Source organism: Saccoglossus kowalevskii, chromosome 8, assembly GCF_978046115.1.
Source record: "Saccoglossus kowalevskii chromosome 8, keSacKowa6.1, whole genome shotgun sequence".
Taxonomy (NCBI): domain Eukaryota; kingdom Metazoa; phylum Hemichordata; class Enteropneusta; family Harrimaniidae; genus Saccoglossus; species Saccoglossus kowalevskii.
The window spans coordinates 22,350,931-22,423,019 of NC_140648.1; the positions used below are offsets into that span (position 1 = coordinate 22,350,931).

Genomic DNA, 72,089 nt, shown 5'->3' on the forward strand with positions numbered 1-72,089 from the left:
TTTCTTCTCATCACGACTTTCTACGACTTTTACATATGCTCCGTATGGGCATTTTTCCCATTGGACGGCATAAACCATACATAGATTTGCAGTGCATGAATAATGCATGTGAATCTATTTTTTTTAAATCGTAATATTTTGAAATTCTCAAATTGTACATTTTTAATCGAAATGGTACTATTTCGCATTCTATCCAATGCAAAACAATACAAATTTGAATTTCACTGTGTCACATGGCAGTACAGCTTATCCATATAGCGTGTGTATTTTGGCACTACAGCCACTAGGCTTGGAACCCGATGAATTATGCATTCACTAGTTTGTAACAGCCATGTTACTCATATCCAAAACCTAAAAAACTGAAGATGGCGACAAAATTTGTAGTAGTGAGATAAGAGACTGATCATATCAACGACTGAATTGAAGATGGAATATTAAAAAAAAAATATTTTACGGGATTTTGTTGGCCATATGATTAGACGTCAGTGGGTAATTTATCACGGGTAAATATAATATTTGCAGCTGCAATAGAGTTGTTAGGAGTCAAGCTTTAAACAATATTGAGACACATTGTCCTAATTTTATATTCCATAACATAAATACAAAGCTTAAATGGTAGGTTTATGAATTAAGTGACCACATGGCAGACAGAGTTAAACCGAATATTTAAAATTGTGTATAGAAAAATGTGTTACCGTTACTTCTAATACAATGTTCATGAGAAATGAATAAAAGTAAAATGTGTACTTTCAAAGCAGTCTGGTTAAGTTTTCGTAATTTGCAATGAATAAGGCCGTATATTGCTTGTAAACATACGTCCAATATATATTGCGTAGCTACATGTACATTTACCATGGCTTGATAGAAAGTCTTTCCAATTATTGTGAAAACTAGTAATTAATATCATAGAATCGCAAGAAATGGCTCACCACGTGGACCTGAAATACACAGAATTGGTTCACCATGTTTCAGGCTCGACAACTAAATATAAGACCCACAGTAAACGTGCAAGACTGTCAAATAACCGGAAGTGTCAAATAGACAGGTAAAGTAAACGTACGCCAAATTAACGTGTGCAAACCGTGGAAATACAGTGACATTAGAATTCATTTGATTGAGGGTCTAGTTATGCTGGGTCAATATGATGGAGATGAAGAATGGAATACAAAACAAATCGCTATCAAGGCGTTAATGAATAAAATATATATTCATTTTACAGTCACTTTATTTTATTTATCTGAATTGAAAAAATGTTTTGTTGTACACGGACGTCTATGGCAATTCCTGGCAACTGGAATCGTGTTCTAAGCTCATGTGCGACACATGTGTGGTAAACATGTATTTTCCAATAATCCAATGCGTTCTTTTAATGAAAATCACGAGTACGAGTTTTGACCTGGGTACAACGTGCACTAATTACAGCTGGTGACTCCTTTGATACCCTCCAATCAGCTTGGAAATTACATAGTTAAACTCGGTAAAATCTCATTTTGTACTAGTTGGCCGGCGCAACAGGCTAGGTAGTGTTAACATTTCGGAGCTTTGTCAATGTTGGAACGTACTAAAAAACGATTTTAAAATATAGGAAACCAAGGAACGCGTATGTGATTAAAAGTCCCGAAAGTTTGTTTATGTTGCTCTTGATGTTATATGCAAGTGAGTTGCTGCCCTGAGTTCGTGACTTCCTGTCCTGGCTCCCTGATTTACCTAAAACGAGATCAACTAGCTTAGCAAACAACAAAACAAAGCTGACAAGACGTCGGCAGTGCCAATTACGTAATATTGTCTCTGGTGTCTCAACTATTCCCGCGAAATACCCTCTCGCCGCGAAATCCCTAATCACCACGAAATCCCCCCGACCTGTTGTGTCTGCTGTATTCGTATATGAATTTTTAATTAGATTATGCAGGCCACGTGCACATTATGTTCAATGAGTTCAACAGTCGTGTTAAAGGTCATACACAAAAATGGCGCAACTTCTCGCGATTGTTTCTCATCGCGGCTGGAAATATACCCGTCAAAAATTTGCTTCCAATTCTTTCCAATGCCGTTATATGCAAGACTTGATAATATTTCGGGAACTGTTCAACGATCTCTTCGTCTGCTTGTAGTATAGATGGGCGGAGCGCTACTTGCTTCTTACGCTACACTGCCGCAAATCATACCGCCCTCTGATAGGTTAAAAGAAAACTACTCACTACCGTACTAGCATTAACAGTACACGCTAAAAAAACATCGTTTTTTATGATTCTGATAGAGGGCGGACGCCATCAGTCAGGGTGACTTCGAGTGGATAAAACATTTTTTTTCAATCTAAAATCACACAATTTTTTTAAAAATCGTCCCGACAGGAACCAGTTTACGTACGGTGTGGCGGGAAACATGTACACAATAAAGAGTACGTTTAACACGACAAGAGCTAACAATTATTTGTAAATGTTTCCACAATTCATGATGACCTAAAACAAGCAATAATGCAGAAGGTACGAGTTATCTAAAATCAAAATATTAAAAAATACAAAGTTGGAGGGAGGTTGTTGGTACAATAAATGTCATTCTCCCTCCCAATATAGCGGGCGTCGTTTCAAAGGTGATCTTTACATATTGCAGGAAAGTGAATAATAAACCAGCTGTTGTTGTAGTTGGTGTAGTGATGTGATAAAGTCAGAGAGGGGCAGTAGAATGTTCGTAGGATGTCGGCAGAGCATGAATGGATTTATGGATATGTTGGTTGACAGTGGATTATGATTAGTATGTTTGCCTTTCTATATGAATTACGTGATGGCAATGCAGAATATTGTCACCAAGATGATCTTGCTAACTATACTGTCTCTAGTCAATGCAAATGGGTATAGCTAAGCCATACTGAATTCGGTTGTCGAAAAGAGTATATGCCATATTAATCACATGTCAAAGAAATAAATTTGGTACTCCACTTACAATGCGATATGCATTCGCAACACATTCGATGTGCTTACACATTCATTGTTTAAAGGGATATTGTATTTTTTTCATCTAAACAATTAAACCAAGATTTTACCAGAGAAAGACTAACCTTAACATTTGAAAAGTTGTTTTTTGCAGACATAATTAGCGCGTAGTCAAATATGAATCTCAGATAACATCAATATCACTTGTCTGATTGATGCAAGTGTCTTCTTAACAAGGCAATTATTACCCAGAATGACACGTGCTCAATGTTTTCGTATCACCTTTTTGTTGTATACAGTAATTGTTAATTTACCCTGTTGTGTGTTGAATAGTCTGCCAATGGGTATGTTTTAACTTTACTTCAATGGTGGTCATATTGTTGTCGTCCGAAAAGTGCGAAAACAACAACAGCAACAACAACATTATTTACAGGCCGAGTTTATTTGAATAAATTCGAAGGAACAATTATTGAATATTAATTAGCTGTCGTAACCAGCCATAGTTATTGATCGTATAGTTTATTTGCGAAGAGGGGGTTTGCCGATTAAAGGATGACTTAAATAGATGAATTCAATGAAGTGTTATCTCAGCCTATTGCCAGTCTTTCAGCGGTAGCCTCGAGCTCGACTGCCTCGATAACTGTAAAGAAAATGAAATGAATTATTTTAATTTTATAATATTTTATGGATGTAATAATCACCTTTATTGTCAATAACATCCATATACATGGTATATTTCATGAATAAAACGAGATTTCCAAACTTGCTTCACATGAATTGTTTTACAGTAGTTTCCAAGTTTAACTTAAGGCAATTCAAAATTCCCATCTGCTTTCTGAGATACGTAGTTGTATTAAATGTAGAAAATTGTGACTCGGTCAATTTTGTCGTTTGCTTTGGTCCGAATATCTAGAACTTAACAATATAAGTTGTTAAATAAAACGTACCTGTATCCCCACACAGAATCTTTGTGCACGCCCAAGTTCCATCGCTCGTACAGTAACTGTCAAAGGATATAATAATTGTCATTAGACTGATGTAATTTAAGTGGTTGGCTTACATGTGTTATTATGATGGTTCAACTGGCCACTATAGAATCATACACACAGACTGTTGACTGCTTGGATTGGCACTTCAGAAACGTTAATTTGACATAAGGTTGAAACGGATCATTAAGCACGAAGACGAATCTGGTGGATACGTTATGGTAACGAAATAAGACCAGGTAGCATTCATTATTTTGTGTTGACCACGATTTGACATTTTCAATCAAGCTAAGAATGTTATAATTATAGCAATCGCTCAAGAACTTTTTGCAAAATTATTATTTCTTCATTTCTTTCTTAATTTCCTTGACATTATTGCATATGAAGAAAAGGGTCCTATTATCATCCAGAATGCATTTCTCATAACATATCGAAACATTGAAATGACAATCTGTCAGCGCCCTCGTGATCCAACCTGAGAAATGTAGCGTTTTAACGTTTATAAGTACTTGGTTGTTAAACGTACTGTAAAACATGTCGAAAAAGCGGCATGCAATTTTAGCAAAATGTGGTAAAATGTTGATTTAGCGAATCTCTTTTGTCATTGTTGATTTCTTTGTCTGGCGGCCATTTTGAATTTATAATAAAGTCATTAGCGACATCTTGAATTAGTGAATGAGTTCTAAATTCGCAAAAAAGACATGGTCGCGAAAAAGACATGTTTTACAGTATGTATTAAAAAGCTATATTAGTGATGGTGTGAACAATATGACTCAAAACCTGGTTAATAAGAAATCATGCAGTATTGTAGTTGCAAAACACAGTGTCGGCCGGCACAACTGCCACATTACTGTAAATTACTCAATTGTTTGAACTCAACAATATATATGTAATGCAGCTAAGAATAGAAAATTGAGAGATGTAAAACCAAATGATGGATACACATAGCAGCGAGATTTAGGTTCCGGTTACGGATTGTGAAACTTATAATACGACCGGTGCCGACAGTCACGGCTATTCAATAGCCCTGAGTACAGTCCAGTAGGTTGGCCTTCTTCCACTGATCATTCGGCCCCCACATTCCTGAGAAGTCGAATAGACTGGGAATTCGACACTATTGTGAAGAAATGTTCGGGCGATTAAAGAGGCATTCAGCTTTGCAGTTAAAAAATGAGAAGGTCGATACGTCCAACTATTCTAAATACCTTAACAGGAAGGGAAATTACGTAAGAGACCTACTACGGTCGATCAAATCGACATTTTCCAATGTCAACCGAAAATACACGCCGCCATCTTGTTCTTGACGTATTTATCAACAAAACGTTGTTTCGTTGCGTAAAACTAGATTTTGTCAATGCTCCAGTACAGTAGGTTCATTTTTCGGCCACAAAAAAGGTATTTGTGATCGCTAGATTGGTCGAAAGATGTTTTAGCTGGTTACCGTCATGAAAACGGCAGAACGGTTCTCCGCCATATATTTGTAGGCGTGTGTCGAATCCTCGGTCTATGCGACTTCTCAATACTGTGGGGGCCGAATGATCAGCGGAAGGAGACCAACCTACAGGACTGTACTCAGGGTTAGGCTATTCGACTACATGACATCAGAGCATTGCTGGCTTTGTTTTATTTGGAAAATTGTTTTACATAGGGTAAAATGTGGGAAATTGCCATACAACCAAATATTGATCTTTTTCGCAGTTCATTAACATGTTATTATAGTAATGATAGGAACCGAACATTTGAAAATAGTTTAATTGAATAAACTGCCATATTAAGTACAAATATTGGGACAGAGATTAAAAATATTAAGCCCCAGACAGGGTGTATCATAACTCACTCATTTCTGTCAGTGTCACTAAATATTTTTGTAATACTAATACAGTTTGTTTACTCCTTCTGGCTTCACCCGCTCTTTTGAAGTTGCTTTCGCTTACATGCTTACTGGTTGCATGTACGCTTTCCAATTTACAGATGCGTTATGAATTGAAATGTCCCAAACGATTGGCATGTAAATATTGGGTTCAACGTCCACACTATAACTGAATCCATCAAGCAATGCAACAAAATTAAACAAGAATATATAATACATGTTTGAAAATAAGCGACTTCGAACCAAGGTGTTAGCATAATGGAATATAGTCTTTTGAATAAAAATTAATAATAAACGTATCTAGTTCATCTATACTATTACGTAACGAATGTCCACTACATTCACTAATAACCTACCAGGTATTGCAGTCTTCTTTTCTGCCATCGCCTTCCTGGAAAATAACGCCCTCATGGAAACATATGAACATAGGATCCATACAAATGGTGCCACATATTCCAGAAGCACAGCATTTTTTCTTCCCCTGGCAATCGGTATCATCTTGGCAGTCATAGTAGCAGTAACCCTTTGGACGGACATCGTCGATAGAAGGTACCATTGGGCATTGTCCGGGTTTATTAGGTTGTTCTGGAAGGAAGCATTGTGACGTTCAGAGCTCTCAGGAAATAATTTTACACCTCATGGAAACGCTCAGGTGCGAATGCAGCAATCACAACTTTGTCTGTGAAATGACAAGTTCGTACGTGATAGTTAACATATTTAATGTATAAAAATACGTACCGTCACAACAGTATCGAACTTTGTAATCATGACATTGATCACCAGCTGGCTGATCTTTGTCAAGACAAACAAATCCAGGATCGACATCGTGATGTAGGAATACCTGCCCGGTGCTTGATGAAGGTTGTTCAGTGGCGGCGACAACAACTTGGATGAATAACGGATTTTTACACATTTCATTTGGATATTCATCTTGGATTACGGCGGTGATTTCACGATCTGCATCTAAACCTTCACATGGTTTATCGGTGTTGAACCATTTTGTCCACTTGTCACAATCTGGCTGTTCTGTGTAGTGATATTACATAAATGAAAAACATGGTTAATGAGACGAGACAGTTTTTCGCTTATAATAAGTATTCAATTCAAAGTAATACTCAAATTCAAATATTCAACTAAAATAACGTAAAAACATTATTTGTTGTGAATATTGATTTACCAGGACAACAGAATCTGACTTTATAATCTTCACATTTCTCATCGTCCTGTTCTTCATTCAAACAAGCAAATCCATTAATGATATCATTGCTGAGTAACACATCGCCTGTTAATTCAGCTGGTATGCCATCAATAGTCTGGGCTTGAATTGCGCTGGGTCGTTTACACGTCTTTTCACATAGTGTTGCTAGCGTTTCTAAATCGCCAATCCCTTCTTCTGGACTGTCTTCGTCGAACCATTGTGACCATTCACCATCACATGGGGGATTAGCTGTTTGAACAAAAATTACACATATAATACTGCATATTACACAACGTTATCGGACATGCCACAACGAGGAATCAATGTTTTTAACCACGGGACAACATCTCAACAATTATCGGAAATCCCGCGGAACACGGTGACACAACTATTTTACAGGAATTATTGATTAATTTGTGACTCAGAAAACATAACATGTGAATGTATACCGGTTTTCCTGCAATATACAATATAATAAATGTGTTACCTGGACAGCAGTATCTCACTCGATAGTCAAGGCAAGTGTTATCTGGCTGATCTGCCATCCGACACACAAAGCCAATGTCCGGTGAATAATGCAAGAATATTTCATCAGTATCTTCTGCAGGAATACCGTCAAGGGTCTGCACTTGTATCGCCGATGGATCGGTACACATGTTATCACCATACAACTCGATGGCAAGTGATGTCGTTTCCCAGTCCCCAGTACCTCCTGGGTTATCTCTATCGAACCAGACAGTCCATGCACCATCCACACATTCTACAAGTATATTCCAGGCATACATTATTCATGAAATTTTAATGATTCGCGATTATTCATGAACTAAATGAGTAGTGTGCACTCATCTGTATTTGGACAGCACACTCATGTCAAGTCAGTTGGATGGGTGTAACAATGGTAGCCAAATGGACACTGCTTATCAAGAGAATCACAACCAACGGGACTCCCATCAGCACCAATTAAAGGAATTCCCATAGGGTAAGGTGGTTGAACTATAATATTACAAACACCCACGCAGTAATTATTAGTGAGCCATAGAATATGTAGTACACACCACGGTGCATTTAAATTAAATTTTATATCAACTGTACTGCACCTTACCCGTTTACCTACGCTTCTCTATACAAATTAATATTATGGAAACATTTTTACATAGTGACATTCAATAATGTTTTAGTCTCAGTAGCACTTCTTGATAATTTAACTTACCACAATCAGGGTCCGGTTTGCAGTACCACTTGCCGTTTCTACATTCGCTAAATAAATTTAAACAAACGTAGTTTATATTAAGTGTTTCAAGATTATGTGCAATACATACAACAAGGTACAAATTGTTATCTGCTATCGTTGATGTAATTCTGATTAGGCAAATTTCTAATCTAATGGTAATACGGGCACAATACTGAGAGCATATTCGAAATTACTACACAAATGCCCCCGGGTAATGTCGCGTCAATGTTCGTGTGGATATATGTGTATATCGGTAACACCTTAACGGAGCGAAACGACCACTTGGCGTAGTCATAAATGCAATCTGATTAAAATCCGATGTAGTGTACGGGCTTTAATTAATTATTTTGGCTATAAACTTATTTTAATTTTATTTTTATTACTTTTGTTATTAATGCCTTTTTATTTTATTATTTTACTTTGATTTTCTAATTTTTTTAGAATTCCGCCCTACATACATCTGACCCGATGCCTATGTAACGATATTTCCAAGAGACCCACTATCGACGATTTTAGTCAACGAATCACAGATCTCCTTCTATAGCGCACATGATGACGTCACCGGGCAGAGTCAGGTAGCAAACACACTCAAATAAAATGGCGGATTATACCGACGTTAGCGACCGATAAAAACACGGCTGATTTGGACTGGACACATCGCAATTGATCAGGAAATATTTTTTTGCTCCAGTTTTCTGCGTCGATGTCGTGGGACGGTAAAATCAGGTTGCATGGTTTATATAGCTATTTACAGTGTTCTAATCATTATGATTTACTTAGTTTTTTGCTTCCATTCTAGATAATTAGGCAGGACTCCAGAAGACGTACCTACACTTTATGCAATTTTATTTTAATTATGCTAATTTATTAATGACGTGGCAGTTTCTGTGCTCATGAATATTCATTAATTTGTGGGTAAATACATTTTGAAAGGGGCGATATATTATTTTTGTGGGAAGAGTTAGAAAGGGGGGGTCAGTAATCATTCGGGGGTCAATACAAAAGAAGGGACCCATTTGGAGAGCAGCCATGCTCCTCGTGTCTGTTGATGCACGTGACCTACAGCTGCCAACTGTGTTGATTCACACAAGAGATAGGATTTAAGTTCTATTCATAGGAGCACTGTTTTCACTAGCAGTCAGAAAACATGCTAAACATACTGGATTCGAACCAGCAATCTCACATTGTGATCTCACATTGTCTACATTGTAGATGTATCCACTGAGCTATGTGGGTAGTCATGCGAATTGAATAATTTGTTGTCATATTTAGCTTTATTGCCAAATAGTGTTTGCGAGATAAAGATGGGCAGGCAAGGGAATTGAACCCGGGTCCTCCTGATCACTATGTAGGGATCTGATCCACAAGACCACGATGGATTGACTGGTTGTGTTTGCACTATATCGTGTGTGTATATATAGAAATACAACATATTTCTATTATTGAGTTACAATTGTCCAAAAAGTTGGCAATTTTGTGTTTTACTTGTGTAAACTATATACATGGCATAACCCGTTAGTGTACATTTTGCCAATTGGGTGTTTGCCATTTGCGTTGCCCATACCTGACCCGACCCTAACCCTAATGCCAAGACACGTTCCTGTTCATAATTGTTCAATAATGATACTCTGTTGTGCACTGTCTGCGGGTAAGTTGCATTGATGTCAACTGATTAAACAAGTCGCGTTTAAGTAATTTCCACTATTAACAAGTTGTTACATTGTGACAATAAATGTGTGGACAAATATTTTAGACTTATTTTGGTGTAAACAACTCATTTGATTAATTCCAACAATTACAAGTTCTTAAATTGACAAAATGAATGTATGGACAAATATTGACCATTATACTTGTGAGTAAATACCTGTTGTTTAATTTCCACCTCTACAAGGTTGTTAAATTGAGAGAATAAATGAGTGGATAAATATTTGATACTTATTTAGGTGTAAGAACTCGTGTTTGACCAACTTCCACCATCGCAAGTTGTTAAAATAATGAAATAAATATACTGGTATCATTGGATATTTGATTTAATTGTGAAACTTTCTAACAAAATGTTAACAGCTGGCTTCGAACCCTCAATCAACAATTCCGCAGACACAGTATAAATTCCACAACACCACAGAAGATATTCGTCTGTTCCCTGAATTGTTTTCGTAATATAGGGAACGCCATCGACGCTTTAACAAAACTTACCTTGACTTGGGTCTTGTTTATCTCTTGTGACTGGAAAACAAATTGTTCGTCGTCCAGTTTAAGTTGTAAGTTATTTTATTATTTATTCATTCAGTTTTGTATGGTGGAGTTTTGTGAGGTTTATTATTATCGCGACGTTCTTTGCTTACTTTTTTACGGTTTGAAAGATTTCAGTTTATTTGATTTACGTTTTTACAGTAGCTCTGAGCGGGACTCGAACCCACTGTCTCTTTCAAGCTAATTTTGATGGCACGCTTGTGTACAACGCCACGACGTTGGTCGTTAAGTGGTGTTCATTTTTCCAACTACTCCAGTGTTCCGATGAGTTGAACGGAAAAGCCAAAACGATTGCTCGTTTCTGATTGCTTCGGTTCTGGTGAGTGTGTATCTAGTGTGATTCGAATCCGTGTCGTTTGTATTGAGCGTTTTTTTATTTCCCATGTTGGCTACGCCGTAATATGCAACCACTTTCCCGTTTTATTGTGATTTTGAGAGTGTTTAATGATGTCTTCCTCGTCCGTCACGCCATGACCCAGTTTCAACCACACGGCCATTTTGCAACAAGTGCGTGACCCTCGGCGTCACCCGACTGACTATATGATCGTTGTGTTCAACTGTTAAAGCTAGGATTTATTACCGTTATTATCATTATATTGTCACATGATTTGTTTTACCTTATGTGCAATGTCTTAAGTATCTTTATTGTAATTTCTATATACCAATTCGTATATACCGAGGAAACGACCCCGATTGTAGGTCATGTATTTTGTGACGTCACCAAATCGTGTGTAGGTACGGCTTCTAGATCCGTGCCAGCAAGTGCACACATTTGATGGAAGTGAAAAAAATATTCAATGTAATGACAACAATTGTAAAATGCTGTGGAATTTCTTTTGTAAATAAAAATATACTAGCAATTTTCTATTAATGGTTTATTCAAGTGGGCAAAATATAATGTACAGAAAGATTGCCCGTAGAGTATCTCTACACTGAAAAGTAAGCAACCGACAGCCTGTATAAAAGGGAGCTGTGATTGGCTGTTACTTACGCGATATTTGAATATCTTATATAAGCGTTGGATCAGATGCATGTAGGGCGGAATTAAACAAAAAATCAAAGTAAAATAATAAAATAAAAAGGCATTAATAACAAAAGTAATAAAAAATAAAATTAAAACAAGTTTATAGCCAAAATAATTAAAGCCCGTACACTACATCAGATTTTAATCAGATTGTCATAAATGGTGGTTACAGTGAGTGTAAAGTAATAATATTATTGTTTTTTTTCCGATAAGCAGTGTCCGATGTTTACAGCAGTGCAAAAATGTTGAAATTTGTTTCGTGTGATGTTATACAAAGTACCCCCACCCCTTCGTCGGATCACTGGTGTCATTCACTAGGAGTGAACCAATTACTGCACGGACAGGTTTGCCAGTACGTTATTTTCACCCAAGCTGATTGTTGGGTTTTGTTTTCCACTGATTCTGCATGAGATTACAGTGCCAGTTGTTGGTAATGTCGGAGCTAATAACTGTTGAGTTCGACCACATGTTTTTATATACGAATTATTTTTGCACCTATTGTAAAACATCACACAGTGATTATCGGAGAAGCAATTACAATATTGTTACTTTACACTCACTGCGGGGAATACATGTGTGGAGTAGACGTTTTTGCTGCTTACCATATTTCACAGTTTTCTACATACGTTTCAAATGGTCTGTAGTAAGTACAGTTCTTTTCACAGTAACCTAAGAACGGATTTAAAGAGTTTTATAATGGCGTTTGTCGAATACTGTCATGCAGCATTCAATCAAATCACCACATATTACAAACGTCATAGCACCGGGCATGTAAATATCATCATTATACTAGTACAATGTATAATGTTAACACACAAATATCATGTGATATATATTTCTTAATTATACCCATACCATTTCCAATTTAAACGCTGAAATACCTTCAATATAATGTCCACCCAGGCATGAAGGAGGCGGGCAGTTTTCAATGTCCGAACAGCAAAGGTAATCCTGATCAGGATTTGCAATACACTCATCGCACGATACCCAGCACACTTCCGGTACAAAATCGATTGGACAAGGACATGGTCCACCTGTGAAAACAATCATTGTCACACATTGCAACACACGAAAACAATTACAGTCGAGCAATTCGAACTTACTATTGTATTACTTTTGAAATTGAAATGTCTGTATGCACGACATTTTAAAAGTAACATGTACTCACCGCATGCCAGGTCAGGTCGACAAATCCAATCCCCTTCTCTACAAACGCTGATAGAAAGTATACAAATGTTTTGTTCAAGAATATTTAAATCCAGTCTACGATTGTAAGTTTCGTATTAGTTAAATCTAATAAGTCTAATAAGTCTAATAGAACTTAAAGGGCGGTCGTAGTCACGCCAGGCATGCACGAGACATATGGGTCTCATATAAACAAAGATGGCGACTTGGCAGATCAACGAGTACAAACTGAGACGTTACCAAGATTTAATTAGGTATTTTTAGGTGATTGGAAGGTATCAAAGGAGGCAAATCGCGCTCAGGTTAAATCTCGTACTCATGATTTCCATTAGAAGAGCGCATTGGATTGTGGGAAAATACACGTTTATCAACACAAATATCGCACTTGAGCTGCGCTACGACTGCCGCGCTTTAACCGAAGATAATCAGAAAAACAAATCTCTTACCATATTTCACAATCTTCGTTTACTACATCTCCTGGCGAGTAATACTCGCAGTCCAACTCACAAAATCCTTCAGAGAAAATTAAGAAAAATTGTGAGTGTCTATAATTATTAACTCTTTGAAGCGCAAGGGTTAACATGTGTCACCATTCGCAATTTCTTTATATTTTCAAATATATTTAAGTCCATTTGAGCCAAAATTAGAAATAGAAAATAAATATACATGGGCAAAATATTGTACTGAGGTGGTGGGAAATGTGGTCCAAAGATTCTGGCAATCGAGATGTTTGATTAGGTCAGAAACAGCCATACACGCTCATGTACAGGTTGTGTGAGAGAATAATTTTGGAGGCGAACATACGGGTTCTCTGGGGGGGGGGGATAATAGCATACATTGTGATAAATTATCCCCGAGCACGGCGTTGCAATTCCGTGGATATGGTATATCCATTATGTTACGTTGTATGGTGATATTCTCTTGACAATGAGTGTGTAGTAGATTTCATATATTTACCATTTTAGGTAATTATAATTACTACAACGGGCTGATCGGTACCTGTACCTCGATTTCTATGGTCTACTTAGTTGTTTCCACTTTAAACTTTTGTAGTCGCAATTGTATTATAGTCAATTCAGTTCCGGGACATAAACTTGAGCCATCCAGATCCAGGCATACAAGACGTGACTAAAGCCAATGAAAGGACAGGTTTCGACTAAGCACAGAAAAGCAAAGGTCAGCTGATATTCTCAAAGCTGTTGTATCTATACTATAATTTCAATTACCTGGCGTGTATACTCCTCCAAGACATGCTGGTGCCGGGCAGCTACCGTCGTCGCAACAAATATAGTTTGGCGTCGTTGATGCATGTTCAACACAAACGTCACAATTCAACCAACACATTTGCCCCAGAAATCCTTCAGGACACGGGCATGGTCCATCTTTTTTTGGAAAAAGATATAATAATGATATTCACGTGATACTAATCACATGCAGTGATGTGTGTTAATATTCTTGTAATATCTATGCCATTACGAGTACACAAATGACATGTTGCTCACCGCAATGTCGTCTACACGCTTCTTCTGTTTCAAAATTATTGTTGTTTCCTTCACATCCTCCGTATATGAACTCTATACACTCATTTATTTCACAGTCGAAGTACCATCTGGAAATGGAACCTTTACACGTACCAGGATCAACAGGTAAACAGCAGTCACCTATAATTTTAAAATATTATATATCTGTAATTAATTATTACTGAAATGAATTCTATCATTTTGTTAGGAATCCGTATTTATAAACTGGGATACTGTAAATTCCATTTGCACATTGCTTACCTCCGCATTCTTTTTCGCAATCTGCTCTAGTATGAAAATTGTTATCATTCCCCTGACATCCACCGTAAATAAATTCTTTGCACTTGTTATCCCGGCAATCGTGATACCATCGTGGCAAATATGCTTCACACGGTCCAGATTCAGGTTCAAGACAGCATGGGTATTTATCTGTACAATTAGATACCGAGCTATTACTATTTCTGCAATACCTCTGTTAATGACATTCTGTACACATTGCGAGAGATCGAATCGTACATTTTGCACAAAAATGTGTTAGTTCAGTATATATGGCCATAATACATTTCTTACGAGCATGACCCTACCTGGACAACATGCACCATATTCAAAATTAAGCACACAGGAATATCCAGTCGGACATTCTGTAAATGCGCAATTGTACGGGTATCCAGTTTCAGCTAACAAGGGCTTCTCGCAAGGAACCCAGTCTGTTGGTAAAAAAACAGTGTGTATTATACAATAGTAGTCAAATATTACTACGATCTGATCTAAAACAGTATAACGATTTCCTGTCAAACTGATGTCACAAAATACTGGTTTTTTTGGTATTGTCGAAAAGTACAACAAACTGGCACAAAGAAAAATATAAACTCGTAGCTGTTGGCATAAAAAATAAGGCAAGTACATAACACGGAATACATGGTGGGGTAAATTATAATTAATTCAAAGTAAACATTTTAATACTACTGTTGGACTAATGTTTGTATCATAAATGTAGCACCTAACGATATTCACAGAAATTGCTGGCGAGTTTCAAGATCAGACGATCAAGTGAAATTAACGTTCATATTATAATGTTTAACTTAAATCCTACCACTGTTACAGCATATCCTATCAATGCATGTGAAGCCATATACATGCAAGCAATCTGCATCTGTCAAACACGTGACTACAATACCCAATTCGTCCGTTTGTGGAGTAACACAAGCTATAACAAAAAATCAAACGAGAGAATAGTAACGTTATACATTTCCCGGTGAAGATGCGCCAGTACTGTTTATGTAAATTACCGTTTGCGCATGCAATGGACACGAAAATAACATTGTGACGTAAGCCATAACAGAATGTTTCTTACTGCAAGATGGGTCTGTGGTACAGGGGTCCCATTCGGCGTTTGTGCATTGACTGCAAGAAATAAACATTGTACATTAGACAACACAAATTACCTACGTAAATATAAATGAATTGCCAATCGATTTATATACAAGGTATTTCAAAAGTATATACCATTCTGTGCATGGTGGCACTGTTATAGTATCTCCTGGCATAAAGTATTCACAATCATATCTACAGTAACCTATAAAAACAATAGAAAACCACAATAATGAGCGCACATGTAGTACATATTGTAATATATTATACATGGATGAACACTTCCGGTCATTTGTTGAATCAAACTGGTGCTACAGATTGAACACATTTGCACTTGTATGTCGCATATACTGCATGTTACCATAGTAAAAACTAACGTGAACATAACCCACCAACAGTATTAATGAATCCAACACAGCCTCCTGGACACGCTTTCTCATCAATGCAACAAATGTCGTATGGCGGATGGTTCATACAATTGTCACAGTTGGATAGGCATACTGGAAAGCTATCTATTGGAATGCGAGGACAGGGGCATCCAATCGGATCTCCTATAAACAGGACAAACGGGAATCACGTGAAATTAAATGTACGGTGTGTCAGAGTGTACTTTATAGCAGTCGGTTAAAACTAATTAGTGTACGGTACTCACTGATAGGACAGCACACCGATAGACCACTCGAATCTAGCGCAGTGCATTCATATCCTATGGGACAATGCTTTATTCTCGTTGCATAGTATTCTGATGTCAGAAGAGCTCCTGAACAAAACACTGTTCCAACACCATCTTCTACATATGGATCACCTACGTTCGGACATATTTCATCTAGAAAGAAAAAAACAAAAACAAATATACGTTTTATATACTATACTTAATTGATAATTGTAGGTACAATAACTGTTGTTTTTAGTGATGTTGTTACTTACCACATGGTAATTTCTCTATGCATGCCATGGCGCCGTCTATACATTTACTGAGAATACGAACAAAACATTTACTAGTGAGAATGTGATCGCCGATCCATGTGCTACCAATCATATTTTCGTCAACAGGTTTTAAGATGGGGTTTGCTAATTATTACTTCACGTTCACTAAATATGAGATTGAATAGAGAACAGCAAAGAAGATGCTACGAAAATACACTGTTTTAGCCGACATTATTATTGAATCTGTAATACCCACCATAACACACAGTCTGGCAACAGAATCACTTCGCCATTCGGAATCAGAACTCCATTAACAACGCAATCTCCAGCTACAGATATAAATAAATACACATACTATCAACGCTTGATGTCACCAATTATCCAGTATGGTGGCATGCGACAAGAGTTACGGTTTCGCATAAATGTTTTGCGTGGTCATCCAGTCCATTGGCATCGTGTCGGTGAACAATAGTTTAAAAGAGAATTGCAATAACAAACACCACTGAAGACGATTTGTAGTGAAAGAGAAGACTTACAAATTGCTGGACAGCATATACTGTATCCGAGGTCTAAAGGATGGCAAAAATAATCAGCCGGGCAATCCCCTTGTGTAAGACCCAATGGTGCATCCAGTGGAAGTGTACAGAAATTAACATCTGTTCCCGTACTTGTATAGTAATCATCGCCATTGGGGCAGATGGGTTCTGATGGATCTATAAAAAAGTGCGCTGGTATTAAAAAGACAGGAAACAACAGAGTAATTTGTAATAGGTCATACAACTATCTACAAGCAGTATATATACTTGCAATCATTTCATAATGTTTGTTGTTGGTTAATTTGCTTCATCGACCAGAACTTGTATATATTGCCATATTTATTACGTTAAAAATTGCTGTTGAACTTGAAGTACTAAATATTGCCGGAACTTACCACAGATAAGACCAGGGGGATACAAACATACAAATCCACCATCCCGGCATTGACTGGAGACAATCAAAAACGTTAGTGTAGTGATATTGCACGATTGTCAATACTACTTGTTTATGTCATTATCACGTATAGGCAGTGTACTAGCGCATGGGCAGTAATGGGCAGCATGTCGTTAACTGAACAATAATAACAAATATGTGAAACCTACCAGAGGGCGCAGCCCCATATCACGGTTCCACCAACTGGGTACGCAACGCCGTTATAATAACACACATCATCAACTGGTAAATAGAGCAAATGAATGTATATAAAATTACGGTCTTGAACACCCAGAAAAGATGTGTTTTTTTTCTCTAAATGAGTTACGTTTAACAGCCTAGTTGGCGGAGAAAAAGCAATAACATTTGAAAACACTTGCGAAGATGTGTATATGTTAATTAACCCATAATATAAATGAGGAATAAATTAGAGACTTTTTTATTTATTTGTTAAAAGTAGCAGTTCGTAACAATTAAATTTGTCGCTACTTAGCACAGTAGACATTGAAACGTTACAATCCTTGTATAGCGTTTCAAAAATGTAATTGTGACAAAATGTAATATACGCGCTTTGCATACGTAGCATGGGACAGGACAGGAACTGTCACGTCTTAAAGTCTGATTTCGTAATGGAAAATGAAAATAAAATATGTAAATACTTACGTTTCAGCGGGCAGCACACACCGTGCGAACTCGTTATCATGTTACAGTAGAAACCACGTGGGCAGGTCCGAGTTAATATACTATCAACACCAATTGCAACGGAGCACAATGCATTCATGTTTTGGTCGTCTTTATAAGGTTGTACTCCACTGGGACACATTTTATCTACAGATAATAAATTCAAAAATGAAGTCTAAAATTTAAAACCGACTAGTTCAAAATAAAACTGTTTATCTACAACTTTATTACAATTCATCTGACACCGCAATGCGATAAGAAAATGTCTATCGCATGATCACGTGCACACGGTGCATTCATTCAATTTTATGACGTTTATACCATTATCGAACAGTAAACGTAACACGTCATCAATTTATGCGTATTTGAAAAGGACAAAAGAGCGAAAAAGAAAGATCGTTGCGAGAATTGGCAGTCACTGACACGGTTAGACGCCATTCCCAAGTAGCATAGATCATAATGTGATGTGTGTCTTTATGAAAATGGGACTCATGGGGTGTATTATCCACTCGCCCTCGATTTGTGGATCCTACTAGTCCATGACGTCTCTAGCGTCAACAAACAAGTGATATGTGATAACAAATCCTTTTCACATTTCATATGCAGAGGTTAATGGATATACACTTACCACATAACGGTGTGTCTTCACGTGTAATCCTACCGTTTACACATTGACTGAAAAGAAACAAAGTCAATATTATAATAACATCTGGATTACGACAAACATGTGCAACAAGATAACTTGATAACGACAATACGAAGTAAAGTGACATAGCAGAAATGCCCGGATGTCAAGACGCCCGCAGGAGAACAAACATTAAACTATGTATGACATATGACATCTTCCTCATCTGTGTGATGTATGCAGTATTAGAAGCAATTAAATGACATCAACAATCGAACAAAAACAAGTTTGAATCTAAGTGGAGCAAATATATGTTACCAACCAACAATTTAGACCCCTAAATAAATGTACGAGCACGGGGATTTGAGAGCTGTCAGTTTATATTTGACTTTCAGTTTCTGTGTGACTCATCCCCACTATACTCATTAAAGCCGGTGAACGTTCAAAGGAACGCTTTCTCTATGGGGTCAATCTAAACTAAATAAAAACTGGTGTGAATATATTTTGAATAGGAACGCATAATATCAATATAAACATAATAATGAAAGCCTTGAATCCCTAAAATGTAATTAATTTATATGGAATGCTAATAAAGATATGCTTCCAAAAGTTCATTTTCATTTTAAATAGTTTCTTACGCATTTTAACTCGCCATGCATAACACTCGTCGTTAATATAGTAATCACCATTTGGTATATAAGCATTATTCACATAGCAGCCCAAAGTAGTATCTGTCGGTACAACAAATATAATATATTAATATTCATAATTGAAAGAGTAAATTTATACTGTCCATACAATTGTGCAAACTGAATTATATTAAAAATATTTTACCATCAGGACAGCACAGAGAATATTTATAGTTGGTATCTCCGAGACAGGAATACCCGAATGGACAGTCTTCTATAATAATGGATCCCGTTTGAGGAGTGGTACCACAAAACACTGTATAACTATGTGAGGTCAAATGAACACCACCGGGACATGGATGCACATCTATGAAAGGAAAACTTTATAATATAATTTCATTTCTTTATCGCAAGCCAATTTGACATAATACATGAAACACGCTTGTTTAGACAACAATAACAATGTTGTAAAATTGACTGATACTATATCCATGAAGAAGTACTGACTTCAAAATCATTGGAGCTAGATTGATCGTGAGGAAAATCATAATACTTAATAAAATTTCTAAAAAAAATCTGTATGATTTGATTGCACATGCTGTTAATAAATTATTAATTTGCTTATCTGAAAATGCATTAGTTTAAGACAGTGATGTGTAGAAGTCTATTCTAAATTAGATTTCATCATGTGAGGTAGGTTATGTAAGAATTTATAATATTATGTCTTGGTTACTGTACATGAACAATCAAACTCCGTGTATTGAGTGCTGGTACCATGATAATTAAATTACTTTGCAATTTTACGTTCACAAATCTCTGAAATACGAGACATCTTTTATGAACATAGTAATGATTGATAAATTATGAACTAAAAAAGTATTAAATTTAAAGGATTTTGTGGTGGAAACTGTTTAAAGGAACTCACCGCATATCTGTACAATGCACCTAAACGCCGTGCCTTGACACTGACTGAGTAAAGAAAGTAAATTATATATTCAAAATAATAACACATACACAAATAAAACAGAATTCACTGTCGTGTTTACTTTATATTACAATAAACGTGAATATTGAATGAACCGTGACATTATAATATTGCATTGTACTCGTACATACCATAGGACACAGTCTATTATACGATAGGCACCATCTGGCCAGAATGAACCATCACTCATAAGACACCCATACGGCTCTACATAAAATGGGGTTAGCAATATACAAACGTTACTCCTATTGTTAACCAATGCGAAACCGAGGTAGAAAATAAGTTATGATGTCATTGACATTGTATGTCCACTGTTTCTGGGGTGAACTTTGTTGTTATTATATCGACTAAAGCATATATTGAAATGTCATTGTATGAGTACTACAATATACATTGATATCAAATTCTTACTTGTTACAGCAACCTTGCAACAATCATCACAACATTTTTCAGAGGTACCGCAGTTCCTGTCACTTATGCACGGGACACATATTTGGTCATCATTACCAATTCTTGGACATTCGCCAAGGTGATCTAAAAATAACAAAGTACGGAACGACAATAGCATCAGAAGTAGGAACATTTGATAAATGCGTTTAAAACTCTTTAGCCCAACTGTGAAGAGGAAGTATAAAAATATACAGAGTACGTGTATTAAAGTAAGAAATTCAAAGCTTCCGTGATTATAAAACAAAACAAATCTTTAAGAAAACCAAAGCTTCAAAATAAAAGCTATAAGGTTTATACAAACAGCTGACGTGTGAGTGTTATGGGACTTATTTTTATAAATGAAGTGGTGGATATCTAGCGTAATTACGGTATAGAAAGATAATAACTAACAATAATAATAATAACTAACTTTGCTAAACTACGAACATGCTGAACAAGGCAAACACATCAAACAAATTAAGGAGCAATTCCAAATAAAGTTCTAAAAGATGGATATACATCGTTATTTGTTGTGCCACATTTCCCACTCATGTTTTGATATCAAGATCACAGGGTGTATCGTTTAGATTTTCAAATACATGTCAATAGTTTGTAAAAAGCTTAATGAAATATTTGATTTGTTATTAAAATATGTCTATACGCAGACGACACTTTTGACGTTCTAAGTAATCAAGCTTAGCCGAGATAAAAACAGTTTGACAACATGAGGCGGGCAATTCCCAGCCTGAAGACTCGAATCATGATTGCATCTTTATATTTAAGTTTGTTACAACCTCCTTGGTAAAAAGTGTAACTTTGAATGTAGGACTTTTGAAATCGTAATATTTTACGATATAACAAGAGTGAAAATATACTGGAACATTTACTTGCGTGCAACAAATTCTTCAGTACGGTTTATTATATCCAAGTCGTATTATAATGAGGTAAATCATCAATGATATTGACTCGTAGTTGTATTATTAACTATTTTTGACGTATTACAAAACATACACTTTAATGATTACCACGTCGATCTAGTTTGCGATTAACCCGAATGCATAATTTGAGCTGTGGATTAATGAACAACATTAAACCTGTAAACAAAGGTAAGTCTGCTGAAACATTTCTGTGTTCCAATGTTGCAATAACATATCCAACCACAAATCCTCAAACAAAAGTCTTATAGGGAAATCTACAAGTCCAAGAACACAAAACAATTGATTGACAACCATTGATAAAACGGCACACAAAAACAAAAGAAAACTACATAGTCAATAAATAAGGTGGTACTCAATGGTATAATCAGTTATGGTATAATTACCCGAACAATCCAATACATTGCCGTCAGCATCATAGTATATAGCGTTACAACCACCGCAGTAATCAGCTTCACATCCAGCATAAGGAAGTTCGCATGACGTCACATCACATGGATCCACTGAGCAGTTAACTAATGATCCATCGGAACATCTCAATTCTAGAATAATATTTCAAATATATGAAATGACTTTCAACAACACAGTCGTCACTACAATCTATATGATGCCTGATACTTTATAAACTATTGTTATTATAATAGTATTTCAAACTATTTTACAAACATTTCACTAAATAGGGTCAAATCGTGGAGGTAAAAAGAGGTTCAAGAGAGATAAATAGGCTTCAAATTATGCAACCATTGAGGTACATACCTCCATGTTGCAACCAAGAGAAAATACGAGTTTGTAAAAAAAATGAGCCCGAGCTATAATATATCAACCCACGAATGCAGATTAGGATATAATTCATATCACTATTAATCAAAGCTCTCCAAATATATTGATATTGATTTGGATAATATCTTACCCAGGCTATCACTTCACACTATCGATATTTGTAACACACCGTGTAGTTTTGAATAATCAGGAATATCGTGTTAATACGTTGAAACAATGAACAAAAATACTCACCAGCAGTGGCGCTTATTATTTCAACTTGCTGGTGTGTCGAGAAAAAAAAAGTACGGCGTTAAGTTTACACTGAGGAAGGCAATAGATGTGATATACAACGTGAATTTGAAAAGGCATGTGTAATCAGGACGTAAAATGTATAGAGAAAGTAAAATTGTTATTATACTACATACACTTGTGTTTTTGCACTATCTAATGTTTTTTCACTTAGGTATTGAAATGTTCCCAATATATAGTGTCTTGGTAACGTGCATTCAATTTAACCTTCTGTCGAAACTAAATTTTCGTTTAAGTGGCCGAAGACAATCAGGAGGAATATATATATATATATATAAACATACACTAATATACAACAACGGAAATGAGTATCTATTTAATTATACTTACCCTTAAACCGCGTGCATTTGCACAGGCAATTACGCATGTGTAGACTACCAATAATAAACTTAACTTCATATTGCAGACAACTGAATGAAAACATGGTGAAAAATTTAGTGTGATAAAAAACGTAAATTAATAAAGGCGATAAAATAAAGCGCACCGATTCGCGGAACACTATGAGCAACAGCCAATGAGATTATACTAGTGCATCGCCTCGTTTCGTTTCAGTAATGTATTTAAGGGCGTGTTTATATTTGGAGTAATTTTTGATGACATGATTACTATTTTCTGGAGTTCATTTATTTCGTGGTTTTTACACGCTCCAGGACGGGTTGTCGCCTATATCACTTACACATTGAGATATAGTAAATTGTTGCTCTGTCAAGACAAACAACTCAACACAGTCAACAACCAGTTCTGACGGAATTTGCCAACTTGAGAGCACACTAAAAGTATACGGATAATTGGTAAATGTCATCAAACCCATAATATTTAAATATGTTTTAGGGTGGTTGTAGTCGCGCCGCGTCCTGCTCGATATGGGACTCATAGCGACATACACAACGCGTGTAAAATCCATTGGTTGCAATACATTTAATTCGAAGACGTGGCGCAGCGCGACGACCACCGAATTTTAAACGTGACTTACCAACCAATGTTAGATAACCAATCACACACTAACAAAGCCATAGGGAGTGCACTCAATAATAAAAAAGAGAAATTCAATACATTAATAAAGATTCGAGATTTGCATATTTATTGTTAATTATATTTGTGAATAATCAAATTGACCAGATGTTAATAGTGTATATATCATTTCAGCAGCAACCTTGTATCCTGTTTTATGCATAATTACTTTCTACCAGAAGTTAATAAAAAAGGTACACAACCAAGCAAACTGATTAATATTTGTCGAAAGAACATACGTCACCGTGTAATTAATTTCCACATTAAGGTCAGTGCTGCCGAATGCAATGCATAATAAAATATATTTATGTTTTGATACAACGAGCGATCAGATTTAAAGCGTAACGAATCAGATTATTATTTCTGTGGGTCTGAAGTTATACATACGTTTGGATTTTCGTTAGTATTTAGTTACTCGTTCAAAATTTACACGAGAGAACGTACTCGCGCATTACCATATTGAATAGAACACCTGATTGTTTGGTTGGTTCAAGTTGGTTGGCTGGCTGTTTTTTTCATTGCAATTCGGATTGAGCGTCAAAAGAGATTATTTAATTAACATTACACAATTTGTTTAACTTCATTGCAAGGCATAGCCGCAAGGGTATGTCCGTCAACAATGTTGATTTCAACAACAACATTCACACTGTGCTGAAACAAATACAATTCGGGATTTCACGAAAATAAACGATGGACAGCGAATCAATATTCAGTTAACGCGTTAACGCTGAAGGTTTGCTTGTTCGGTAATACTTTCAGTACTTATTTTCTAAGCTTACACTCTCGATATTACGAGTCTACGAGGCGAAGTACCATATCGACCGAGTGTGAATTCAAACCACACTAGTCACTGTAATGACAGATTGTTGTTAACATAGGGAAAACCTTCTAAAAGCGCGGGAATGTCAATTTTTTAAAGTTAATTTAACTCGCGTAAAAATTCAATTTTGACAAAACTTTTAATGATAGGAAGATTCAAATAAATAAGTTGTAGTCATTCGTGTTTACGAATTTTAGAAGCATCTATCTGGTCAAAAACATAGAAAGGCCGACACATCCTGAAACGTATGCAATCAGAAATGTTCGGGTACAGCGTAATGCTGGTTTATTTTTACCAATGGCAGAAATCGAACAATTTGAAATTTGAACAACAAACCTTGGCAGTCGGTCTGTCTTTGATAGCTGAGATTTGAAATGTTATCATTAGTTGTAACGTATTTTAGTACAAAACATTAAAATACTGTATTTGTTTTTTTCCGTAAAAGCCGTGTTTTTTCGTGTAATTTATATAAATGTGTCGATGTCACGGTCTTTTGTTCACGTTGGAAAGCAAAAAAAGAAATCGGCGATTTAGCCAGAGATTGCGTCTCAAAATCGCCCAACGTTTATAATCACGAACATTACTACATAACGGTCTTATTTTGAAATAAATAACCTTAGCAATAGATTGTTTATATTCGCATAGTATTATATGAACACAAATTGTTTTGCCACGTCATTACAATTGTTGAAATATTGTGTTTTTAGAATAAAAAGTACTACAGTCAGTCTTTAAATCCAAATCAATGGCTCGTGCCGTACATACAGTCTCGCTTGTCAGACTTTGAATTTGCAATGCTCGATGATACTGGATCCGCTAGGGCGCCACTCGCGGTGAAGCTGCGTGATATCGTGCTCTTGTATAACCATTCCAGCTATACACCCACTATTTGTATTAACCAATTGCCCAATATATATATATAATGTCATCCAAAAATCTACATTCTCTGTAGATAACTGGATCGTTATTTGATGCAGGGAATCTCTTCCAAAATAACTGATTCTTGTTTTCACCAGCTGCTTGACATTCACGTACAGCCTCTTTAACGACCAGCATTATATCTATATATATTCTGTCCATTTTATGTGCATGATTATTTGGTATTATTGACACAACATCTAGTAAACAATAAGGAAAATAAATTGCTCTACGTTAATGATGTATCTATATGTACGACTGACGAGAAGCTCAAAATAAAATTTACAATAAAATTTTACATCAAAATTAAACAAACGAATATATATGAATATATATCCTACATTCCATCGAGTGTGGCATGACAGTTTACACGCTGATTTATTTCGGGCTATTTTTTCTAATTATCACTGAATCGGGATTGAACGGAGGCGTGAATCTGCATAAATAGTGCGATGTATAATTAACACACAATCTTAAGTGGTCCAACTTAACCAGACTGTATTGCAGATTCCACGTCTAAACAAAATCTCACGGATTTCTCACAAATTTACACATGATTTACAATCGACAGGATAACGCAAGTAAATATCCGGCGACAATATCCATAAAAAACAATACTCTGTGACCCCAAACCGTTTATCGTCGCGATACGCTGTATATTATAGGACGGATTCGGTGTACTGTATCAATTATTAATTAATGGTATTCAGATTGTAATCCTGCAAACAATTTCGTTTATAATATATATCCCTGTAATACCACTTGTTAGCCTGCATTATGCTTTCATCTCAAATACAGTGGTGTACAATGTTCCCATGATGGCATCCTCCGAAATATTACATTTCAATATACAAGTATATTCATATGCTTACGAGATTCTGTCAGGCAAAACATGTTGCATGAAATTCTCGTGTATTTTAATCTGTCCAATTTAACTTCCGGTTTATTTTGTGACGATAACGAAATGTCTCACTTTTTTGTAAAACCAAACTGGAAAAATAAAAATAAAACTTTGCGATAAATATTTGTTTATGTTGCGACGCATTATGATTAGCAGGATTAGTAGTATAGTTTACACATTGACACCTATTACGTTATCGTCACCTTTATCATTTATAGTATTGTTTCCGTGACTTTTGTTATACTCTACCTTTTCGGGCGTGTCGTCAACTTCCATCGTTTGACTATTGTTATCATTATCACCATTTTCATTAATGTCGTTTGCTTCATCAGTTTTATCAAGAGTAGCAATAGTAGACTGATCAACAGGTATTGGTTCAGGGTCGGGCGGGTTTTACTATTTGGAAGAGAATGATCGCGAACTGGGTCGTTTGAAGTTTGCTGTTGACTTACTGGGCAGTTTCTCACATGTCCCTTTTTTGAGACCTGTGACAAACAATATCATCAGTTGACAAGTAGATACGATAGTGCCGCTTCTCATGAGTGAAATTAATGACACTGTCAAATTTATTATTGTCGCACAACATATAAACTTGGCGGCGAAAGGATTTGACGTGTTTCAGCTCGTGTTGTTTGAACCCCAGTGGAATTAAGCGCAAATTTCTAACAACGCGGCCATACTTTGACAGTTAAGTTTGAATAATGTGATTTAGTATATATGAGGGTACACCTGAGAGAATTATTTTAGTGGCAGGTTTAACAAGGGGTTGCACATGGGTAAAGCAGTCTCCCACTGACAGGCCAGCTGTACAAAAAGTTTCCACAGCGTTCACAGAGTCAAGAAAAACAATAACACTTCCGCTCACTCGGGAAGCGGCAATAATATTCACAGGTTTGAGAATAACAGAAATACTTTTAACATATGCATCAATTGATTCACATTTCAGACCATGCTTACATGTTAGCCCTGCAAAATGGTTAACACGTGTACTCGCCGTGGGGGCCGCCATCTTGGAAAGGCCCCACGACGAGCAAACTAAAAGTGAAAAACAAAATCAACTAAAATACGGTAGATTTTTACCGAGAAAACAAAATGTATAAACAGCAGTAACTAAGAAGTATTTACAAAACGTATTGGAATAAAATTAGTCACTTACTAAGTATTTGAAGCAGAGAAAACGTGTTTTTGCACAGCTCTAACAACGGCTGCCACTCATGCGTAGTTAGTTAATTGGTTGGTTAGAATAGCTGCTTTTCACCTTTGACACGCAGATCGCCGCAAACCAACCGATCTGACACATACCGCGCGTGGAACTATGGGAAAAGTGGTCGGAACTATTTCCACACTGTGCCAACACAGATGGCGCTATTCGGTTGGTTTGCGGCGATCTGCTTGTCAATACAATTGAGAAACATTAGACCTTTAACCTCGCAATTTACATACATTTTAATGTTAATAAGATAAGACATGCTGATGAGTGTTGTGCGGTATTTTAATTGATCAATTCATTAAAGATTCAATCTTGCTAAAAATAAGGAGAGAATGTGTTCAAAACAAGAAAAAAATACTTGTATATAGTTCCACGGAAGAAACGCTGACTAAAATGGTGGATGATTGATATTTAGCCTTCAGAGGCTAGTTATGCGTCATAAGACACAGGTCTGTGCTAAATAGCGCCACCTGTGTTGACACAATGGCTTCTCACAAACAATTGTCATAGTCAAATGATATAGTATATTTGATTGCAGATAAAAAAAAAACTAATAAACACACGTGAAATTATACATGGTTTTATTACAAACCTGCACCATCATGAAATCCCTAGTTAACACAGACCAAAGACAGAATTGCCAGAGAGGGCGGCAAAACTAGAATTACTTCCAATGTCATGGTATTTAACTAAATCTATGATGATATACCGATGAAGTTTACACTTGATAACATTCTCTTGTAATTTATTTTGGTGTTTTCTATAAAATAATTTATCATGTGAGTGTACAGGTTACAGCCAGGTTAAAGCCAGGTTACAGCGGTATAAACACGAGACGTGTGTCCCTTGCAAGGGTTATTTCGCAGTAACACTCTCTCTTAATATTTTATTTTATTGAACAAAACACCAGAAAATAAGCAAGAGACTATACTCAAGTCTAATTGATTTAATGTTTAATGTAATTTTCACTGATTCATTTCATGATAAGAATAAATTAGGTAATTATGAAACAGTAAATGCTACTGATACAGGGAACATTTATAAAATTATTACCGTAACGAGGAAATAATTTGACATCATCATTATAACAACTCTTCATCTGTACTGTATCTCAAATCATATGTTACTAAGTGCCCGCGTAATTATAAAATCTACTAAACAAAATGTTAATCTTTGGAGTATAGAAATGGAATAACATCTCAAGCCCATATGTGTTTGATTAGGAGGTGACATAACTATAACTGACATACTCGAATTTACCTTTAATAACAGGCCTTGTTTACTTTAGTTATTACAACAGGTATATCGTATGATGTGCTTATACTGCCCAACGCCGTTGCTTTACATTCGCTTTTGTACAGTAAGGCAGAGTGTCGGAATTTATTGTCATTTTAACGTCAACTATTCTATTGATACACATATAGATTTATATGGATAATTTTAGGTAATCAAGATGCGGACGCTACCAGTTTTATTGAGAATATCGATTGGGGCAGCATGTAGTTTTATTGTATGCAGGGCTGTGGTGAGTATGTCATGTTATCGAGCATAGATTAGATTTCAGAATATCTTTCTTAAACGTCTGTTACCCAAAAAAAAAAACATTGTGATAATATACATTGTTATCGCACATTTTTTTATACTACATGTTATTGCAAACCGATGTTAATGGAATTGGAAATTAGAACTGTGTCATAAAAAACGACATTTAACATTTCAATTACCCTCTCTCTCTGACCCGTGTATTTGTATATTGTTTAATTACTTTCATACTTATACAGTGCTCAAAAAATGTTAATTTCCAGGACACATTCACCCGCCCCGACGGTACCAACTCTGTACAATGTCTAACGGACCCCTGTGAAGTCTCTCAGTGCGAGCGATATCCATACGCACGATGCGAGGTTGATTATTGTGGGGATGTAAGGCAACATTCATCGACGATGATGGTAGCGTATTGGACTGCTCTGGTAATAACTATTATACGCTGACAGGCTTTAACAGCTACATTATAATTCATTATATATATACTATCCAGATACAAATTATGCTAGTCAGAAAATAAATAAACAAACAAACATACAACTACTTTCAGATGATAATATATTTGATATGATATTTTTTCTCAAATATAACGCTAAGCCATATTAGTATATTTGTAGAAATATAAACCCGATAATCATGACCGATTTCTTATGTTCACCTATTAATTCATTTTCAGAACAAAATGATGATCCATGTGCGACAATAAGATGTGGATTTTATGCACAGTGCAAAAGGGGTAGATGCGTTTTGAATAATCAGAAGTATTCGGCATATTGCATATTATACGCACGCCCAAAATTACAGTACTTCCATGTGCGTGTTCTCGTTAAATCATATATAAACCAAACTTTGTTCTTTTACATATTTCAGCGACATACGCGACAGATGCCATTCCCCAGGACACGTTCATTTGCCCAGATGGTACTAAGTCTGTACAATGTCCGACAAACCCCTGCGAAGTCACTCAGTGCGAGCGATATCCATACGCACGATGTGAAGTTGATTACTGTGCGGAATGTAAGGCAAAAGTTACCAATGATGATGGTAGCGTACTGGATTGTGCCGGTAAATTTAAGTTTGCATATAAGCTGTATGTCAGGCAGGCTATAGCATTTGCATCATGATTTGGTATCTATAGTAACTGAAACAAAACGAGGTGGCCAGGAACTAAATAAATAAACAAACTTTCTAGATACACAAGTAAGACAATGGGATATGATAGTTTCATCTATAAAAAATAAATAATCTGGAGCGGATAGACATTTTTCTGAAGCATAGCGCTTAGCCACTGCATGCTTTTGGGAATAAATCCCCGATAATTTTTTATAGTATTTCAGGCAGTGTGGCTAGACTTAAATTTAGTGACTGATTGCCTTAGATTAACTAATTTAATTCATTTTCAGGACAAAATCCCGATCCATGTGCGTCGATGAGATGCGGATTTTATGCGCAGTGCAAATGGGGTAGATGCGTCTGTCCATTCGTGTGTTATAAAGGGTATATACCAGTGTGTGGCTCTGACGGTAATACTTATCGAAACGAATGCTCCTTGCGTGTAACCGCCTGCACAAACCGACAAAATATATATGTACAGCATATGAAAAAGTGTCAGCATGGTATGCATATATATATATTTTTAAGGTTTCCCTTTGATTAATGAGAAGTATCCGACATATAATACAGAAGTGCACAGCCACATTTCCATCTGCATAATATTGTTCTTGAAGTATATCCTCAAAATTTATATTTCATGCCGTACTGTTATACGGCGCATCAAAACTGTACGAGTATAATATGTAACGTGTATGTTCTACGTATGATATAATTATTTTGTATTTCACAGATAAGAATCGATGTACAGGTTTGTCACATTCAGGTCACTGTAAGGCAATGCTACTACGATGGTTTTTCGACCAATCAACGGGAACGTGTGAACCTTTTATCTACTCGGGGTGTGGAGGAAATAGAAACAGGTTCTGGAGCAAGTGGAAATGCAAACAAAAATGCCCGGACTGATTTGCAGTATTGTAATATCTCTGCCGCGGGGTTTTTCATCTTCTTGGCTGTGAATGTTCACTTGCAGAAACTATTGATTGCCCTTTATATAGCAATATAGTTATTCACGAGTAGTTTTACGAGTGAATTTTGACAATGCCATCGGATATTTGATTATTGAGTTCATGCAATATAAACCTTGGATGTATTAATGTGTAATAAATTGATACTATATGAAAAATAATAAATTACTTTTTTTGAAGATCAAACATATTTTTTTTTTAAATTAGCTTTGACACTTAGTTGCAATTGCAATTGTTTTTCAAAACAAAAATTATAACAGTATATATAGTTAGCAAATTTATAAAGTCGAAAAAAATAAATCATTAGTTATCTTCCCTTGGAGATAATCTTTCAATACAACGAAGTTTGTATATGGAATTCAAAGGAAAATTTCGCTTGATTTAAGTATACTTACCTGTTGCAATACGATTAACCAGCATAGCCATTCAACATCAGTGGTATCCTAATCGTCATTTTTTTGGGCCGTGATATGACATACATGACAACGTGTATCCATTTTATCAACGTGCATTCCCCTCATTGAGTAAGTAATTTGTAATATATGATTATTATCATATGATTAAAAAATGTGTACAATAAACACGAATTGCGTGTCGAGACATATATTAAACTTATTGAGTTTGCTTTAATAATTATACTAGTATAGGAAATCAGTGATTATAACTTTGACAAACTCAAAATTCATAAAAAGAACACTGAAAACTAATTACATTTGGCATGGTATGATATACCGAATTCTTTATAGAAGGTACCTAGGATATTTTTTTCTTTTTGCGGCAAAGTAATAATAAACTCTTGGCTTTCAAGTACACGAGTCAATTTACTTTGAAGACCAAATTTTGAAAAGTGTAATTATTACATAGTGAAATTGTCTATGTACTTCAAATAGTCTTGATTTTGTATGTTGAATTATTCAATGTAAATGCTACTAATACCAGGATGTTGGTACAGCTAATATGCGGTTAACATAGCCATTGAATTTAATAGGCATTTTGTCTGAAGTTCCCAGGACATCGCTGATACGTACGCAGATCGACTTCGTTATTTAGTATGTACATCTTTACAGATTGGAAGAGTCCAATTTGTTTATCAATCAATTAATGGTAGTGTGTGTGGAAAATTCATTGACACGTTTTACAAATGCTAGGTTAATTGAGTCGATATATTGGACTATTATAAACGAGAATACCCTGAATTTATTCAATTTGTACTGAGTTGTACTCCTGATCAAAACAAGAACATTGACTTATTAATAGGTTGCACGACAATTGGATGATCGGGGAATTTTGACGAGTTGCCAAGCGACGAGGTATAATACGAAGATGTAGAATAACACAGCGCATTATTGCGTGGTGACGTGTATTTACCTAGATACAACTTTGGACAGGGTTTAATTGATCTGCAACATACTGTCTAAATACAATTAGAAGAAGATGCAATTGGCGATTAGAAAGTCCGTAAATAGAAGTACTTTTTATTATCAAGTTACCAGCGTTTAAAAACCAAGTATGTGTAAAACATAAGCTCAAAACCGTTTCATATTCAGTATTGTATAATTCCTTGTATGGTTGGAAAAAACATCCCTGAAAAATAAAACATCCCTGAAAAATATACGTTACCCATGTACCTTTTGTCTGTGAATAGTGATAACAATTTTCATAAATAATATTTAATGATCGTGACATCAACAATGTTGTGCCACTGTGTGGGACCAGACGTTACTATTATGTATGGATAGATATCACGTTCTTTTACGCCGTGGCATTGTATGTGAGATGACAGTCCGTACACGTATGACCTGAAAGTAATAACCACGCCCATTCAGGAATTCACTCCTTTATTATTATTTATTAATATGTTATGTTGTTATTATGTACTTAATATGTAAAATCCACAAGTTTCTTGCCCAGAGTCGAATTATTCTGAATCTTGCCTTTGAACTAAATCTCTTAACAAGCGCGGCTATCGCAATGTTTTTTTTTTCAAACGTGTTCTGTTTAACTCGCTGGATACGCCTATAGAGATATACCCTACCATAAATTAATACTAGCTCACTGTCAGAGTGATATATCCATGCACAGAATATAATAATTACTAGAGGCAGAACAAGTGTAAATAATGAGCACATATACATTATGTACGAGTGAGTTTAAAATGCTCCGAATACAATTTACTGTATTAAGTTATGCATAATCAAAGATTGCAAAAATTAGTTGAGGGTAAAGCAAGTTAATTCAGTGGGAAAAAAGTCACAATTGATGATCATATATAATATTATGTTGCTGAAGTTATCGTGATTAACGTGTATTTAAGCTAAACAAAGAGCATCGTCCGAAGTCATGCACGGCATATAATGGTTTTATACGTTCTACTAGATCGTGTGGTAATTACTGATCTCACACAAACACGGCATACAAATCACCAAGTAATAGCACAATAGTGATTTGGAACATGTTACATATTGTTTTAACCACAAGGAAGACCAGAGTAAGATTGAAGTTATTTTTTTCTATTTTTGCACCAGTTTAGTCTCCGTCAAGGTAATTTTTTTTCATCTGCATATATTTTGCCCAATAATCAACACAGATATTTCTATTAGCGTAGATTGGTCCTCGTATTCTCTCCCAGTACATGCGGTAGGCAGTTTTTATTTGTAACGTACATTTCAAAAACGCACACTATCTAATCATTTTATATAACGTTGGTTCCTGGAACACTTTTTTTTAACACGTGCGAATCAATCACATGCGATACAATGTTGGATAACAAAATTATAACTTGGGACATCAATCATATAGAATAACGTGATTCATTAACAGATTATTAAAGTGTGTGGCAACATACATTTCACTTGACCTTACGATGACAACATTTCAAATAAATTGCTAATAAATATGACGCAATATTATAATAAATTAAATGCCGTAAATTAAAATGTATTGTTACAGTATTCGTGATTATATCAAACTGACGTATTCGACTTCCGCATGTAATGGAACATTTTTTATAACCATGTGTTATCTTATTCCAGCAGTGAAACAGTAACGTAATGTCATATTTAGAGGTAATACGTAACATGGATGGATTGTGAAATAAGAGATTAATAAAAATTCATTTTAGTGTAGGATGCATGCAGCATATATAGAAACTTTCGTATCAAACTGCCCGGGACCATCTATACCTCCTTATTGTGTTTGTTTGAAAATATCTATATCCGTACGGCATTATTCTGATTAGATATACATTTACGAATAATGAAATGTTTCGGTGAAATAAATACAAAGTTATAACATGGCGCTCTAGGTGTGGTGCAGTTACTATGATGAAATTGTTTGCACGTGTCTGTTGATCGACTTAATTAGTTGATTACGAGCGAATGGCTGTGTTATGTCTGTCATCGTTTAGGCCCATTTGAGGTCCTGGACGGAACTCGACTCAGTGATTTGGAACTAATTACGAGATAACCGTCGCTATTCGGACTGCTATTTCTGACAGTTGGTATTCGCAGTTATTAATGTAGTGAACGATTAATCAAAAGATATGACGTGTTCAGTACTTAGTGTGATTGGCTGTATGATTGAAGGCCACGCCTTAGAGTCTTAATACTTCTTTGTAATTGGTTAAGGTTTTGAAAGTGAATAAAGTTGTTTTTAGTTGGTCTTGGCGAGTACACCAGGACAGACGCAGTCCTGGAGAGTCTTGACGCAGTCTTGGGCGAGTCTTGGGTCAGCCTTGCGATAGTCTTGGGGACTTTTCCCCAGGGCGCTGTGTCTTATAGAGTGCTCGACTGACCGACTAAGACGAGAGTTGAAACGTATTTCGTTGTGTGCATCTTATTTGACTGTAAAGTTTAAGTGACGTTCCCGATCCCGAGTTAGACCACGCCAATTACACAAAATATGTCCATGAAATGTTGTATAAACATGACCATGAAATGTTGTGTAAACAAATGAATATAAAAACAAGCTGTGTTCGCATTTTTAACGCGTGATAATAATTAGTGACAATATTAAATAGTTCAGACAACACATTAACATGTTTGCCTACGTCATCCTGGGATTGTATATTTATAACTTGCTTTTTTCACAGTACGTAAACAATGAAATTGTTTTAACATCAACCGACTTCAACAAAACGAAACGAAAATACACTTATTTCAACACAATCCGTAGTTATCAGGCTGTATATAAACCTAGAGTTGTCATACAACCTTCATGCGTACAGTCACAGTGACAAAATGTTCCTAACTTTGTGACGTCAAACTATATTATATGAGACCAAATCGTGCAACAGTGCCGTTTTAATCGCCGTAATACGAAGATTTCGAACTTGATAACTAAAAATACTCGGTTGGTGCAACTATAATAACATATCGCTGAAAAGGATACAATGTCTGCCGATTACCAAAACCTAACGCGCCTAGATGCCACGCGTAACTAACTAAAATTATCATTCAATTCATACGCGTGGTTCACAATTTACAGAAGTTTGCTCATAAAATATCACTTCATAGAGCTGTTTGGTACTCGTGACGTCATGGAATGTTTTATTCACTTATCTTCGGTTTGTGAATAGCACTGACGCGCAATTTATAACCAACTTCCTCAGAAACTAGGAGTACGACTCAACATTCCACGGTGCCGTGATTTGTTTTCTTGTCCTCCTATTAATCATGGCAGTTCCGTGTGGTAAAGTGCATAATGCACATTCTAATGCCCTGTTTGGTGATTTGACAATATATATTGTTTGTAATTATAGTAAATATGAATGTTTAGGATTGGTTCATCAGATATCAGCAAAAGTGCGTTTTCGTCTGAAGTCGCATTTACGGACTCCACTTCATCATTGAATCTGAAGTTTTTCAAGACTCCACAGTTCACTAAACATATTTTTCCCATTCTATATTTCTTGTTTACTTTCTTCACTAAGCGTATGTTAAACGTTTTGACATTTACTGATTCGTACTGCTCGGCTAGGGGAGATGTTCATAAATGACACTGGAGCCGCGAAACTACGGCTGGTAGGTAAGCGACTCGTTTTATCACTCGGACATTTCAGTAGCCCAGGTGATTCAATTTATGCAAATCATAGCAACGTAGTCGTCGTTTCCACATGGAAACGCATGTCAAATAGTAGGTCTACAAACAAACTTCAGTGACACGCATCATAAACTCATCAAATGCAAATAATGTATCTACTTCTATTATAGATAATGAGGCCAATTATAGATGCCGACGTTATATTCCAGACAGCAGAGCAGTATAAGAGTATAACTTATACACATAACACTGGATCAGTTGGCACATTTTCCTCCTAAAAAATGAAGAGTTGTAATTATATTTAAAGGTTATAAACAGCAAGTGCGAATAAAATATATCTGTAAACCATTTGTCCAGTCATTATTGACTTAGAAAAAAATACCTAAATTAAATGCGAAATACAGCGAAGATTGGAAAGTCTGGTCCATGCGAGAATGATTTGGGAATTCTTGGAAACTGACACATTTATTTTGCTTGGCTACCATGGTAATATATTTATGCGTCAACCATACATGTGCACTTTCTCATAAATGATTAGACAGATCTTATTATCACAGGCTGTACTTTCAATCAAGCGGAGAAATTGATTGGCAATTAAATAACCGCTGACTTGGAGCAAATATTATAGCATGATTATAAATAAATAATATCATAAGTGACAACTGTTCACAACCTAGATACTAATTATATAACGATTTGCAGTAATATTGATAAGTTTGTTAAGTTTCTGTGTGAACACGAGCATTGGACATTTGGTAAGTCTATGTGAAATTCATAATTCATTATTACGATGTTTTTGACAAAACTAAAACCATTTTGCCAATTTTACTCACAGTAAAAAGGACCCCACCAATATTCGTATCAGAAACAACGTATTACGCGAAACGAGTTGAGCAACGTGTCCATTGCACATTGCGTGGTGACCGCATATAAGTATACGCAAATCAAAACAGACAAAAAACTTACGGATTTCGCAAATGAATCCTTTCTTTTTTGTGCAACACTCATCGTCAATTTTGAATACTGGGTCGGTTCTCGGATATTCCCTTGAAGAAAACAAACTTTCTGAATTAGTCATCTGAATACTGCGATGTCGGTGCCGATGAGTGTAACGATAATGATAACTGCTTTGATTCGATGCGTTCGAATTCTTATTATTTTGTACAGTTTGTGCTTTTGAATTTAATGCACAGAAAATCAATCAATCAATCGATCGATCGATCATTCGAATCAGTCAAATTTCTGCTGACTTACAAAATATTGCTCACCGAATTTACTTACCACTAGTAATCAATCAATCAATCAATCAACGTTAACAACAGACTGTATGTATGAGTAATGTATGTTCAACATTTCAACGTGATATTAACATAATATACTTCAATATGAATGTAAATATAAAAATTATCTTGATACTCTAACACAAGTTTCATCCAAGTATTAGACACAAGATAATAAAAATCAATGTCTTATATGAAAACGTAATAACTAAGAAATATTTACCAGAGTTGACAGCAATCTTGGTCATGATCTTCATCCGCGCACCTGAGATTGACCTTGTTGTTGGGATTGTTTGGGGACCATACCATATCTTGCGTTTTCATAGCTTCCCCGGTGGTTCACGTAAAGGTACCTTCTATGTCCCGATCGTTGCAACCAATCCAATAACCGTGTTTAGGTGGATGACTGTACACTGTCGATGACATCAAAAACGTGCGCAGTGTATTGCGTACTTCTTACTTCTCTAAAACAGCCAGCGATGAATCAAACCCATCAATACTATACTGATCTCTACAGTAGTCATCAGCTGATTTCCACATCATGATTGGGCTGAGAAATACCTTGAACAAATCGTCTCCAATACAAAGTTCGTCTGAAAAAAGAATATCAAAAGTAGTTCAGAGTAGCACAATAGCAATTCCCATTAATAAATTTCACAACCGCAGCTGCAACGAGATATGTATGTTGAGTAAAGATTTTATTAACCAGTGATGAACTTAAATTCTCATTTCAATGTGAATACTTAATTATTGCCTAATTGTTTAACAATATCAACACTTTAATATAAAAATATTTTGACAATTTTCAAACGGCATACAACTTCCTAGTACTTTTATCTACAGTACAACAACATGCTTCATGATGTGATAGGTTATCACACTATCCATGAAGATATACATAAAGATACACATTTATGTAAGTTACACCCTAGCCGATAAACGCCGAGACCACTTGGACGATTTTTATCAATGAAAATGGATACTAGCTACCCTGCCAATATGTGTACAGAAACATACAGTCGTCATTTTAATCGAATCTCTGTACTAAAATTAGTTCACTGTGTAGCTAAAAATATACGCAATATAATGGGGTCTTATTACGATTCATATCCAAACATCGGATTTCGTAATCTAGCGTAGTTTCATTGCCACTGATGTACACACACGAAATACAATTTTGAAAAGTTTCTCTACATGCCGTCAAATTAGAAGACGTACCTTCAGCAGAATCATTATATGTCACATTCTGGACAGAACATGGACAAAACACGCGTACTTCGTAGTTCTGACATAAATTAATGGTTGTCATCATGGAAACATATCAAACCAAACGATAAATGACACTGTAGAGTTTGTGATGTCTGGTCCCACGGAGTGTACGGCTCTACCGCGGCACGACACTCCATCTCAGAGGGCGAGTCACAAATTTGATAATTTAGACGAAGATCTTCTATCAATTCAAATTCACCTACTGCTTCAAAGTCAACCAGACCGCCATTCTCGTCGTCCATCCATTCGGTCCATACATCACAGGCTGGTGGAACAAAAAATGTGTTAACTATCGTCAAAACAAATACATATGAAACACTGATACACACGCACCAGATATTATAAAGCGCCACAGTCACTGTGTAGTGTAGGATTTTCGTGTTGGAGTTGTCAAAGCGTTGTTCACGGCTCATGGTGTTCATCTCGAACGCGGCGCATTGCGACAACTGTAACACTTCAACATCGATGCTACTGATTTATTACGGTTCAAATATCAACAAACATTTAATTCAAAGCCAAACGCCACTAACAGATCGAAATCCGAAGACTGGTGAACGTTGCACCTGGACAACGTCCGTTAACTAGTGTTAACGTGCGATTAGTTACACTGCAACGGTTGTTGTTTCTGCGTGGCCACTATGAACGTGTGTTTTATTTGTGAAAGGAACATCGATGGTCTGATAATGACCAGCGCTGATAAATCAATCGTGATGAAAATATGAGAGAAAATTTGCACTCGCAATTTAAGAATAACCTTGCTTTAAATGGGTCTGATTTACTCGTGGTGCAACACTTGTAAACTAAACAACTTTGCGATTATAATGAATGATACTGCACACTGTTGCTGTAAATAGCAAAACAATTATGACTATATAATATATATTGAATAAATAAAGATGATAAAAACAAATAATAAGTACTACACCTTCTTCTGCCGCATTTGTCTGAAGTAATAGAAATAAAAAAGAATATGTTTATGCATTGACATTATCGGTTATGCAATATATTAGCAAATCGAAAATACTTCTTAATATTATAAGTTATATACTCGCAGTAATCGAAGAGAATAAATGTATTTTGTGACATCTTACCTTTTGCAAAGATGTGAAAGAGAAAATGCACAGGAGCAGTACTAACAGTAGCATGTTTCAGGATATGAAAGACTTGAGTCAACGTACGACGATTTTATGGACAACGCCTGACCCGAATATGCCATTTCATATGTGATTACAGGCAATTAATATTCTAATTTATTTTGTGAAGTGGAGTCGCGTGTTTTGCAGTGTACTTGAACATTAACAGTTCTCGAGTTCTCGATTCATTTGTTAACTCTCCCCGATGTTGCTATGCCAATATAACTGAACACAAACTAAGTCATAAATACAAACCAATTCTAGCATTTCCTGTTGTGTTTATGATTGAATGTTTAATCGCCCATTATCGAAAGATAGCATCATTGTATATATGCGTTTATATGGTTACTTCGCACCAGTGTGTATCGATCTAATTTCTTTTTCATGTTATATTAAATTGTTAAGTATAAAAGTAACGTTGAGTACGGTGCAATGCGATATGTGTCTGCTTACTTGCTTATTATTTGCTGAAGTCTCGAGTTAGAATCCCGTTTTGCTTGATTAATATGCGCTTAATGTGTTTGTAGTGTTTGTATATGAAGTGTATAAGTTATTATTTACGATCAAGCCTTCGAAGAAACAGTCATGTTCTTAGCAAGCGTAGTTTTTCCCCCAGAAACGGAAGATGTCCATGAAAACAAGACAGTGTAGAAAGCATGATACTTACATGTACGCTATCATTAGCGAGTGTATTAACTGTTCCTGTTATCTGCACGTAATATCTCAATGGCCGCGTGATAAATAATTAGAATTCAGGGCACGATTGATCCGATGAAAGATTCACATCGACGCGACGAATTGCAAAGAAACAGCCAACAAATTTGGATAATCGCAGCAAAATAGATATTCCATCTCACACCCCGACACACACATGAAATCGAACAAATGATACACATATGCCAATGCACACACGTATTCAAATAAGTGATAAAAATATTCCCTGGGAATGAGACTAACCGAGGTAACAAGCAATACTTTAAATGCCGCATTTTCTGCCAAAATAATCTATAATGTCTTTGTTAATATTAAATGATACTGACACGGTTTCAAATTAGCTACAAACTCTATTCAATGTTCATTATCAATTATTTTTTGGTGACACTAATTGGGATTTGCGTTCAAAGTGTTAAACAGTAGATATTAAACAAAAATACTTCATTTGATTGATTGGTGAATGATGAATTTAATTGAGAATGTGTCGGTAATTTACATATCATTTATATTGTAAATGATTACTTATCATTGTGTATAATTGTCACGTCTTATAAACCACATATACCGGTGTGACATCGTCTTCTATGGACGTGCGCAATATCCAGCTGGAGATAAAATGTAAATTTTATAATCAGAGTATTTCGAGTAATAGTAATAAATGTACTCTGTAGTAGTACCACGTATTTTGTCTTTTGTCTCCCATATCACTGAATATGTTGCATGCTTCTTAACGTAATTACATGTTATGCATCTTTGGGCCGACAAAACGCAACAGGTAACGATATTAATACATCAGTGATGCAACACAAAGTCTGGATAATGTAAAATGCCACGTTTACGTTTATATTTTACAATAAATAATATTTCACATATAATATCAAAGAACACTAATTAAAAACGCTCCAAAATACCCAGAGTACAGTTATGCGTATTGACTCTTCAATAGAGAAAATAATTGATTCTAAGTGTTCATTTCGTTTTCGATATTCAATTATATTATAGTGAACTTACGAACTTCACAGATGAAAGCCTTGTTGTCTGTACAGCAGGAATCATCCATTTTGAAGGAAGGATCGTTTTTTGGTCTTTCCCTATAAAAAACATTATGACAATTGACGGATCAATACGAAGAAGCTCACAGAGTTCACCCATTTATTTGTAATTGCAGGACGGGAGAGATTACCTGAAGAATGACTTTTCAGAAAATGTTTGAAAAAAAGGAAGTTTGCAAGCATAATATACTAATTGGAATCAACGTACCACAGTTGACAACAATCCTGGTCCCCATCTTTTGCATCGCAATTACCGGTATATTTGTTGTTTGGATAGGAATACCAGGCACTGTCTGGCACATTAACCTTCTCTCCATTCAACCATACGAATATGCCTTCGTTTTCCTCGTCGTGACACCCAATCCAGTAGCCTTTCCCTTTTGGGTCGGAGAAACCTGGAACATTCTTTATGAACCTTCTCACAGAGTTTCGTACCTCATTAGATTCTAAATTAGCTAAACCGGCAACGAAGCCTTTTGGAGCGAAGAGGTTCTTGCATTGTATGTCTGCATCGTACCACGTCAGGGAGCCTTGCCAAACCACTTTATATAAATTATCACCAACACATAGTTCGTCTAGTATAAATATAAATAAAATCATAAATATTTGCAACAAATTATAACTGCCCTACTAAATCTAATGGTTATCATTTTGAACGCAGTTTTACAGTCGATTCTTGGCTAAAGTATACTCTGAATTGTGAATCTAATGAATCATGTTATCATAAAACAATCGACAATAGAAAAAATCAAGCAAGTCGTTATTAATTAGTTTGAAACTTCCCGGTATTTCATGCTACTACAAAGTGTTAAACAAAATACAAAACGGACGCCATTCTTACCGTTTTCCAATGGCAACGGGCAACACAATCGAATCTTGTAGTTCATACAAGGGGAAACATTGTCTTCATGAAAGCATATCAATCCATCAGGTAAATCGCAGTGTACGGTCTGTCCAGTTTCGTACGATAGTGTATACGGTTCAAGCACTGTACGGCACTCAATACTGCTAGGGGTTTCGCAGAAATCATAGAGGCTACGAAGATCAGGGAGGTATTCAAATTCACCAAGTTGAGGGTCAACAAGACCACCATTTTCGTCATCCATCCACTGCGTCCAATTCCCACACTCTGTATTTTGAAATCAATGTTACTTTATGAAGTATTATTTTAAAACATGGCGCGAAAAGATAAAAACGAAATAGAATTGTCGGTTAATATCAGAAATATTATTTTTCAACTTACGTATAGCCGAATATACAATAAATAAATAAATAACTATAATTAAAATAAACACAGTAAGTCGTGTCTTACCTGTTTGCGTATTAACCTAAAGGAAGTAAATAGTAATATATAAAAATTATATAACAAGCAATTTCTGTATATTTTAAATGCAATTATATAATACTGTAAATACAAATTACAGATCACTATATTATATAATAAAACATATATTCTGTATAGGTATTGTATCAATGTAAAGATAAATTATAGATCGCAAAATTATTGTCAGACAAATTTACTTACGCTAAATGCCCATGATAAGACTAAAAACAAATGTACGAACCACCTGAATTGTTGCCCATCCATACTGTCGGTAAACTATCAAAATTATAGTAAGTTGCTGTATTTATATTTATTCATGGATATCGAGTTCTGCCAGGCAATGTTACAAATTACCCATTCTGTTGACATCAAAGGAAGTCATCATGGCCGCGTATATTAAAACGGATTCATTTGCCAGCACACTTTGTAGTTATTACTCATACAAATATTTCGATACAATATACAATCAGGAGTTTTATTTCAATTTAAACAACTATAGTATAAATTTGGTGATTGAAAGTGTGTGTTATGCAATTTACAACAAAAACGCCGAATTAAACGAAACCGCCATTATTATCATATCATTAGGGGTTTTCTCATAAAACAGGTTCCACGCAATATGTAATATTATTATTTTAAGTTTCGAATCCAATTTCGACTTTATTTCAGTTCATAGACAGTTTTATTATGTTGGGGTAAATGCTTTTCAAGGAGTATTCTAAATTATCACATGAACGAGCCAAGTTATTTCTCCTTGAACAGAAACTACGGCTGTATACGTAGCCTGGTCGTTCTATGTCATACCCGTCAAAACAGACGAAAATCACAGATGAATAAAACAGAATGCTTTTTTTTTATACGGCAATATATATCAAGTTTGTAATACTATGTCACCATACGAAACGTACAGTATTTATTTACCATACGAAATGTACAGCATTTATTTACTCAGACTGGTTGGAAAAATGCACGTAACGCCAATGAAAACAAAATAAAAAATCATTGAAGAAATCGACAACTTGGCTTGTTCATGAGATAATAATAATAGACGTGTATTCTAATCAGCTGAGGAAAATGCTAGTGCTGTAAAAGAAGAATTACTGCTTGTCGTCGACTCGTAGTGACACGGTTCTACGTCAATCGTACTATTAGATTATTTCTTCTCTAAAACATGAATACTTTAGTTAGTAATTACAAGAACACGTTCAGCTACAACAATAGTGTGTAATCGATCAATTTTCACCAGAATTCACTTTGATTCACTTGAATTTCCGAAACGAAATATAAGTGAATAATATACGGTTATTATGAGTCTAATCCTCCAATTATGTTGAACTTTGTCAGACTGTGGCGATTTAATTCTGCAAATGAGTCAGTGACCAGTAACGCAGCTGTTCAAATTAAAATAAATATTTATAGTCATATTAGATATTTCAAAGATTGATTGGGTGACTGACAAGTCATGTTACAGACAATTGAACGATTTCTTTCATAAACGTGAATTAGCTATAGCTGTATTTCAACAATGTGATGTATATGCTATGCATAAATTAAATTGCCAGAATATTGTTTATTTTTAACGTGGTGAAATTTAGTAGGAATCTAGATACATACTCCTAAACAGATGTACAGATTTAGTATAGAATAAGTGCAATTACAACAATAGAGAGGTTTAGCCAGCACGTATTCACGTCAGGAGTTGCAGTTGGCGATTAAAACATCCGAAAAGAAAAGTATGATAAATTATCAAAATGTTACCAAAATTATGAAACCTTACATATGCTAAATTAGACCATCAGTATAAAATGAACACAATTTAGTCATATCTGTTGAATTCTACAATTTATCATCACTCTACATTTGAACATTATCTTTAACCTAATGTTGGTAAAGGTGAAATTTGTGAAGGTGACTGTCATTACGTGGTAAATTACGTCATTATGGATGATGTCATGTTTCATAATTACACAGCTACGTAGTCTGTTATTTCATCGTTATCTGAAACTGACGAATATATTGTCACAGTTGCTATATTGACAATTTTCACAAGCTTTTGTGGCAGCTACATTTCATTGTACCGCATTCTGTTGAACACTTACATCGGATTATCTCGAGCAGTGTAACTTGCGCAGAAATTGTGTCAAGTATGTCGCCATATACGTTCCAGTCCCACTCATTGGGATCCATGCTGTTGTCATGCCATATTCACTGCATAACTTGTGAATAAGTCTATCGAGATAGATGATTTGTGGCTTCCTCTCATGTTTGCATAATGACACTAGCGACACTATGGACACTACCTTGAGTCCCCTTAAACAAGCATAGCATTGCCTTGTGGCCAGTGGTTTCAATAGTACCTTGATTCGTCTATAGCAATCTTTGAACATGCAGACAAGACAGAATTGCCCTTGGTCAATTGTTAGTGGACATACTTTTGTTGAGCTTATAGATGTAGAGTCACTCAAAACCTTAATACACATTTGATTTCCCTTTGATTTTGTCAGAACGAAAATAACGATCCTTGCAGTCCTTTGCTTCATGATACAGTAATACTAGTAACAAACATGTGTTTTTCCAATATAGGTTGTTGAATTGTTTGATAACATTAATTGTAATGGCTCATCGATGATAATTTTGCCTTTCTGTTGTATGCAGTTTGCAATCAGGTAGATGGCAGTTCTGTTCATATCATTTGAGAGAAAATCATCACTTGTCCAACAAATTTGGTTGGAAATCTGATATCTGATATATTGACTTTATTTGTAACTTTTTCTGCGCTGATGTGTATTGTCCTTATCCCATCCGTCACATATAGATTAAATGAGAAGGATGCATATGTATCAGCAATTGATCTGTACGGGGTTCCTTCTTTCCGTCACATTTATTTAACTGTATCTTTTACAATGAAAGGATTTTGAACATTTATATTTATATCCGTGATAATATTTCTTAAAGTTGTCTATCCAGAGAAATGTTTTTCAAGCCTGTTTGCAAGTTTTACTAACTTAGCCTGTCTGTTCCTTTTCATTTGTGAATCAGTTGCCTCCTTTTGTTGTTCACTTGATATATACACCGTATTATTGAAGTTCTTCAAGGCAAAGTTGTAGTTCGAGGATATGGGAGGAGACATTATCAACAGCTCTTCAGTCATGCCAATTCCTCTAGTTATTTAAAACCAACTTTACTCTTCAAGGACCACATTAGAGTTCGCTCAATGGCCAATCAGAGCCAAGACCAACTCACTACTGATTAGTGCAACTAATGAAATCTATGCAAACATTTCATGTACATTGCAGGACATTATGCATCTAAAGTACTTCTCAGGAGATAAATATATGCAGATTTAAGTAAATTAGCATTCCCAGCAGCAGCAAATATAGGTAAACACTCAGATATAGCATGGACGATACATTTGCCAGAACTCTGTGTGATCAGTTTTGATGATTTATCGGGCAACTTCCAACATTCGTTGATAGCTGGGCCACACTTTGCTTGTTTTTGAACTATTGGATAATTCAAATTTTAGCGCTTCAATAAAATCTGATTTTAATAATGTGTCCAATTCAATTAGAGTATATAGTCTTTCAATTTCTTGCCTGGTCCATATTCATTGACATTGATGCATCCTGTATATCTTATTTCTAAGGATTCCAGCTAAATCAAGTGCATTGTCCGAAGACATGCATGATATATAACGGGCTTATACGAGTTACTAGACTGATCTCAGCAGCATCTTTTAAAATATCTATATTAACCGAAGAATTTATTACGAGACAGCTACACAATCATTTTAATCACAGAGCCACGGGTTTAGATGCAATTGCGACTACTTTTTCTGAAGTTTCGGAAAATGTAATCCCTTCCTCTTTAACTACTTTGTTCAATCACAGCATTTACCTCAGGTTTTTATCCGGACATGTGAAAGCTACCAATTTACAAATCATGGGATAGATCGAATGTTAAAATTCATTCGAAAATCGTTTTCTTGCCAGGCTGCTCTGATTGAAGCCATATATTCAGGCAAATGTGTGATGTGTGTTTTTCTCGATCTTTTCTTTTCTCGAGGTGTTTAATTATTTGATCATTGACTATGTCATCTTATTACAAAAGCTTGAATGTTATCCATGCTCTAATGAATCAATCACACGGGTCTCATCGTATTTGAAAGAAAGATCATAGCGGGTAAATATCAAGAGTACACTTTCTTTCCCCAGGAGTTCAATTTATTTATGAATGATCTTAATCTGACTCCTGTCACCAGTTGGATATGTATGCGGATGATACGATTATTTCCATGTTTGGAAAATCTATCAATATTTCAATGTTATTTAATACTGATTTGATGCATGCGAGTATATGGTAAGAATACTGTAAAACTAGTACTGATATGCTTTTTCCATGGGTTAACAAAATAAACCCAATTTCATGTGAAGTCTCTTTTGCAATTACAGAATTATCTAATGTTACAAGAGAAAAAATCCTTGACAAGTACTAGAACAATATGATTTTTTTTAAGTAATTGGAATTACAGATTGTTTCAAGTAGTTTCTGATATCAAGTGCATTTTTGTTTCAAAGTCGTATGTACTGACTTCACTTTCTAATTCACCAAAACTTAATAACTTCACAGTGGGAGTATGTTGAATTATAATAGTTATCTTATTGTCACAGACTGCAGTTTTACGGAATTTTATGAGCATGTACCTCTAACTCTATGTATCTATGAAACAATACATAACGCGCAGTATGTATGAGAGGTGCATGTTGGGGATATTCAACTGTATAGACAAGACAAGAGCTTGTCTCAAATACAGGTCTCATAACAGACATCTCTGGTAGAGTGTTCATCTTGGGGAGCGTTTGGCGATGATATATATCACCACAACCGACACTGTACAAGAAAAGTAACAACAGTATGATATATACAGTTCATTGTAGTAATTATAGATAACCGTAGGAATAGTTTTAAAATGAAAAACCATTGTTGCTGTACTCCATAGTAGTTGTACTACTATAGGGTGGGGTATATATTGTATTTGTTTTGGGAAAATGTGTATTTGTGTTAATTTGGCAGTGAATTTGGTGATGCACATCCATTGTGTCAGTGAAGTGCTAGTTAGAATCAAGGTGCCGGATATTCACCCAATAGTGTAAATCAGAGTAGTCTTCTCTGCTTTCCAAACACGCGGTATTAGGCTTAGGGGAAAGCTTACATGTGTACTTGGAATTATCAGCTAAGACAAAAGACATTAGAAATGATAGCAGTGACTTCAATGACACCCGGAACAAAAATGACGCCTGGCTCGGACCCATGGCTGTAGACTGGCGTGGTGTACGTAATAACTCTCAGCACAATAACGCTAAGATAAACAACTGAAAACTGAGAACAACCGATAATATGATTGCTCATAAGGATCAATAAAAATCCGCCCTAAATAGGTAATTTTCCGTTCAACTGCGTGATCTCGCTTATTGCGTGTTCGAAACGAACCGAGCGTCTGCAGCAAAAATCGAAAAATTTAATTTTGAACCAGTTTCTTTTTTCCGTACCTCAAAGTCGAAAGGCCGATTTTTGACAGGGAAATGTTACATTTAGATTTCTTTACTTCATCGAAATTCACCATCATCAAATTTATACAGCACATTATTAAGCGTGGAAATACCCCCAGTATCCATTGTCGAATCTGGCGCCAGGTTTGACGCGATTTCTACGACGCTATGGCCTTTGTTTATCCTGGTTTGACGTTCGATTTCAAGTATAACGCTGGATCTCGCAGAGAGCGAGGAATGGTCTATAAGGTAAAATTGCGGAACATGAATATCTTCTCTCTCAAGCACACAAATAAACGAAAAGGTAATAAAAATATGCAAATACACACATGTACACAAATAAATATTCACAGGGCGTCATACGTCATTTGATGAATGATGACTTTAATTATGATGTAATGTGGCGCTAATTTACATATCAATGATATTTTAAATAATTACTTATTGCCGTCTATATTTGTTACTTTTTATAAACCATATGGTGTTTTTTTATAAACCATATGGTGGTGTGACGTCGTCTTCTATGGACTTGCGCAGTATCCAGCTGGAGATAAAATGTAAATTTTATAATCAGATAGACGAAATGGGGAGACACGATCTACTATAATATCACATCATATTGTTCTGAGCAACAATAAAAAACTTTCAAAATTGTTTCCGTCTTGCCTGTTAAATAGGGAAAAAAACAGTTGAATCTGAGTGTCTATTTTGATCTGATAGTTAATCATGTTATGATAAACTTACGAACTTCACAAATGAAAGCCTTTTTATCTGTACAGCACACATCATCCATTTTGAAGGTAGGGTCATTTTTTGGTCTTTTCCTATGTATAAAAATATAATGCATGAAGCAATAAACGAACCAATACTCATAAGTTACGCGTTGCGTTTTGCCCTAATAAAGTGACTTGGTACGATTACAGAGTACGCCACGTACGTCACGAAGTGATTAGCTGAATAACACTTTATGGAAAATGTTTGAATAAAACACAGATTGCAAGCAGAATATTGAAATTAGAATCAACGTACCACAGTTGACAACAATCCTGGTCCCCATCTTTTGCATCGCAATTACCGGTATATTTGTTGTTTGGATAGGAATACCAGGCACTGTCAGGCACATTAACCTTCTCTCCATTCAACCATACGAATATGCCTTCATTTTCCTCGTCGTGACACCCAATCCAGTAGCCTTTCCCTTTTGGGTCGGACAATCCCGGAACATTCTTTATGAAATTTCTCACCGAGTTTCGTACACTGTTAGATTCTAAATTAGCTAAACCGGCAACAAAGCCTCTTGGAGCGAAGAGGTCCTTGCATTGTGTATCTGCGTCGTGCCACGTCAGGAAGCCTTGCCAAACCATTTTATATAAATTGTCACCAACACATAGTTCGTCTAGTATAAATGAAAATAAAATCACGACTGTTACAAATTCACGTAATACAAATTAAAATTGCAATTATTTATCTAGGGGTTAATATTTTGAATACAATCGGTTCTAAGTCACGTCATACTATCGTACCTCATACTATGAATCTATTGAATCAGTTTATCATAAAACAATCCACAATACATGGAATTAAGCAAGTCATTAATTTAACTGGTATCCCATGCTACTACAAACTATTAATGCAAAATGTGTACCCTGCTTACTATTTTCCAATGGCAACGGGCAACACAATCGAATCTTGTAGTTCATACAAGGGGACACATTGTCTTCATGAAAGCATATCAAGCCATCGGGTAAATCACAGTGTACGGTCTGTCCAGTTTCGTACGATAGTGTAAACGGTTCAATCACTGTACGACACTCAATACTGCTAGGGGTTTCGCAGAAATCATAGAAACTACGAAGATCAGGAAGGTATTCAAATTCACCAATTGCAGGGTCAACAAGGCCACCATTTTCGTCATCCATCCACTGTGTCCAATTCCTACACTCTTCATTTTGAAAGGAATATTAAATTAAAGATATATGTTAAAACTTTTTCTCAAAGCGGAAGGATAAGAGCGAAACAAAATTGTTAGTTTAAAGTAAATCAATTTCATAAACAAGTTATTACCACAGATGATATTTTTTGACTAGATACAACAGGAAATGTCACATCAAATAATTTCACATTTATTATATATCAAGTTCTAAAGCACACTCATTGTGTACTATACAATCATACAAATATACAAAAAACGATTCTTACCACTTTGCGTATCACCCTAATGAAAGTAAAATAACATACATGAATTTAATTAGAAATAACATACATATATTTAAAAATAAATCATATAGTGATATTAGTGATATTTTTCAAGTCCAAGAACGCAAAACAAATGACTGACAGCAATTGGCAGAACAATCCACAATAACAAAACAAAAACAAGTGTATGTACACTATACACTAAATCAAATAAAACTTGAAATTGATATGGACTCCATAGTAATTATAAAGTGATGTTGGACGTTTCGAAGAGTGAGCACAACCTGCGCCACTTGTGACACCCACTGCATATCTTTTTGTGCCATAATCAAAATAACATAAAATACATTTTCTGTATAGTGTATGTGTGATTGAATAATGTAAATACCAATTACAGTTTAATAAATTATGGTGTGACAAATTAACATTTACTTACGCTAAATGCCCATGACACGACTAAAAACAAATGTACGAACCACCTGAACTGTTTCCCATCCATACTGTCGGTAAACTATCAAAATTATAGCCTGTGCTGTATTTATATTTCTTCATCTATATCCAGTTCTGCCAGGCGATGTTAATACTTAGCCAAATGCAAATATTAACTACAAATTACCCATTTTGTTTACATCAAAGGAAGTCATTATGGCCATGTGTTATAATACGGATTCTTTTGCCAGCATACTTTGTACTTATTACTGATACAAGTACTTAAATAAAAATACAATATGTAACTTCATTTCACTTCAAATACCTCATTTCCCCCAGTACAATTTGCCAATTGGAAAAAGGTGTTATGCAACATATAACAACACAGCTCATTAAACACAACCGCTATCTTTATTACATCATTATGCTTTTTCGGATAAAAAGAATCCCACGCAATACGTAACATTGTTATTTTAAGTTTCGAATCCAATTTCGATTTTATTTCATTTTTGTTATCATGCTCGAATAAATGTGCTCGAAGAAGATTACCAATTATTTACGTTCTTTATTTTTTAAAGCAGGCGCAGAATTTAATTTTAATTAGTAACTATATTACCAGTGAACATTTATCCACGCAAAAGTGTATAGTTTACTCTAGACATAAAGGGTATCTTATGAGAGATGCTACAATATCAGATTCATTAAACTTATTTTTGAAGTCATCATTTTATTTCCGGATTCAAGGATGGATTTGTAGTATTACTAGTACTTTTAAAGTCGCTGTCATTTCGCGTTCCGCGACGTATCGCCACACAGCTTTTATATGCGGCTTTATATCATACACGCGTTCTCGCAGACTACTGAAACAGGAATATTAAAATGATATGTGTGTAAAACCACCAATATCTTGAGATCTTGGCGGATTTTGCGATATTCAGCCATGATGTAAAAAGGTTAATCAGTGATTTAAATTACATAATATAGAGAAACAGGAATGAGTTGCACAGCTTTATTATACTGATCTGTCATGATTATAAAGAATAGTTTAAAGTTTAAATATCCTATCCTATTACAGTACATTTACTGTACTTTACTGTACTACATACAACACTTCACTGCACTGTACTGGTAATTACGTACTATATGTATTATACCTTACTAGTCTTGTCAGATCCAATATCTTGAGTGCTGATGAGTTCTTCTTTCAGAATGCGTTATAGTTAGGATCAGATAAATTGAATGTTGTAAGGCAATAAGCAAAATTCATTTTAAGAAAACTGTAAAGATAGAAATGTTGTCCCAGACAACACCACTCACGTAAAAGCTGTATTATATGGTCTACAAGTTGTTTAGAGAGCACGCCAATTTTCGTCAAAGGTCTTAAAAGTCTATTGTATTTGACAAATATCGAAACGTTGTTTTAAAAGCGTGAAAAGTTAACAGTAAAATGCCATATAAAAACGTATCTACTGCATTAGTAGACGACATTAGCACAGAGTGAGAACAAGACAAATGTGCTTTGATGGCAAGAAAATATACTGAAGTGACTGAAAGTTAGTCTGTGAAAGCGTATAATGTGACTCAGACGGTTTCCAAGCGCCATTAAAAAGGAGGATAAACGTTGAGAAGATATGATGTGACGGAAAAGTACGATGCGATATATGTGCGTTGACGTAGGTAGTTATGTGGAGAGAGAAAACTAATACTTTAAACCAAGTGACGGAAGTAGTGGAAGAAAAGTAACCTGTGACGGAAAGCAGAAACATCCCCCAGAAAGTTTGTTATGTTGTGATTAAAAGCGAAGGGTGAAGTGATAGAAAGTTAAAATGATGTTAAAGCTGAAATCATTTCGTTCATATTATGTTATCGTGACATGTGGCCATAGAATACCTATATATACGGTCAGTTGGGTCTGTGATATTATCAATGTCTTGCTCAACGTTGACAAGCCCATAATTATCTTTATTCCTAATTTTTAAACATTAAATGGCATATCAAACAAACTTAGATTTTAGCATATTTCGGTATAAACTCAGGTTGATTTAGCATTGAACGTATACATGCGCGTTATTTTCTGTATGCTTTTTTGTACATGTAGTGACATGTAGTACACACTACAAATGTGCAAATGATCAAAATTCGATAAATTACGTGTTGGCTGGAAACACGACGACACGAATACGAATTGAAATAATGTGCATCATATCGTAGAATTGCCTTAAAGCAAAGTGGAGATACTTATGTAATACAACTCCTCCCATTAGAAGGCAATGCGGAAACTGTTATGCAAGTATATGTTGATGAGTTTTGTTTTACCTGAAATAAAATGGAAGGAATTGTATAGTTGTTGAAAGAATTATGTGTCCGATGTTGTTATTATAAGTGATTATATTTCAGAAGAGGTTTTTAAAAATTCTCTTCACCCGGGCCGTTTTCAGATAGAGTCATCCTCTGATTCCTTGCGTGAAAAACACTTTTTTATATTCAATTTAAACTTTCAAGAAAAAGTATATGCAAAACAGGTTGCTTTGGCTAGCAAAACAGCTTTTATTTTACAGCGATGCTAAGTTCCAAGGTCACACAGTTGTATGAGTGTGAAGGAGCACAATATTTCTAAGTCCAAATCGGATGCATTTCAGGTGCGGTAAGACAATTTATAAATCTATTCCGAGTGTCTATTCTCTGTGTGTTCATAACATTTCTATGTTCGTTCTGGTTCTGTCGCGGGTGTTTAAAGGGCGGCAGTCTGGATATGTTCGATATGGGACGTATACAACGCGTGTAAAATACATTGCTTATTTACATGAAATTCGAACACGCGCTGCGTGACAACCACCGCGCTTTAAAGTGTAACTGAATTGGGCCAATTGACTTTTTGTGTGCAACATTTATTTATGAACAACATTATGAAAAAAAATCAAGTGAAAAGGGTATATAAATCGGGTAAACAGTCAATGATATTCCAAAACCGGGCCACGCCCCCCTCTCCCATCACCTTCGAGTTTTTTCGGCATTACGAGTGTTGCCGAAATGGCGCCACCAACGGGACCATAAAGCAGGATATTGCTAGCAGACAAGATTGTTTTCCATTTTCCATACGCAAGCGTTTAGTAAACCAGCATACAGTACAGTTCTCGCGAAAGCTTTGGCTTTTGTGGCTTTTGTTTGATAGAGGTCAATGACTATGGTAAAACTTTTTTAGGCAAAATTAAAATAGCACCTAATAACTTCCGCAAAATCACCCTTCCGCAATTTCTTGGTCCCATTTTTTAAACCCAAACTGCCGTATAACTGACTAGGGCGAATTTACGGCAAAATCCGATAGTTCTATTTTAAAACATAGTTTGATACAGAGACTTCAAATTCACTCTCGTTTGTTGCATGTGTTCAGTACTTTATATATTGGAGACGTATGGAATTGTTTAGTAATTTGATCCAAAATGGCCGTGTCGACACAGCAGAGCTGTTCATATTACTGATTGTCCGTCGTTGTCAACTTAACAAACTTTAAGGAGTCAAAGATTGCACATCATGCTTGTACCAAAATTGTGTGAAAATGTATATTTATTCATCATTATTTTAATTTTCAGGAATATTACACACTAAACCTCATCGCCATATCTATCTAATGTGGCTAAACCAAATCTGTTAAATTATACATTTCAGGAACTGCATCTATTGCAGCGCTGCAATGTGGAAGGAACACTATTGCCATTGAGAAGAACGACACTATGCATGACCACATGGTGGCAAGGATTATGTCGGTGTTTAAAGAGGAAATGGAAGATAATCGCACCACTGACCCGGAATGAACCATTGATTCAAAATAGGCATGGTCATGTTGTATTAGTTCCGCTGTCGACTTTGTCAAGCGGAGCTTATTATGAGTGATTGTCGGGCATCTGTGTCAATGTTTCACTTTTTTGACTGTTTTAATTGAAAAAACAAACTTCATATGCATAAATCTAAATCTATTCATATTACCGACATGTTATTTATGACACTTGTTTGCTCAAAACAGAGGTTCATCAAAATAGTCTACTTAATCCATGACAGCGTCTCATAGTGTCGCGTTCGTGTTTGATGCAGCTGGTGATTTTTTAGCTTCACTGTCGACTTTGTCGAGCAGAGCTTATCATATGAGTGATTGTCCGTCGGCATCTGATACTTGATACTTGGTGTATATGTACTCTTAGATTTGTTCATTCTCTAATTTGGGTGAATATTTTAGTAAAAAGTGATATTTTTGAATTCTTGTTTTCTTTTGAACAGCAAGTTTGATTGGTTTGATACTATACATATTATTCATTTTCTAATGATATCTTCTGTTCTTTAATTGCAATGTGCATTGCTAACAGCGGAGCTATCTCTGCTGACAGGCTACTTGTAATTTTATTTGTTAGTTTGATGGCTTTTCCCTTGCTACGAATTGTAATCTGTTACAATAAACTATTTTGCTATTTTAATATACAGTCTTGCAATTATTTACTTGTTTTATGTGGCCTTTAGTTGAGCTTTATACCAGAGAAATGAAAAACATTCCTTATCATATACCTTGTATTGCTAGACCTTGTAACGCTAAAGGAAGTGGGCTCTCACATCTAGACAATATTTTCCTGTGTCGTGCCTGGCCCAGCATGCCCAGCTTTCATCATTCAAAACAAAACTTGTCATTCTAAATTACGTTGTGTGTTTGAAGGTCATGTCGTGGTAAAATTGTAAATGCACATAAAAGTTATATAGTGTAAAACCTTTATAGACTAGATACTGCTTTTGCTGCTCTGTTACGTGCCCTCGCAAGCTTGGGCGCTTCTGCCAACAACCATGGGCCACAAAAGCTGCATTCAGTCCATTAAGAATGATAATAGTCTCACGCCCCCATACCTGGAGTGTTTTGTTAAAAACCATGTCTAATGCCAGTGGGTTTTTGACCAAAAACTTTTCATTCTTCAATGGCTCTATAGCAGAGAGTTTTCGAGTGAAAAACATTTCATTCTCTACTGGCCCTATAGCAGAGGGTTTTTGGTCGAAAAACAATTCATTCTCTACCGGCCCTATAGCAGAGGGGTTTCGATCGAAAACCATTTCTTTCTCTCATGGCCCTGTAGCAGAGGGGTTTCGATCGAAAACCATTTCGTTCTCTACTGGCCCTATAGCAGAGGGTTTTCGGTCGAAAAACATTTCATTCTCTCATGGCCCTATAGCAAAAGGTTTTCGAGCGAAAACCATTTCATGCTCTCATGGCCCTATAGCAGAGGATTTTCGGTCGAAAACCATTTCATTTTCTACTGGCCCTATAGCAGAGGGTTTTTTGGTCGAAAAACAATTCATTCTCTACCGGCCCTATAGCAGAGGGGTTTCGATCGAAAACCATTTCTTTCTCTCATGGCCCTGTAGCAGAGGGGTTTCGATCGAAAAACATTTCATTCTCTCATGGCCCTATAGCAAAAGGTTTTCGAGCGAAAACCATTTCATGCTCTCATGGCCCTATAGCAGAGGATTTTCGGTCGAAAAACATTTCTTTTTCTACTGGCCCTATAGCAGAGGGTTTTTGGTTGAAAAACATTTCATTCTCTAATGGCCCTATAGCAGAGGGATTTCGATCGAAAAACATTTCATTTTCTACTGGCCCTATAGCAGAGGGTTTTCGATAAAAAAACATTTCATTCTCTACTGGCCCTATAGCAGAGGGTTTTCGAGCGAAAAACATTTCATTCTCTACTGGCCCTGTAGCAGAGGGTTTTCGATCAAAACATTTCATTCTCTACTGGCCCTATAGCAGAGGGTTTTCGATCGAAACAAATTTCATTCTCTCATGGCCCTATAGCAGAGGGTTTTCGATCGAAAAACATTTCATTCTCTACTGGCCCTATAGCAGAGGGTTTTCGGTCGAAAAACATTTCATTCTCTAATGGCCCTATAGCAGAGGGTTTTCGGTCGAAAAACATTTCATTCTCTAATGGCCCTATAGCAGAGGGTTTTCTGTCGAAAAACATTTCATTCTCTACTGGCCCTATAGATCGAAAACCATTTCTTTCTCTACACAGAGGCTTTTCTGTCTAGCTATAACTCTGACTAGACATGTATAAGTAAAAATGAATGTATATAAAAAATGAGCAAGAGATAATTTCAAAATATGCTGGGTGCATTGTAATCTCAATTTTAGGGTCAATATTTTTTAGTACTGGCAGTCTAATTAATATTATCCTTTGTCGATCAATAATAGTTAGGTTATATTTTCACATTATAAGTATGCTCTCAATGGAATTTGGCAAAGACTGATAAAAAGCCGCCTATTTTCAAGAATGTTTTGTGCTCATGAAGAAATCAATTAATGTATAGTACTAGATTGTATATTTCAAGTCATATTTTCACTTTTTTGTGGTAGAGCACAATAAGAATAATATGGCGAAAACACAGTATAATGGGCAAACGTGTATTATTACAGAAAAAAAGCAATAAACCTAAACTTTCTTTCTGACAATTCTATTAAAATCAATCAGTGTTTTCTATTTCTTTACATATCCATACTAGTAGCAAAATCATTATAGAACAATATGTATATTTCGCTTAAAAAAGTGGACAACTGTAAGAATATGTCACGAGAATTAAGAAAATAGAAAATGCACAAAACCCAAAATAGATGCACAGGTGTTAGGAAAAATTTTCGGTTAAAACAGTAAATTACGCTGTATTCATCCCCACAGATAATACCCTTTAAACACTAGATTATGGAGCATTATTCCAAGAAATTTATTTGGTCAAAACACTAAATTACACTGTATTCAGCCCCATGGATAATACCGTTCAAACATTAGATTATGGAGCATTATTCCAGGTAATTTATCTTGTCAAAACACTAAATTACACTTTATTCACCCCCACAGATAATATCGTTTAAATATTAGATTATGGAGCATTATTCCAGGTAATTTATTTGGTCAAAACACTAAATTAAACCGTATTCATCCCCACAGATAATATCGTTTAAACATTAGATTATGGAGCATTATTCCAGGTAATTTATTTGGTCAAAACTCTAAATTAAACTGTATTCTTCCCCACAGATAATACCGTTCAAACACTAGATTATGGGGCATTATTCCAGGTAATTTATTTGGTCAAAACACTAAATTAAACTGTATTCATCCCCACAGATAATACCGTTCAAACACTAGATTATGGGGCATTATTTCAGAAAATTTATTTGGTCAAAACACTTAATTACACTTTATTCACCCCCCACAAATAATACCGTTCAAACACTAGATTTTGCGGCATTATTTCAGAAATTTTATAGTCTGTCATTTTGGCGTAACGAGTTGAAGTGCACATTCCAAAATATAAGGGGCAATTTTGAATAGCTCTTACAAGTTATTGTAATATTTATGGCAGCCTGTGACTTAAATAAGTGTAAATCATCAATCAACTTTTTTTTATTTTCGGTTTTTTGAAAAATCACCAGCCTGACTGGTTCAATATTTATTTGTTTATTTGTCTTTTTATATATTTTTTTTTAACTTAATTGCTGGATTGTGTTGATACCTCTTAACAACTCACAAGTTAGTATAGCCTGTATATAAGTCTGGTCTGTTCAGCTTGTACCAGCACTTTAAATAAAAAGTGTAATAACAATTTACAAATAATGTATGTTTATGTAGTTCATTTGTGTGGGGGGGGGGGGGGTGTACCACATAATGTTATGTTATGTGAATATTGTTAATTCTGTTTCGTGATGGCCCCTTGTTTTTAAAAATAAACTGATCGAACAATATGATTACTGATTACAAAATCTGTTATTCAATCTATTGTTCGTATAAAAAGCTTAAATAAACTTTTGTCAAGCTGGTCAGGTCGTATCATGTAACAGTTGTGCAATGAAGCATTTAGCCACTTATTAATAAATTTAGCCTTTGAATTGATATGAAAAGCCCTGCTTATCAGAACAGTTTAACATTTTGTAAGCCAGAATCTATCTCCAAGCTGTACGTTTATAATATTTATAGACTGGATGCATCTTTTGCTACCGAAGTCGTGCAGCAGATGCGCCCGAGTTTGCAAGGATGTGCAAGCCGCACGGCCGAGGGTAGTAAAACTTGTATCTGGTCCACAAAGGTTTATTCGTATGCCTTATATGTGTAATTACAATGTCACCATGATATGACCTTCAATACACGACGTAATTTAAAATGACACAAATCCTGTATCAACCTCTGGAATACCTCAAAGTATGAACGAAGACAGTACAACTGGAGTATCGGCCAATGCGCAGTGTACTGTCTGAGTGCATACTTTGGAGTTTTCTCGTATTAACCTTATTATTATACATGTTTTCCTTCCGTGGGAATGCCAAAATTCAAAATAGAACAAAATCAGCAACTTGTTTGTGTTGAGTCCGGTCAAACTCTTTTGGTTTGGCAGCCATGTTTGTTTTTATTATTAGAGGACACTTATGCGCATAATCATTCCATGTTTGGAATTTATATTTCATATATATATATATATATATGATATGATGAAAATACCTCGTAAAATACCGCAAAAGTACTGCACGCTACAACTTATGGCGTTACGGTGACAGATGTATAATAATAAGGAATAATCGTATTTATCCATTTGCACTTGACATATAAAAATTACAAATTTGGTTAAATTGGCCCAATCGACTATTCACATTAATTTGTTGAGCTATAATAAAAAAATAATGTAACTGAGAACGAAATGGAGAAGCAGTGTTCTGCATTTTTGTTCAGGGTAGAATTTTCATTACGCCACTTTCTAAATTTTAGCATTTTAGCCGAATACCGATGCAAAATACTGACATTTTGCTCACGTAGTAGATACCGTCAACCAAATTCTGATGTATACGTAATTTGTTTTTTCGATTGGTCACTTTATTTTTTATGAGAAAAAGTGGGCGGTAAGGGTTTACGAATAACTATTTTATTACTGACATTATAAAGCACAAAAAGCGTTCAAGCTATAACTATAATTAATTCGTAATGAAAACGGGCTTGTGTAATTCATGATGTCGAAAACGAATAATGTCTGAAAATCTACTTAGCATTTTGGCTGTCTGGAGAAGGACAGGGGTCTGAAACCGCATCCGACCACTGGCAGGAAAATTCCTTCTTTGCAAATTATACTGCTGAAGAGTCATGGTTTTCATTCTAATGTGGCGGTGCGAGTGTAGTAACATTTGTGGACTGAAAAATATACTTTATAGATTTTAACATGGTCTACTCGCTCCTTTGTAGGGTGGTCAGCGCAATTAGCACATTTACAAGTGAACAGGATGGCCACAATGTAGATTTATAAGTTTTACTTTCAGACTATTAACTAGTCTGAGATTTGGATGAAGTCTTAATTGCTACACAACTCACATTGCCGGCGAGTTCACAAATAAACTCCCATTCACGGGTTGGATTATGTGGTTTTATAAACTTATTAAACCACAAGGATGAAGTCGGGTGAATGTACTAAGTTTTGTCACATTCTCCGTGCATTAAATTGAGTTATATATACAGTTTGAACTGGTTGGTATATTTATTTTTAAATCGTAATTATGCTTACTACGACACGAGGTGTATTTGGGTGAAGTCTTACTTGCTATATAATTCACATTGCCGGCGAATTCACAAATAAACCCCCATTCACGGGTCGGATTATGTGGTTTTCTAAACTTATTAAACCACAAGGATGAAGACAGGTGAATGTACTAAGTTTTGTCACATTCACCGCGCAGTAAATTGAGTTGTATATACAGTTTGAACTGGTTGGTATATTTATTTTTAAATCGTAATTATGCTTACTACGACATGAGGTGTATTTGGATGAAGTCTTATTTGCTAAAGAATCCACATTGCCGGCAAATTCACAAATAAACTCCCATTCACGGGTTGGATTATGTGGTTTTATAAACTTATTAAACCACAAGGATGAAGTCAGGTGAATGTACTAAGTTTTGTCTCATTCACCATACAGTAAATTGAGTTGCATATACAGTTTGAACTGGTTAGTATATTTATTTTTAAATCGTAATTATGCTTACTACGACATGAGGTGTATTTGGATGAAGTCTTATTTGCTATAGAATTCATATTGCCGGCGAATTCACAAATAAACTCCCATTCACGGGTTGGATTATATGGTTTTATAAACTTATTAAACCACAAGGATGAAGTCGGGTGAATGTACTAAGTTTTGTCACATTCACCGTGCAGTAAATTGAGTTGTATATACAGTTTGAACTGGTTGGTATATTTATTTTTAAATCGTAATTATGCTTACTACGACACGAGGTGTATTTGGATGAAGTCTTATTTGCTATATAATTCACATTGCCGGCGAATTCACAAATAAACTCCCATTCACGGGTCGGATTATATGGTTTTATAAACTTATTAAACCACAAGAATGAAGTCGGGTGAATGTACTAAGTTTTGTCACATTTTCCGTGCAGTAAATTGAGTTGTATATACAGTTTGAACTGGTTGGTATATTTATTTTTAAATCGTAATTATGCTTACTACGACACGAGGTGTATTTGGATGAAGTCTTATTTGCTATAGAATTCACATTGCCGGCGAATTCACAAATAAACTCCCATTCACGGGTTGGATTATGTGGTTTTAGAAACTTATTAAACCACAAGGATGAAGTCGGGTGAATGTACTAAGTTTTGTCACATTCACCGCGCAGTAAATTGAGTTGTATATACAGTTTGAACTGGTTGGTGTATTTGGTTTAACATTAGAATTCTGGTTGTTTCAACGCAAGAGTATATGTGACTTAAGTATCACATTATATGTTAGACATAAACACTATCTCCATCAAGATTATCAATAAGATGAATGTGTTCCAAAAGTTGTCCTTCACCCTCCTCATGTCCGTCGGACAAATAGGATAATTGACCAACATCGATTGATTGGAAAACTAGGCTGTATTGAGATATTCCCCGTAAAGTCATTTGGTAGTTGAAGGATGACATGCTACTTCATTGTCAAAGTTGGTGAATCACTGTGAAGATACCCACCGAAATAATACCATCTTCACCCATTCGGATAAGTTGAGGTGAATTAAGTACTCTGTGCTGTGGTCATTGTGGCATCAGCTCCGCGTCATTGAAAATTGAAGCTGTGCTCGCCTCGCTTATTTTGTGGCATCATCGTGGCCTCAGATTCGCAGTCTCATGGTATCAACATGGTATCAGCTTCAAAGTATTGTGACATGAGTAAAATGACATTTTACTAAAAAGATATCTTGTTGAATTATTTTAGTGTTGCGAGTATTGGGCACCAAAAACTTTGTGAATTACATTACAATCGGCAAGGTGACGAGTGTCGTAATGACTGCAAGGCAAATTGTGATAAATTTAAATTACACGATGAAATCGTCGTTCATATACAACAAAATTTGCCATATACGAAATGAAACTGTTCTTGTTATAAAATTACCTTTTTTCGCTCATTTTATTTTCTGGTAAGAGAACCGATCCCATGGCCGGACTACTAATACACAACACACGTACGCCGCCTGGTGCGTCGGCGTTGTCGCCAGTCATCTTGATACAAAGTTCTAAAACAAGTGCGTACATTTCCAACTATGATTGGATGGTTGTGATGGCTTCGGTCTGGTAAAATTTGACATCCAATTTTCAAAATTAAGTCACGATCAGTGACCTGAGCTCGATCTATACGTACTTTAAAAGTATTCTCACAAACAATATTTTCAAATAAAACCACATGCCCTGTAAAAAATCGAATAGCGCTTTACATGCAGAAATAATTTATTGGTCTTCAGAAAAAAACGTGTCCCTTTAGTTGTAGCCGTAAATATTTGGTGACCAGCCGATGAACAATTTTAAAATCATGATTCACACGGAAGTCCTTCGATACTGAAAATCGTTGACCTCAGTCTGGTTTACCTTATTTACTAACTTGTAAAACTGATTTGTATCTCAGCCCTGTTTTTTTTTCTTTTTTTTTTTTTGAACTGAGGTCAAATCCCATTCGTTTGTTAAAATATGCCGATGTTTTTCAGTGAATAATTGTGAAGCCTGTCACAGCACAAAAAACTAAGTTAATCGACGCCGGAGATTGGATGGTACGACGACCCTTCAATTTGCATCAACTATGCTTTGTTACAACATCATTGATTGGCTGAGAGTCACCTGATCGGGGCACGACCTGGGTTACAGAACCAAAGTTCCTTTGCGAGAGAACCACACCCACATGTTCATCCATTTTTAGCGCGGAAGTTGCCAACAAATGTCGAAAAACTCGTGAATTTTATAGATTCGAATAAAATAAAGCTAGCGATTGGTAAGACTGGTAAATAATATATCCCCCGATGCTATTCGATTTTTTTTTATTTCAAGGTGAGAAATGGATAGTTGAAATTCCATCGACTTCAAGGCGACTGTTCCACCTCGATAACTCTACGCACTGTTGTAGTTTCGCGAGGTAAAAAAAAATATATAATAAATAGTATTTGTTCATTATTTGGTTTTACAGCCCGCAAATTACGGGACATGATCCCGGTGAATTGCTATAAATAAATGCTGATTGTGTTGAATGACGGACGTCGGGACCGTTTGGAGAAACCAACGGGGATCGATATTCCAAACAAATTATTGGAACACAGTCGGTGGACCTTTCAAACAAATGAAATTATCAACGAAAGACGAGATTTGTCTAGATATTTACGAACAAATATATACCAAATATATGCAAAATTGACAAATACACAAAGAGGTGTAATATTAGGTTTTATTTTAGCCTTTATTTAATATTTTATTTCACTCAGTCCATGCGTGGGAGTTCTATTTAGCTTCATTGTCCTTCGGCTTGTCTTTTCCTTTGGGGAAAACAACAATAATTCGAATTTACGACATCAGTGGACCAAATCTGTCAAGAACACCAGGAAATATTGGGATGGACCTTCTCCTTATAACGTTATCTGCAGTGCCAATTTTACACCCGAATCATTTATCAGTACAATTTCATTTGTTTCGATCTTGCAGTTGTAGGTATTCGTCCTACCGGAAATAGAACACGCGATCTATCGGATGCAAACAAATTTACATTTTAGAGTGCAAATTTTCTAACATTACCGATACATTGTTTAGGTGGAGTTTAATAAAAATAACAACGTTAAGATTTTCGGTCACGATGTACAAACATGTGCCTGAGCCTGAACCGGGTGCCTGAATCGTCATGGTCATTTTGGGGAGGTACACGGTCAACCACATCGCATACTTTTCTCGCAGGTTCAAACCTGTATGGGCCACTTTGTCCCTGGCACTCTAAAACAAAATCGTGACATCTCTCCTTGTCATCATATTCCTCGATCTCACTCTCATCAGACGATGATAAGATAGATTCCGTGTCGCTTTCCGAGCACTGCATGCGTATAGCGGTCATTGTGAAACGATGACAAGTTCTCCGTGACGTCACAAATCACCCTTGTATGCTAATTAGGTACTCTAGCTGAAGCCTCGTTCTGAGTCGGCCAAGAAATTTGACGTGGATGTGTCCTTATCCAGAACATTATTATTGATCGTTTATTTAATTTATGTACATTTTTCACTTGATTTTTTTCATAATGTTGTTTATAAATAAGTTTTGCACACAAAAAAAGTCAATTGTCCCAATTCAGTTACACTTTAAGTAATTTATTAGATGCAATCGGTTTTGTTCAAATTTTGAGGTAACATGGTACAATGGTTATCTTATTGGATTGGCAATCACACACCTGTTGCTGCTGGTAACTAAGAGATAGTCTTTCTCGCATACTCGTTCATTCAATATTTATCAAATAGATCTTAACCGCCTGTTCTTCGTCAAAGACTTTGGGCTAATCCATGGTTAAAATGCAAAACTACCACCGATCGATCAAGGCCATCCACTCTAATTCGCCGAACCAAATCATTTGAAACTCACACCAGTTCAGTTTTAGACAAGAGTAATGTTACTAGTAATAGCATCCAATTACAAAATAGTACGATAGTATCTAGTCCGGTCTGTACCGCTAAGCTCAGACATAATGCTGTTTCACCGGGAGTTTGGTAAATATAAACATTGTTAATTCTTAATTTGATATCCCATACTACAGAAAACTGTATTGTACTTGCAATGTATAACTTAATTAATCGACTAAAAAGTACCGTCGTCAATATTACATCAGTTTTGGGTTCTCGACATTTCTGTACGCCATGTGTTAACCCTCTGCATTTCGTTTGTGTTCTTTCATTTTTTTTAAATGGCTGTCTTTTAAACAACACCCTCTATTGACAATTGTCGATTTTTAGAACTATGATAAGAATAGTTCATTAGTGTAATAATGTAATAGTTCAGTCAATGTAATAGGTACATATTTTTCGGTAATATGTATTTAATTGAGTATAATTATACTATTGATTTACAGTAAAGTGGTACAATGATGATAATGAACGATGATATTAACACATCAAGCAGCTGATCAGACACCATATATTACACTCTTGTACGAGAGCCATCCAGAGTTTATTTCCTTGCGCAGTATCCAGCTGTAAGTAAAACCAAAAACATCTTCCATCATTATTTGTTAAATAAATCAACAACTATATTTAAGTAATCCCGGACATTGTATATGAGAGAACCTCATGTTGTTTATGGGAATACCGCTATGTTGTATATAGAAATTGTCTTGTGGTTAAAGAAGTGTATACCTGGGCGCTGTTAATGGGGCACCCAACTTTGTAAACATGGACTACCAGGGTTTGTAAACCTGGGCGTTGTTAATGGGGTACCCCCACTTTGTATGCCCTAACATTCTTGTTGGGATACATCCACGTTGAATATTAAAATGCCTAGACATGTATTTATTGGAGTAACTGCATGTTATTGCCCTACGTTCTATATGGCAGTACCGGCACACAGTAGACGGCTTTTTAGACTCTCTGACTCAAAACGGCGGCATACATTACGACATTTAAACCGTCACGGTGCCTGTTTCATTGGAGTGAATCCTGAGTACTGCCACTTAGTTCGTGCACCTCGCCTTGCTTAAAACAGCTATTTATGAATTATTATAACCCATATATCATATGAATATATATTAAAACAGTTATTCAGATACTGATAGATTACTTACGAATTTCACAAATGAAATACTTTGTATCAGTGCAACAGGAATCATCCATTTTGAAACTAGGATTAGTTTTTGGTCTTTCCCTGTAAATATGATTGATATATTGATATTACTATGACTCTGAAATCCTCATGAATCTGACATTTTTGAAAATATAATTTTTTCACTTCATAAATATATCTATTTTCAAGATTTACTGTTTGTTAATATAGCCACAATACAATACTGATTCTAACTATTCCAACAAACGACATTCATTCATTCATTCATTCATCCATTCATTCATTCATTCATTCATTCATTCATTCATTCATTCATTCACTCACTCACTCATTAATTCATTCAAAGAAAAATTGTTCACCATTCCGTTTCATTAAAACAAAACAAAATAAAAATGATATACCAAAGTTGGCAGCAGTCTTGATCGTTTCCCTTTGCTGTGCACGCTTTAGCCTGTTTATTGTTTGGCCGGGGGTGCCATGCATTTTCTGGTACATCCACTTTATTTCCATTCAACCACACAAATGAGCCTTCCTCCTCTTCGTCGTGACATCCTATCCAGTAACCTTTTCCTTTGGGATTCGACAAACCCGGCGACTGCTGTATAATCTCCCGAATTGTGTTACGCACTTTACGGGCACCTAGATTTGCTAAGCCAGCGACATGTCCTCTCGGAGCTAAGATCGTTTTGCAATATGTGTCTGCAACATGCCAGTCAAAAGAGTCGCCTAAAACGATCTTATACAAATTATCCCCAATACATATCTCATCTATGGAGCGAATGCAAATATATACAGTCTTTATTATCCATGTATTTATCAGACCACACTAGAACGGTTTAGTTTGCAAGAACTCGTCCTTATTGTATTCCTAAGTGAATCTTATCGTATCCACGGCCACTTGAATAAATGCAATATTATGTATAATACATACCCTCTTCGGTGGCTCCCTCCTCCGTGACTGTAGGTTCTTCCGTTTCACAACAAAGCCTAATCTTGTAGTTCATACATGGAGACACGTTATCGCCATGGAAACAGATTAGCCCATCGGGTAAATCGCAGTATACAGTCTGCCCGGTTTCATAGGATAGCGTAAAAGGTTCAACTACTGTGCGACACTCAATGGCGGTCGGGACCTCACATATGTCGTGTAGGATACGAAGGTCCGGGAGGAATTCGAATTCGCCAACTTCATCGACGATCACGCCACCATTTTCATCGTCGATCCATTGAATCCAATTTCCGCAGACTTACAATAGCATGAACATGATTATTAATTGATGAATATGTTAATTCAGTGCAGACACGTACTCCGGTCAATCTTGGCAGCAGTCAATAATTATAATAGTATAATACATTTGCTTTGCAGTCGGTCAAAATAAAAAAAAAACTGATTCTGGCACTTTTGTGAAATCGGCATAAGTACACAAATATATAAAGAATATGTAATTAAAATTCGAGAACAAATACATATCTCACCATTTTCAGCATTCACCCAATGAAGATAATAAAATATAATATCAAACATAAATTACTTATCAAAATTGGAACGAATGGTTAATGTGGAACTAAAAAAAATAATTCTTCATTCTAAATAAAATTACGCATTCGTCTGTGGATTATGACAAAATAGAAAGTACTTCTAAGTACTCAACTTACCTGAAATACACCTGAAATAACCAAAAATAAATGCAAAATCCAGCTGAATTCCTTCTTGCCCATTCTGACAAATTATCGCAAATCAGTCTGTAACGCATGTTATAGTCACCAACGCGTGTTATATACCGTTTTCCGTTCATTGTCTATTTCTTGAGAATTAAGTAGTCATGGACATATGTTATCGTGTTTCTATTCAAGTTATAATAAGCTACCCTATCTGCAACAAGAAGCTTTTATCGAAGAAAGCAATATATCTGGCAGTTTTACATTGGTCATCAGAACTGTATTAATTAAGTCCAAATAGTTTAACCGATATTGTATACGTGCATGTAAGATTCGTTACTTGTCACGAATACTTATAGAGAGCTAATTACTGATATTAAACAAATTAAAGTCTGTTTTGAATTTTCTGATACCCGCATATTGTAGAAAATATTATGCAAGGAACAGGTATGAACAGTTGTTTATTATTTGGATGCCTGGCTAAAATACCGCAACGTGTCATAACGGAACTTTCAAGGCCGCGGTCTGCTTCGTTGATTGATTTTTTTTTTTGTTATCAGTTCAACTACTTTGTTCAAACACGTAGGCGACGGTGTGAATGGGAGTATTACTACTGTCAGTTAATAAAAATACGAAAACCACTTTGTTTTAATTAGGTATTTTGTTTCGGGATTGTTGATTTCCACTCTTCGTCGAGTTGTAATAAACATTGTACATTGCTTGTGATACTATGGATTGAAATCTTAGCTACTTATTATGCTACATGCAGAAGGCCTGCAGATACAGTGATATGACGTTTGGCGGAAGGTTTGTACATTTGTCCGCTACCATAGTTAATTTGCTCCTTGGGTTCGGATTATTCCCTTTAAAACTTTCACACTATGTTTTATTCACTTGTATTCAGCAGGTTAGTAATCACGTGATTAAGACTACTCAAATATTTATACATCATGGTTTGAAAACAAACACGCTATAACAAAACCTGAATGTTTTTTTATTACCGTCAAAACCCATCACTTACATAGTGTGACAGATTCCAATTCTAATAGATACAAGCTCCGGAAAATATTCAAGAATGTAACCCCCTCACCAACTGAATAACTAAACTGTAGATAATTTCATTTTAAAACATATACAATCAAATTTAATATGTTCTGTATTGTTGGAGCTCCAAAATCGACGTTTAAATATAAAAAAGCAAAAGCAGAAATGTAATGGATCCATGCGCCCACAAACCTGCATCTAGTTTGATGAATTATAAGATATTGAATGCTGAAAACCAACCCTGTCGGCTGCTTCTGATGTTATGTGACAATCGCCACATTCCCAAATAGCATTTATCTTAAACAGTGTCCATAACCATACATTGTTAGCTGGCAAAACAAATGCAACAGTACTGGTAAATTGTTAACGTGAACACTAATGTTTACCAACCCGCACATGTAGAGTACGCTTTGTGAAACATATCCAATTGCCAGTAATAACTTATTTGATTAATAAATAAATAAATAATCAATCAATTATTTTTTCAAACGCAATTTCACCTTGGTCGGCTTTATTGAAGATACGTTAAACATAAAATTACAATTGTAATTTTCAAAGAATAAATTTGCTTAACAAATTACTAAACTTGTATTTATTCAGTATTTTCGCATTAGTTAGATATTTATCTTATAACACTCAGTCAAAAACAAATGATAGTCACCCAGTTTCTAACATTGACTGGTAGAGTTAAATAAAGAAATAAACGTGTAATAGCAGTTTAAAAAGTTAACTGCTATTTTGTAATTCATGTGTTTTTCGATTAAATTGAATGCGTTGTAGATTCAGTAAATTATTACATGTGTTGAGTTTAAACTTGATTTTCACATAATCTTTGTATTGAGTGGTTCTATTTAATGTGTTAAATATTACATTATGAATATTCCGGATCGGTCGATCGTTGAGATGTGGTATCCAATGGCATTGTCAAAATTCACTCGTAAAACTACTCCTAAATAACTGCATTGCTATATAAAGGGCAATCAATAGTTTCTGCAAGTGAATATTCACAGCCAAGAAGATGGAAAACCCCGTGGCAGAGATATTACAATACTGCAAATCAGTCCAAGCATTTTTGTTTGCATTTCCACTTGCTCCAGAACCTGTTTCTATTTCCTCCACACCCCGAGTAGATAAAAGGTTCACACGTTCCCGTTGATTGGTCGAAATACCATCGTAATAGCATTGCTCTACAGTGACCTGAATGTGACGAACCTGTACATCGATTCTTATCTGTGAAATACAAAAAGAACATACAAGTTACATCTTATACTCGTGAAGTTTTGGTGCGCCGTGTAACAGTACGGCATGAAAGAAAAAAATTAAGGATATACTTTAAGAACAATATTATGCAGATGGAAATACTGTGGCTGTGCACTTCCGTATTATATGTCGGATACTTCTCATTAATCAAAGGGAAACTGTAAATATATTTATATATGCATACCATGCTGACACTTGTGCATATGCTGTACATATATATTTTGTCTGTTTTTACAGGCGGTTACACGCATTGAGCATTCGTTTCGATAAGTATTACCGTCAGAGCCACACACTGGTATATACCCTTTATAACACATGGAAGGACAGACGCATCTACCCCATTTGCATTGCGCATAAAATCCGCATCTCATCGACGCACATGGATCGGAATTTTGTCCTAAAAATAAATTTAAATTAGTTAATCTAACGCAATCAGTCACTAAATTTAAATCTGGCCACACTGCCTAAAATACTATAAATAATTATCAGGTATTTATTCCCACAAACATACAGTGACTGGGCGTTAGAAAAATGTGTATCCGCTCCATATCCCGTTGTCTTACTTGTATATCTGGAATTTTTGTTTAATTATTTCCTGACCGCCTCGTTTTTTTTTTTCGGTTACTATATATATCCAATCATAATGCAAATGCTATGGCCTGCCTGACAGCTTATATGCAAACTTAAATTTACCGGCACAATCCAGAACGCTACCATCATTGTCGATAAATTTTGCTATACATCCCCCACAGTAATCAACTTCACATCGTGCGTATGGATATCGCTCGCACTGAGTGACTTCGCAAGGGTTCGTCGGACATTGTACAGACTTAGTACCATCTGGGCAAATGAACGTGTCCTGTGGAATGGCATCTTTCGTGTATGTTGCTGTAATATGTAAAAATACAAAGTTAGGTTTATATATGATTTAACGAGAACACGTACATCGAAGTACTGTGGTTTTAGGACGTACGTATTATATGCAATATGCCGAATTATTATTCAAAGAAATATATATTTGCATACCATGCTGACACTTGTTCATATGTTGTACATGTATATCCTGCTGGGTTTTGCAAGCGGTTACACGCATTGAGCATTCGTTTCGGTAAGTATTACCGTCAGAGCCACACACTGGTATATACCCTTTATAACACACGAATGGACAGACGCATCTCCCGCGTTTGCACTGTGCATAAAATCCGCATCTTATTGACGCACATGGATCATCATTTTGTTCTGAAAATGAATAAATTGGTGAATTTAAGAAATCGGTCATGGGGTATATTTCTACAAACATAATAATATGGCTGGGCGTTATATTTGGGAAAAATATCTATTCGTTCCAAACCCCGTTTTTCCATGCAAAAATAATATATCAAACATATGATCATCTGAAACTAGTTGTATATCTTTATTTTTTTGACTTGTTTATGTTTGTTCTGGATAGTATATATATATAAGGAATTATAATGCAGCTGTTAAAGCCTGCCAGCGCATAATAGTTACCACAGCAGTCCAATACGCTACCATCATTGTCGATGAATGTTGCCTTACACCTCCCACAGTAATCAACTTCACATCGTGCGTATGGGTATCGCTCGCATTGAGTGACTTCGCATGGGTTCGTTAGACATTGTACAGACTTGGTACCGTCGGGGCAGATAAACGTGTCCTGGAAATGAACATTTGATGAGCACTGTA

General features: G+C 35.7%; 5 protein-coding genes across 5 annotated transcripts in view; all 5 read right to left on the reverse strand.

Moving 5' to 3' along the window:
* Positions 1 to 3,353: 3,353 nt before the first annotated feature.
* LOC102806935 (uncharacterized) lies at positions 3,354 to 25,706 on the reverse strand. Its single transcript, XM_085502776.1, has 36 exons — positions 25,592 to 25,706; positions 23,150 to 23,229; positions 22,763 to 22,790; positions 22,135 to 22,290; positions 20,796 to 20,918; positions 20,516 to 20,591; positions 20,325 to 20,368; positions 19,605 to 19,766; positions 19,423 to 19,501; positions 18,774 to 18,820; positions 18,128 to 18,292; positions 17,635 to 17,707; positions 17,427 to 17,479; positions 17,032 to 17,208; positions 16,752 to 16,824; positions 16,496 to 16,542; positions 16,221 to 16,394; positions 15,961 to 16,119; positions 15,704 to 15,773; positions 15,552 to 15,601; positions 15,291 to 15,404; positions 14,782 to 14,904; positions 14,459 to 14,626; positions 14,180 to 14,338; positions 13,904 to 14,059; positions 13,124 to 13,190; positions 12,661 to 12,707; positions 12,374 to 12,526; positions 12,095 to 12,161; positions 8,195 to 8,241; positions 7,472 to 7,744; positions 6,964 to 7,233; positions 6,525 to 6,812; positions 6,143 to 6,371; positions 3,878 to 3,933; positions 3,354 to 3,570 (listed from the first exon to the last, which is right to left on the reverse strand). Exons 1-36 carry the CDS (start codon positions 25,704 to 25,706, stop codon positions 3,518 to 3,520), a joined length of 4,221 nt encoding a protein of 1,406 aa, XP_085358902.1. The 3' UTR covers positions 3,354 to 3,517.
* A 15,476-nt stretch (positions 25,707 to 41,182) lies between these two features.
* Positions 41,183 to 43,378, reverse strand: LOC146739421 (uncharacterized). The gene is made up of 6 exons (XM_085502777.1): positions 43,316 to 43,378; positions 43,103 to 43,118; positions 42,632 to 42,919; positions 41,999 to 42,365; positions 41,750 to 41,829; positions 41,183 to 41,343 (listed from the first exon to the last, which is right to left on the reverse strand). The coding sequence occupies exons 1-6, from the start codon at positions 43,376 to 43,378 to the stop codon at positions 41,321 to 41,323; spliced, it is 837 nt and encodes a 278-aa protein (XP_085358903.1). The 3' UTR covers positions 41,183 to 41,320.
* A 5,649-nt stretch (positions 43,379 to 49,027) lies between these two features.
* Positions 49,028 to 50,053, reverse strand: LOC146739422 (salivary C-type lectin 2-like). The gene is made up of 3 exons (XM_085502354.1): positions 49,693 to 50,053; positions 49,408 to 49,487; positions 49,028 to 49,207 (listed from the first exon to the last, which is right to left on the reverse strand). The coding sequence occupies exons 1-3, from the start codon at positions 50,025 to 50,027 to the stop codon at positions 49,185 to 49,187; spliced, it is 438 nt and encodes a 145-aa protein (XP_085358480.1). The 5' UTR covers positions 50,028 to 50,053; the 3' UTR covers positions 49,028 to 49,184.
* A 202-nt stretch (positions 50,054 to 50,255) lies between these two features.
* On the reverse strand, positions 50,256 to 51,359 carry LOC146739423 (mucin-2-like). The gene is made up of 3 exons (XM_085502778.1): positions 51,296 to 51,359; positions 50,863 to 50,878; positions 50,256 to 50,605 (listed from the first exon to the last, which is right to left on the reverse strand). The coding sequence occupies exons 1-3, from the start codon at positions 51,356 to 51,358 to the stop codon at positions 50,256 to 50,258; spliced, it is 429 nt and encodes a 142-aa protein (XP_085358904.1). The 5' UTR covers position 51,359.
* Positions 51,360 to 70,013: 18,654 nt separating this feature from the next.
* Positions 70,014 to 72,089, reverse strand: part of LOC146739424 (agrin-like) — a 2,395-nt gene continuing 319 nt past the window's right edge. The window contains exons 2-6 of the mRNA XM_085502779.1: positions 71,895 to 72,060; positions 71,505 to 71,624; positions 71,079 to 71,273; positions 70,570 to 70,782; positions 70,014 to 70,355 (exon numbers count right to left, since the gene is read on the reverse strand). Coding sequence (XP_085358905.1) covers positions 70,183 to 70,355; positions 70,570 to 70,782; positions 71,079 to 71,273; positions 71,505 to 71,624; positions 71,895 to 72,060 — 867 coding nt within the window. The 3' untranslated portion in view covers positions 70,014 to 70,182. The remainder of the gene's footprint in view (positions 70,356 to 70,569; positions 70,783 to 71,078; positions 71,274 to 71,504; positions 71,625 to 71,894; positions 72,061 to 72,089) is intronic.

Bases quoted from the DNA above. Each gene is read 5' to 3' on its own strand.
- LOC146739422 (XM_085502354.1), bottom strand. From the start codon at position 50,027: ATGGTTTGGCAAGGCTTCCTGACGTGGCACGACGCAGATACACAATGC. The intron at 49,488-49,692 runs GTACGTTGATTC...TTTTATACATAG, and splicing joins CAGGATTGTTGTCAACTGTG to GAAAAGACCAAAAAATGACC. The intron at 49,208-49,407 runs GTAAGTTTATCA...TTTTATCTCCAG, and splicing joins GGCTTTCATTTGTGAAGTTC to CTGGATACTGCGCAAGTCCA.
- LOC146739421 (XM_085502777.1), bottom strand. From the start codon at position 43,378: ATGGATGGGCAACAATTCAGGTGGTTCGTACATTTGTTTTTAGTCTTA. The intron at 41,830-41,998 runs GTACGTTGATTC...TGTTTTTTATAG, and splicing joins CAGGATTGTTGTCAACTGTG to GGAAAGACCAAAAAACGATC. The intron at 41,344-41,749 runs GTAAGTTCACTA...TTTTATCTCCAG, and splicing joins GGCTTTCATCTGTGAAGTTC to CTGGATATTGCGCACGTCCA.
- LOC146739423 (XM_085502778.1), bottom strand. From the start codon at position 51,358: ATGGATGGGAAACAGTTCAGGTGGTTCGTACATTTGTTTTTAGTCGTG.
- LOC102806935 (XM_085502776.1), bottom strand. From the start codon at position 25,706: ATGCTGGTCGTTAAAGAGGCTGTACGTGAATGTCAAGCAGCTGGTGAA. The intron at 15,405-15,551 runs GTAAGAAACATT...TTTTTGTTATAG, and splicing joins TACCACAGACCCATCTTGCA to CTTGTGTTACTCCACAAACG. The intron at 12,708-13,123 runs GTAAGAGATTTG...ACTTTCTATCAG, and splicing joins AACGAAGATTGTGAAATATG to CGTTTGTAGAGAAGGGGATT.